The following is a 72,089-nucleotide window of genomic DNA, read 5'->3' on the forward strand; positions in this document are numbered from 1 at the left end:
ATGCATATGGAGGGTGTTCTGCAGTGACACCTAAAAATTTTGCTGTACATTGATGTCTTGAAAATTAGGCTGTAAGAAATTCAGACTTGTAAGCCCCACAGCTGGGCATAGTATATGTTGGAGACAAACGCGTGACGGTGGCTGTGTGAGAAGCACGCCTGTATCTCTCACATAACTAAAATGACTGTGATGAGTGTGGTGGAAGGAGTCAGGCGCAGGAGGGTAATCACCGAATACAGAGTTTATTCCTTTGTTGACACACAAATGCGCTCCAATAGCGATCAACGAAACAGGCACAGGGCAAACAAACATCCCTGGCAAATACACTGTAACGGAATCCAATAATACATAGGCACAGGGGGAAATCTACCCTGGCAACACAATGTTATGAGTAGCTCCACCGAGCTACACTACTCTCACAATTAACAATCCCCCCACAAGGACAAGGGGGTAGAGGGAACACTTATACACTGACTAATTAGGGGGATAGGAACCAGGTGTGTGTGATTGACAAGACAAGACAATTGTGATGATGATTGGGGCAGCAGTGGTTAGTAAGCCGGTGACGACGAACGCCGAAGCCTGCCCGCACAAGGAGGAGAGGCAGCATCGGCCGAAGTCGTGACAATGAGATTCACTCTCTATGATCTCTCTCCCTCTCTGCTCTGATAGACAGGAGCCTGAACTCTCATCTCTCAAGCGTTGCACTTCATCATTTAATTAGACTCTATGCTGTAGGCCACCAAATTATTTGATCAACTTCAAAATATTGTTTTACAAAAGAGAGAGAGAGATAGGCATTTGGCACGAGTGCATCGGCCATCACCAGTGAGGGAGCTGTGCATCATTGGGTGAGTCAGTGAAACTGGAAAGCATTTTTAGGACTATAATTTCCTCCTCATATTGTAGCCTACAATATGTGTCTCCACACACCTAGGCCTAGGCTATTGATGGATTCAAGACAAGGTCGTTTTTATTGATCTGTGATTCTCAGTTTGTCAGTGTAGCCTGCCATTTCCATCATTTGTGTGGTATTAACAAATACTCTACCAATGTCTCGTCATGTAAAATGACATAGAATTGCATGAAATGCGTTTATAAAAGGCAAACATTTTCTCGGCCATTATGCTACTAAAAATGTCCCCCATGTGTACAACTTCTGTAAGTGCCTGTACTCTACTGCTCTATGCCACTACGCAAATGTGATGATATGAATGCAATGCTTTATTATAAAGGATATATATTTTTTTAATGCATTCCAGTACCTCAGATCCCCCAGGTCACCACCCTCTCGTGCTCACTGTTTGTAAAATAAGGTGCAGGACGGCAGATTAATTCCCTTCAGTGATATTACTTGCTGACACGTTTTGGAGAAAGCTTCTTCGTCAAAGCACTATTGTAAACAGGGTTAGAATGTTACAAATACACATTGACATTGAAAGGGAAGCATGATTATAGATTCATATTTTAAATCCTCAGAATTCATACAGTATAGAACACCATATAGAAGACATAGACATATCATTACATACAGTATAGAACACCATCTAGAAGACATAGACGTATCATTACATACAGTATAGAACACCATATAGAAGACATAGACATATCATTACATACAGTATAGAACACCATCTAGAAGACATAGACATATCATTACATACAGTATAGAACACCATCTAGAAGACATAGACATATCATTACATACAGTATAGAACACCATATATAAGACATCGACATATCATTACAAACAGTATAGAACACCATATAGAAGACATAGACATATCATTACATACAGTATAGAACACCATCTAGAAGACATAGACATATCATTACATACAGTATAGAACACCATTTTTATTTTTTATTTTTTTATTTCACCTTTATTTAACCAGGTAAGCCAGTTGAGAACAGGTTCTCATTTACAACTGCGACCTGGCCAAGATAAAGCAAAGTAGTGCAATAAAAACAACAGAGTTTTACATATGGGGTAAAAAAAAACAACAACATAAAGTCAGAAAATACAACAGAAAATATATATACAGTGTGTGCAAATGTAGCAAGTTATGGAGGTAAGGCAATAAATAGGCTATAGTGCAGAATAATTACAATAGTATTAACACTGGAATGCTAGATGTGCAAGAGATTATGTGCAAATAGAGATACTGGGGTGCAAAAGAGCAAAAATAAATAACAATATAGGGATGAGGTAGTTGGGTGGGCTAATTTCGGATGGGCTGTGTACAGGTGCAGTGATCGGTAAGGTGCTTTGACAACTGATGCTTAAAGTTATTAAGGGAGATAAGAGTCTCCAGCTTCAGAGATTTTTGCAATTCGTTCCAGTCATTGGCAGCAGAGAACTGGAAGGAATGGCGGCCAAAGGAGGTGTTGGCTTTGGGAATGACCAGTGAGATATACCTGCTGGAGCGTAGACTACGGGTGGGTGCTGCTATGGTGACCAATGAGCTAAGATAAGGCGGGGATTTGCCTAGCAGTGATTTATAGATGGCCTGGAGCCAGTGGGTTTGACGACGAACATGTAGTGAGGACCAGCCAACAAGAGCGTACAGGTCACAGTGGTGGGTAGTGTATGGGGCTTTGGAGACAAAACGGATGGCACTGTGACATAGAAGACTAGAAGACATAGACATATCATTACATACAGTATAGAACACCATATAGAAGACATAGACATATCATTACATACAGTATAGAACACCATATAGAAGACATAGACATATCATTACATACAGTATAGAACACCATATAGAAGACATAGACATATCATTACATACAGTATAGAACACCATATAGAAGACATAGACATATCATTACATACAGTATAGAACACCATATAGAAGACATAGACATATCATCACATACAGTATAGAACACCATATAGAAGACATAGACATATCATTACATACATTATAGAACACCATCTAGAAGACATAGACGTATCATTACATACAGTATAGAACACCATCTAGAAGACATAGACGTATCATTACATACAGTATAGAACACCATCTAGAAGACATAGACATATCATTACATACAGTATAGAACACCATCTAGAAGACAGACATATCATTACATACAGTATAGAACACCATCTAGAAGACATAGACATATCATTACATACAGTATAGAACACCATCTAGAAGACATAGACGTATCATTACATACAGTATAGAACACCATCTAGAAGACATAGACGTATCATTACATACAGTATAGAACACCATCTAGAAGACATAGACATATCATTACATACAGTATAGAACACCATCTAGAAGACATAGACATATCATTACATACAGTATAGAACACCATCTAGAAGACATAGACATATCATTACATACAGTATAGAACACCATCTAGAAGACATAGACATATCATTACATACAGTATAGAACACCATCTAGAAGACATAGACGTATGTAGTTCTGTCCTTGAGCTGTTCTTGTCTATTAATGTTCTGTATTATGTCATGTTTCATGTTTTGTGTGGACCCCAGGAAGAGTAGCTGCTGCTTTTGCAACAGCTAATGGGGATCCTAATAAAATACCAAATATCAAATACACCAATAAAGACACTGTAATGTAAAGTGTTACATCATTCTCAATGATCAGTCAATACATACACTATTCATTTCACCTACAGTACATTGTATCCATTTCAAGTCCCCCCCTCCCCCATTGTAGCTAATTATATATAAAACATTGTACAGTTTTACAACCACGTATTAGTTATTATGGATGGTTATAGTTAGTGTCATAGCACATAAGTTTAAGGCATTACACAATTCATTAAAAGCATTATACATATGTATTTCATAGAAACTGTTACCCTTTATATATTCTAACCACTCTATTTAATGTATTCCATATTAAGGACACAAACCTAGGAACACAAATCTTTGTCTCTATTAACATTGTGGACAGTTCTCTCTCTCTCTCTCTCTCTCTCTCTCTCTCTCTCTCTCTCTCTCTCTCTCTCTCTCTCTCTCTCTCTCTCTCTCTCTCTCACTCTCTCTCTCTCTCTCAATTCAATTCAATTCAATTTAAGGGCTTTATTGGCATGGGAAACGTATGTTAACATTGTCAAAGCAAGTGAAGTAGATAGTAAACAAAAGTTAAATAAACAATAAATATTAACAGTAAACATTACACTCAGAAGTTCCAAAAGAATAAAGACATTTCAAATGTCATATTATGCATATATGCAGTGTTGTAACAATGTGCAAATAGTTAAAGTACAAATGGGAAAATAAATAAACATAAATATGGGTTGTATTTACAATGGTGTTTGTTCTTCACTGGTTGCCCTTTTCTTGTGGCAACAGGTCACAAATCTTCCTGCTACGATGGCACACTGTGGTTTTTCACCCAGTAGATAAGATAGTTTATCAAAATTGGGTTTGATTTCAAATTATTTGTGGATCTCTGTAATCTGAGGGACATATGTGTCACTAATATGGTCATACATTCGGCAGGAGGTTAGGAAGTGCAGCTCAGTTTCCACCTCTCTCTCTCTCTCTCTCTCTCTCTCTCTCTCTCTCTCTCTCTCTCTCTCTCTCTCTCTCTCTCTCTCTCTCTCTCTCTCTCTCTCTCTCTCTCTCTCTCTCTCTCTCTCTCTCTCTCTCACTCTCTCTCTCTCTCTCAATTCAATTCAATTCAATTCAATTTAAGGGCTTTATTGGCATGGGAAACGTATGTTAACATTGTCAAAGCAAGTGAAGTAGATAGTAAACAAAAGTTAAATAAACAATAAATATTAACAGTAAACATTACACTCAGAAGTTCCAAAAGAATAAAGACATTTCAAATGTCATATTATGCATATATGCAGTGTTTGTAACAATATGCAAATAGTTAAAGTACAAATGGGAAAATAAATAAACATAAATATGGGTTGTATTTACAATGGTGTTTGTTCTTCACTGGTTGCCCTTTTCTTGTGGCAACAGGTCACAAATCTTCCTGCTACGATGGCACACTGTGGTTTTTCACCCAGTAGATAAGATAGTTTATCAAAATTGGGTTTGATTTCAAATTATTTGTGGATCTCTGTAATCTGAGGGACATATGTGTCACTAATATGGTCATACATTCGGCAGGAGGTTAGGAAGTGCAGCTCAGTTTCCACTCTCTCTCTCTCTCTCTCTCTCTCTCTCTCTCTCTCTCCCTCTAAGCCCTACCTCCCTCTAACCCCACCCCTCTGGCAGAACCAGGAAGCCCCTCCCCCTCCCACAAACTCTCTTCTGAGGAAGCAACTGATCTGAGTCTCTGTGTCGTCTGTCTAAGTGAGAGTGAACAACCGTCCAAATGGCTCAGCAGGGAGTTCTGCTGGACCAGGACCAGTTCTGTTGTTCTGTCTGTCTGGATCTACTGAAGGAGCCGGTCACTACTGCCTGTGGACACAGTTACTGTAGAAGCTGTATTGAGGGCTGCTGGGATCAGGATGTTCTGACCAACAATTTGTGATTTCAGTTTTGGCACAATGCTAATAAAACAGAAATATCTGTCCCCTGGTCCTCCAGAGTAGGAGTGAACCAGGACCACAGGGCAGGAACTCTGTCCTTCTACAGCGTCTCTGACACAATGACCCTCCTCCACAGAGTCCAGACCACATTCACTCAGCCCCTTTATCCTGGGTTTGGGATTGGTACAAAATCATATCTCAATAATTACCAGTAGGTACAGATGATTTCAACCATTTCAGACATGTTGATGGAGAGCTTCTGGGTTATTAACAGTCTTCCAGTAGGCCTATGATCTGGTTCAATTCCCCTTTTTTAACGTTATTGTAAAAAAATAAATAATAATAATTAGACATAGCACATTCTTTGTAGCCTGGTCCCAGATCTGTTAGTGGTCTTGCTAAACAGATGGCATGATAGCACATACAGACTGACACTCAGGCTTCAGACTTTTACTGTCTACCTGATCACCTCTTGGCTGTTGCAATCCTCTGTAAATGTGTCTCTTTTTCTCTTGATGTAAACTGTAGTACTGGCAAACCAGTCAAATCAGAAACTGGGATCATTGTTGATCCATTTATGATCAGATGAGAATATTTAAATCACCCATGTCCATGTATGAATACAAACAATTCTGTATTCTGAATCAATTACTGAATCAATGTGATCTTTCAATATAAAAGTCAAAATCATGACATTGGAATTGCTCTGTTATTGAATTGATTGACACAATGAATCAGCTATTTCCAGTCATCTATGTAGCAGTATATCCACAGGGGGAGGAAGTGCAGGGAGATGCCTCTGATATGACTGGGTGTCAGGTGGAAGGAGATCACAGAGCCTGGAACAGAGAAGAGAGGAATACTTGGAAGAGAAAGAAGCATTCATTTGGTTCAAACGTCTCTTGTCTGTCTCTAATACACCAGTAGTGGGCAGGTACACCAGTAGGGTGTGTGTGTGTGTGTGTGTGTGTGTGTGTGTGTGTGTGTGTGTGTGTGTGTTTGTGTGTGTGTGTGTGTGTCTTTCTCTGTGTGTTTGTGTGTGTATCTGTGCCGTGTGTGTGTGTGTGCTTACTGATGACTCTGGCGGGGGAGAAGGGTGTTTTCTCCATGGACAGGTAGCAGGAGGTGACACACTCCATGAGAGGGGCCAGCAGCAGCAGAGATAGGATGCTGATGACGTTCATGGCACCGATGGGCAGGAGGAAGCTGTTCAGGTGCAGGTTAGAGTTCATGGTCTGAATGTAGTAACCTGATGGAATCTGTGGGAGAGGTCAGGGTAACAACAGATTCTAGGACAACTTTATGGAGCATAAATAAACATTATAGCTTTGCCAGTTTTACTCCCATCATCTGAAAAATCATGTATTTGGACTTTCCACTGAAATTATACAAGGAACTGAAAATGTTCTAAAAATCAATGAATGAATGGAACCATTTATTTGTCTCTACAGTTTGAAGGAAGTTTCTAACTAGCGTTAGCGCCATGAAGTCTATAGTACCTGCTAGCATGCCATAGACTTCCAGTCATTGCGCTAACGCTAGTTGGCATTGGCTCCCAAAACGACCTCTAACTTCCTTCATACTGGATGCAGAGACATTAAAATGGTGTCCATGAGTTCATCTGACTCTGGGGAAGTAGATAAAGGGCTTCACTGCCTAAATCCTGAAGTAAATCTTTAAATTGAGTTTTTAAGTGATTGCAATGATTAATTTTTACATGTACAGTTACATTTTAATCATTTAGCAGACGCTCTTATCCAGAGCGACTTTCAATTAATGCAAAATGTGAACCACAATTTTAAAAAATGGTACAAAAGAGTATTTTGTATTTTGAAAATAAAAATAAATTTGAGTGTAGTTCAGCCCAGTGTGATTCAAATGACAAAATACTCAGAAGTAGATAAAATACATATTTCACATAGATATAACATAAATACTAACCATCTCTGGCTACTACCCAACACTCTGTCACATTTCCTTATCAAATAAACCACACCCCCTCTACATACAGAGTACACTGTCAAGTAGGAAGCCACTTCCTGTCCTCTGGTGTAGAGTTCCATGAAACACAAAGTAATCTTTGACACTGCCATTGCTTAACCTACGGGAGAGAGCACCAAAATGGCAGAGAATCAGGACCTGTTCCATTGCTCCATCTGTCTGGATCCACTGAAGGATCCGGTGACTACTGCCTGTGGACACAGCTACTGTATGGGCTGTATTAAAGAAAGCTGGGATCAGGATCGTCTGAAAGGGGTCTATAGCTGTCCTCAGTGCAGAGAGACCTTCACTCCAAGGCCTAATCTGAGGAAAAATAACATGTTGGCTGAAGTGGTGGAGAAACTGAAGAAGACAGGACTCCAGGCTGCTCCCCCTCCTGCTCTGTGCTATGCTGGACCTGGAGATGTGGCGTGTGATGTCTGCACTGGGACCAGAAAGCAGAAAGCCCTCATGTCCTGTCTGGTGTGTCTGGCCTCTTACTGTGAGACTCACCTCCAACCTCACTATGAATATCCTGCTTTCAAGAAGCACAAGCTGGTCAAAGCCACCGCACAACTACAGGAGAAGATCTGCTCTCATCATGACAAACTGCTGGAGGTTTACTGTCGTACCGATCAGCAGTGTATCTGTTATCTGTGTACAGTGGATGAACATAAAGGCCATAATACAGTGTCAGCTGCAGCAGAGAGGACTGAGAAACAGGTAAGACCAGAACTACTTGTTGGTGACTGTCTGATTGTCAGTCTGGACCTGATGTGGATGTGATGAGGAGTCAGGCGCAGGACACAGAGGTTTAGTCCAACAAACTTTACTAGTACAAAGTGAAAAATATCCAAGACACGACCTCGAAAAACAGAGGCGAGTGAAATACGCAACATGCGTAAAACTAAACAAAACATATAGAGCGCAAAACACGCAGCTCCAAACGACACGCGGACAACAACACACAATCTACCTAACACAAAACACGGAACTTATAGGACACGTAATTAGGACACAAATAGACACAGGTGTACCAGACAGACCAAAGCAATCAACACACGAAACATACAACGGTGGCAGCTAGTATTCCGGGGACGGCGAACGCCGAAGCCTCCCCGAACCAGGAGGAGGAGCAGCCTCGGCCGAAACCGTGACAGTACCCCCCCCTTGACGCGCGGCTCCAGCCGTGCGCCGACCCGGTCTCGGGACGGCCAGGAGGACGCGGACCCAGGCGCGTGGGATGCCCACGGTGGAACTCTGTCAGGAGGGATGGATCGAGGATGTCCCTCCTAGGCACCCAGCACCGTTCCTCCGGACCGTACCCCTCCCACTCCACGAGATACTGGAGACCACTCCTCCGGCGCCTCGAGTCCACTATAGTCCGGACCCTGTACGCCGGTGCCCCCTCGATGTCCAAAGGGGGTGGAGGGGTCTCTCCTATCTCCTCCTCTTGGAGTGGACCAGCTACCACCAGCCTGAGAAGAGACACATGGAACGAGGGGTTAATATTTTTGTACTCAATAGGCAGTTGTAACCTGTAACACACCTCGTTCAATCTTCTCAGGACTTTGAAGGGCCCTACAAACCGCCGACCCAGCTTCCGGCAGGGCAGGCGGAGGGGCAGGTTTCGAGTCGAGAGCCAGACTCGATCTCCCGGTGCGTACACCGGTCCCTCGCTGCGGTGGCGATCGGCGCTCGCCTTTTGTTGACGGATGGCCCGCTGCAGATGGACATGGGCAGCTGTTACGTGAATTATTTAACAAACTATTTTAGTGTCTCTGTGCGTCTCCCAAAAGGTTGTAAGTCTTTTGGGATTTAAGTAACGGCCAGAGTCCCGGTCTGCATGGTCAGAGATATTTATTCATTGAGAATTCTGCCATCACAATTTCAGAGTCCATCTTTTATACTCATACGTCATACAAAAATAAATCCCTTCCCTCTGTAGGCGGGCTGTAGTTTTCCACTCTAAAACATACATACACACACACACACACACACATATCCTACTCCCTGCTTTACTCAGTTATTGCCGTTCTCACAATATTCTGCACCATGTTTTCATAACAGTTTCTCCCCTCCCTAAATTGGGAGGCCTCTTTATCTTAGTTTCTCAGTTGTCTTTGTTGTCTGGCCTAACTCTTACTCACATTGCTAAATAGTGGCTCAATGCCATAGCCTTTACTTTACTCACACATTTCTAACACATTATACACCGTTTCAGGGTGTAATAATTAGTCATTAATAATTAATCTATCAATTCCACCCTTTGACTAAATATTACACACATACAAAATATATGTTGTTATAGAAATGAATCACACTCATTGAAGTATATAAGTTGGTTTGCATATAACAACATTACAGGTTCATCAGTGTTACCCCATGATTAAAAACGTTACTTTTTAGCAATGGTAACTAGTACATCATACTTAAAACGAGACTTTAATACACAAAAGATCATTACAATAACTTTTAAACTAGAGATGTATAGTTCTAGGAAAACATCCAGTCTCAAACTATCTGGATCGTCGTCGTCCTCCACCAAGCCTGGTAGGTCATATCCTTAATTCCTTAGGTCGGAGTCCGGGATTGGGCCGTATCTCACCATCTGTTGGGAAACCGCCTTGCTCACCAACCCTCAGACACAGGGAATAAGACAACATCCACAAAGAACAAGCATACCCATAGAAGCTATAGCTGCACCCAGAATAGTTACAACAATAGTTTTCCATTTACCAAATATGTTATCAAACCAACCGTTTAGGGAGCTATCAATACCAGAGTTCTCAGCCAGTTCGTTCGCCAGCGTGGTGAGTCCCTGAAGCGCTTTGGTCACGGACCCGTCCGGTGCTGTATTGTTGGGGATGAAAGTACAGCACATAGATCCAAACAGAACACAAACTCCGCCCCGCTCAGCCAAAAGCATATCTAAAGCTATTCTATTCTGCCATGCTATTAAGCTAGTTGCCGCTGTCTGCTCAGCTAATCCCTTTATTGCATCACGAGTGTGGTTTATAAATCTTTGCTGGTTATAGTAAATATCATTCATCCAATCTACGTTTTTATTAATTGTTGACCACCAGAAAAGACTTGATTCAAACCCAGCTGCGATCTGATTCCTAGCTTTGAATTGTTCTGGAACCCCTCGAGGTACTCCTATCCCATCAATATATCCTTTATCAAAGGATCCCGGGAGGAGGTTCTACTTTCTACGTGACAACTCACCAGTCTCTGACACGTTTGATTGTTTGCGTATGTAGGTGAGTTCACAATCAGTTATCACCACACAACCATCAGATGTCAGCACGGGCCTGGTTTTGGTTCCTAAAATCCTCTGGCTGCAACAAAGAGGAGAGATTAGTCATGGTCTCTTTTAGTTGTGATATTCTCTGTGTGGGAGCAGGAGCTAAGATGCCTTACCCTGTATCCTTTCTTATTAGTCCTAGAAAAACAATAAGACTCCCCTGTGACTTCAAACGGAGGCAACCCAGGTCGGGATGACTTTGTTATCGGGGGATACAGATAGTGCAAGTTACTACAAGACTCTTTCACCACATTCCCAGGTGGATTGCATGGAACCTGACAGAGAGTTAAAGCCTGTCAAGGGGAACGGAGTAGTTGTTAACCTTGGTTTGGCTGTCCTACAGGCATAACAGTCCTCTTTAGACATAGTTATTGCCGTATACTGAATCCATTCCAACCACAGGTTAGGATCCCTGTACCCCGTCTCCACCTGTACTACTTCCTTCAGGTCTATAGTTTGCACTATCTTCACCACGGCCCCGGTCTCACTACCTCCCTCAGAGAGGTTTACTCTATAGGGTGCCCCAGTTGAAGAGGATATCTCATTTGTCAGGTCTGTAACATCTGCTGGGTTGATTACTACCCAGAAAGCCACTAATGGGTCTCCACAACATTTGCGGTCAAATCCTATGTACCACATTCCCTCATCCGTAGCCTTTACCTGTTTTAGCGTAATTCAGACTTTCAGACAGTACCTACCCTTATATGGGTCGCACTGCCATTTCTGATAATTCCCTACTTTCACAATACTACACCTGTCCCTAAACTGTGTATGGAGATTGACATATCCCCCCCCACTTGGTATAAGCAACTACATAGTCCCAGGATGTACATGGTGACATACATATGGTGATGTCCTTCCCTAAAGTCCCTAGTATTTCCCCTTTCCCTACGTCTAGCTGTCTCCTATGCCTTTTCAACTTGTGTTAGGTTAACTACCACTTCTGGCTGAAACAGGAGGGTCCGTGTGTGTTAGGAATATGGCCCCCACAATCAGACAGCTACCTACCGTCAGGAGACCTGTGAATCTCCACCCTCGCCCTGAGAATATGTCAGACGCCAGAGGCCAACCCATTGCTTTACCTTCTATCGAACTCACACAGGGATGATCAGACAGGGTAAGGGAATCTTCGTTAAGGAGCCAACCCCCGAGCCCTAGTGGTGATCGGATCTTTCTCCTAACTCTGTGTTTGTTCGTCAGGTGTAACTGGGTTTACCTTTTTGCAGTGAGTGACATGCACCAAGGTGGATCTTTCGGCGATTCTTACAGCGAAGGCCGTCACCAACAGGACCTGATATAGACCTTCCCAAGGGGGCTGCTTCCAGTTTTTCTTCTTTAGGGACTGGATCCACACCCAGTCTCCTGGTTAGATAGAGTGGGTCACCTTCTCCTTTAGTTCACCTGTGGGGCACAAAACCTCTGACATACAGGTGTGGTTAATAAACTACCTTCTCACGTGTTCTGCTAGGGTGCTCTCTAGTTCTATGTCTGCCTGTCTGGTCCTGCCAACTGTGGCATTCTGTAAGGTCTTCCAAACACTTTCTCAAAGGGGGATAACCCATCTTTATCTGGGGTTACTCTAAATTTCTTCCCTTCACTCCGTGATAACTCTATAAAATCCATTTCCAATTGCTGGAAAGGGTACTTAGCTGGAGGATACTCACCCTGAGGTGCCCTTTGTCAGCCCTGGTGATTATTTTGAGCACAGATAACACATCTTGAACATTTTTTATTTTATATATATATATTTTTTTTTTATAATGAGTAATCCCATATGCCACAAAGTGTTGTCTAATCTGTTCTACCATCCATCCCTCCTTTTGACACATGTCACTGCCCATGTGTCAATATTATCACCTACCTAACAATCACTTAGGTAATATTGGTAATTTATCATCCAATTGCCATCCCTTATTTTTATTTATTGGTAAAATAAACTATCTTAAAGTCCTCCTCTCATGCCTTTAGAATTTACCAGTGTGGATGATTAATTAACACCAGAAAGTTAAAACAGAGATAAGAGGCAATTGAAATTCCATCCCATAGTATACCAAACATTACCATTATTCTAAATATTTAATAAATGTTACTCATCCCAAGTGTTCATTAATCATCATGACATTCATTCTCATAAGAAATCATATATACCCCAAACTCAGCCAAAACCTAAAAAACTCCATAAAATTCACTGTGTGCTAAGACCTATCACCATTGACCTGCTGAAAACCCCCCAAAATTGAAACATCAAGGCTTTATAAACATCATACTAGGTGTGTTGTTTTTTATTTGAAAACCCCAATTAAAAAACAACAACCAAACAGCCAAGTCATGAGGACTCCTGATTTCTCTCTTCCCCTTCTGCCTACAGTTTCTTAACTGGTGCCCTTTCCTTGCACAGTAACTACACGGTTCCTCACATTCTCTAGCAAAATGTCCCGTTTTGTCACAATTGTAACACTTCCACTCACTCCTGTCTCCACTATTACCATTTCCTTCTTTTCTGTCTTTGCTACCGTAACCTCTCTTCTCTCCTAGGTATTGACTAATAGTCTCACTGTCTCTAATTCAACACAAAACCCCATCATCCAATGTACTCCCAGCAGAACTGAAAAAAAACAAAACAGACTGTGATTTCCAGGACACTGCACCTTTGTTTCTGGCCTCACTATCTCCCCGGGAATTGGCCCTCCCTCAAGGTCCCTCCCAATCTGCTCTTGGTAAACTGCAAACCTTTTATTGCTTCTGGTTTCATAGGGTATTGCTTCTGTCATGGCCTATGATTAGATTTGGGTATCACCTGTACTGGAATTACCCCTTTTATTAATCCTACGTCTGCTGGACCCCGGGACCACAAATGCTCTGGAACTTCTTGTAAGTCTGACTCCTGTTGTTCTGTCAACAGGTATTCCTCTCCTCAGCATCTGCTATTCTCATCTAAATGTACTATCTGTGGATGGGCTGTGTTGATCGCCACTCACAATATTGACCCAATCAGTGATCCTCTTACCCTTGGATACCCCCTGGCCCATGTCTTTCCAGTCCTCTGCTGGCTCCTTTGCTAGGGACACATGTGGGCTCCATATTTCCCTGAACAGTCTCTGACTTTGGGGCCCTATTTCCACCTCCACTACTGCGTGGGTGTTGTCATAGTGAAACCATTTCAAGGCTATAGTCCTTTCTGTGGTTTTAAATAATGCTTTCTCATAGATTGCATCTGGACCTGGGTGTTTGTTATACCAGAGAGTACAGTGTAGGTCATCGGGGGACATTTTAGTGGGGCCTGGTACTACATCATCAGCAAGTTCCATCAAGGTTCGGGGAATATCAGTTATTCCCCCCCTAAACAAATCTTGCCTATCCCAATAACATGGCTCCCCTTCCCCACAGACCACCATATTGTCTCTGACTATGTGTACTTTCATTCCCCTCTCAGCGGAAATGACAGCCACATTCAATTTAGTCATTACATCACGTCCTAGTAAATTTACCCGACACAGCTTAGATATCAGGATGGGTATGGTTGCCTCTCATCCTGATTGGTCATGTTTTAGGGTTATTGGGGCTGATAACCTTTCAATAAATTGATGACCAGAGGCAGATCGCACTATGATTTTCTCCCCATCAATCCTGACTCCATCTGGCTTGTCTGTTGCACAGGTTGCTGTCCTGCAGGCTCCCGTATCACAAAGGAATTTAATGTTCATACCCATTACTGTCAATGTCAAATAAGGTTTCTGTTCCTGTTGAAGTGCTAAGTCAATAGTAGCCAATTCAAACACCTCACAATTTGGATCAAAGGGTTCCTTAGTTTTCCCCCCACTAGAGTCTACTATTTCTCCCTCAAGGACTAGTCACGCCTTATCTTCCTCTTCCTCACGCTCAAAGCTGGGGGATGGACTTCTCTCTCTCTCTCTTCTCTCTTTTCACTCTTTTCTCTCCTGTCTGACTTTCTCTGCCCTTGTCTGGTACTCCTCTACCTCTGGCTCTTCCTCACCTTCATCTTCCCTTCCTCCTCCAGCCCCTTCTTCCTCATAGGGAGGTGGGGCCGGTTGGGGGGGCAACATTATTCCCCTGCACTCTCCTTCTCCTCCCTACATATTCATCATCTGGATTTTCTCTCCATGCCTGGTCTGCCAAGTTTGGATATAACCTTTCTGCCCTCTGCTCTGGGGGAGGCACGGAGACCTCAACCTTCACTTCTCTTTCCCTCTCACTCACTTCTCTTTTCTTCCTGCCTTATCTCCTCTCTCTCCTAAGTTTCTAGTTCTACCCGCCATCTCTCCCAGAGTGGCAATTAGTTACCCTGCATCTTCCTCTTCTTTCTTGGCTCTGTCCTGTCTGTTATTCTGCTCATGATGGATTGCATGTCTCTCTGAGGCTATTACACAATTCAGTTATTTTCCCAACATACTCTCCGTAATCGGCCCATGGCAAAAGTGTCCTCTGGGCATCCCCTGAAACCCTCTGCCCTCTAACGGCAGCCCAAACCTTACTATTCCTGTTTTGGGGTGGGTCATTCCTTCTACCGCTCTGGCCACGTCCTCTGTGTTCATGGCCTGTCTGCTAAATGGCATATTATTATTATTACTGTATACATCTAAGGTTGCTGGGGCCCCTTTCATTCCCCGCCAATAGATTAGGTAAGGCTATCAGTGGGTACTGGCCCCCTCCTACTCTCTCTCTCTCTCACTGCTTATTTCTCCTTTACACACCTTATGTATCTGTTTAAGCATGGATTCGAGTTTATCTGCGTCTAGACGTCCCTCAAAACCATACCTCTCCCTCCACCTGGTTACATAATGGAGATTTCTTCTATCCCTGGATTCCATTTTAATTACATCAAGTATTTCTCGTCCCCAGTAAATTCTGGGACCTCTTGTGAGGATTTGCCCCCCATGGTTGGTACTGTTAAAAATCCCTTAGCCACCTCTTCTATATAACAAGTCAATTTAACAAGTAATTCAAAATAGCTTCACACAACAACACCTTGAATCACCCCCTTCCTGTATATGTAATCTTGACTAGTCCCCCAGAATTATCTCATACTTTTACAGAGGGATTGATCCCCACAATGTAATCTTGATCATTCCTGACAGTCTCATACAACAGGAATGGGTTCTCCCTCCTCTATACAACCACCTCTCCCTGTATATGTAGTCTTGACTAGTCCCCCAGAATTATCTCATACTTTTACAGAGGGATTGATCCCCACAATGTAATCTTGATAATTCCTGACAGTCTCATACAACAGGAATGGGTTCTCCCTCCTCTATACAACCACCTGGAATTATTCATGTGACTTTTGAGCAAATATTAGGTCTCACACGTATACAACCTTACATGATTATTGGTGTTGTATCGGTAACCTGGAGTTTATAAGGCTCCAGAACGGATAGAGTTACAGCAAAATCTACAGTTGTTTGTGACTTTTGACTTTACTAATATTATATTTCTCACACATGCTACTTTAATTCCTTCTGGTGTACTTTTTGTATTTGTTTAACCCGGATTATTTGTTGACTGTTCAATAATCTCTTACAGGTTACATCCCATAGGTGTACTTTTAATAGTTCCTTCTATTTCAACACCGGGTAGTTTCTTTTGGTAATGGCCTATTACCGTGAATCATTACGGACCCACCACCAGGTTGACTAGTCCCCCAGAATTATCTCCTACTCTACGGAGGAGTCTATCCTCACAATGTAATCTTGATAATTCCTGACAGTCAACCCCACATTTCACTTAAAATGGCTACGCATTGATCAATTTGCTACTTTTCAATATTTTAGCAAGTCCTCCAATCAATTTCACCAAGTTAATGAATAAAGACTACTGACCTTATCCTTGCAGCCGAGATTCAATGTAGGTTTGGATTCCGTCACCGTCTCTGTCATTAATCAGGTGTCCTCTGGCCTGTTTTAACCCTTAATGTCAAAGGGCAGGACTTTCTATTTACGAATGTATCATTCGCCCGTCGACGGTTTTCAGAGTTACCTGGAATGACAGAAACAGGGTATTGGAGTCTGGCTCAGAAGGACCAAGCTGTTACGTGAATTATTTAACAAACTATTTTAGTGTCTCTGTGCGTCTCCCAAAAGGTTGTAAGTCTTTTGGGATTTAAGTAACGGCCAGAGTCCCGGTCTGCATGGTCAGAGATATTTATTCATTGAGAATTCTGCCATCACAATTTCAGAGTCCATCTTTTATACTCATACGTCATACAAAAAGAAATCCCTTCCCTCTGTAGGCGGGCTGTAGTTTTCCACTCTAAAACTGCTCTACTGACCTTCAGTTCCACACACACACACACATATACACACATGCATACACACATACATTACACACACACACACACATATCCTACTCCCTGCTTTACTCAGTTATTGCCGTTCTCACAATATTCTGTACCATGTTTTCATAACAGTTTCTCCCCTCCCTAAATTGGGAGGCCTCTTTATCTTAGTTTCTCAGTTGTCTTTGTTGTCTGGCCTAACTCTTACTCACATTGCTAAATAGTGGCTCAATGCCATAGCCTTTACTTTACTCACACATTTCTAACACATTATACACAGTTTCAGGGTGTAATAATTAGTCATTAATAATTAATCTATCAGCAGCGTCCCACGTCTCCTCCGAGCGCCGAATCCACTCGTCCACCGCAGGGGCCTCGATCTGGCTCTCGTGCCACGGTGCCAGGACCGGCTGATACCCTAAAATACACTGGAAAGGTGTTAATCCGGTGGAGGAGTGGCGGAGAGAGTTCTGGGCCATCTCTGCCCAGGGGATATACCTCGACCACTCCTCCGGCCGGTCCCGGCAATAGGACCTCAAAAACCTACCCACATCCTGGTTCACACGTTCAACCTGCACATTGCTCTCTGGGTGGTACCCCGAGGTAAGGCTAACCGAGACCCCCAGGCGTTCCATGAATGCCCCCCAGACTCTGGAGGTGAACTGGGGACCTCGGTCGGACACAATATCCTCGGGGACCCCATAGTGCCGGAACACGTGGGTAAATAGGGCCTCGGCGGTCTGTAGGGCAGTAGGGAGACCCGGCAGTGGGAGGAGACGACAGGCCTTAGAAAACCGATCCACAACGACCAAAATGGTGGTATTACCCTGGGAAGGGGGTAGATCGGTCACAAAATCCACCGAGAGGTGGGACCATGGTCGTTGTGGAACGGGCAGAGGATGTAACTTACCCCTGGGCAAATGTCTAGGTGCCTTACACTGGGCACACACCGAGCAGGAGGAGACATAAACCCTCACATCCCTGGCTAACGTTGGCCACCAGTATTTCATGCTAAGACAGTGCAATGTCCGGCCAATACCTGGATGTCCAGAGGAGGGTGATGTATGAGCCCAATAAATAAGTCGATCACGAACCTCGAGCGGAACGTACGTCCGCCCCACAGGACACTCGGGGGAGTAGGGTCGGTACGCAGTGCCCGCTCGATTTCTGAATCGACCTCCCATACCACAGGAGCCACCAAACAAGACTCCGGCAGAATGGAAGTAGGCTCGTTGGACCTCTCCTCTGTGTCATACCGCCGGGACAGGGCGTCTGCCTTACCATTCTGGGACCCAGGGATGTATGTGATCTTAAAAACGAACCGGGTTAGGAACATGTTCCACCTAGCCTGACGAGGGTTCAATCTCCTAGCTGCCCGGATGTACTCCAGGTTACGGTGATCCGTCAGAATGAGGAAAGGGTGTTGAGCCCCCTCAAGCCAATGCCTCCACACCTTTAGGGCCTGGACTACGGCTAACAGCTCCCTGTCCCCAACATCATAGTTACTCTCCGCCGAGCTGAGCTTCTTGGAGTAGAACGAACAGGGGCGGAGTTTAGGTGGCGTGCCGGACCGTTGTGATAGAACTGCCCCAATACCGGTCTCGGACGCGTCTACCTCTACTTGGAATGGGTAAGAGGGATCCGGATGCGCCAGCACTGGAGCTGAGGTGAACAGGTTCTTTAGTTTGACAAATGCCCGGTCCGCCTCAGCCGACCACTGCAAACGCACCGGACCCCCCTTTAGCAGAGATGTAATGGGAGCTGCAACCTGTCCAAAACCCCGAATAAACCTCCGGTAGTAATTAGCAAAACCCAAGAACTGCTGCACCTCTTTTACAGTGGTTGGAGTTTGCCAATTACGCACAGCCGATACCCGATCTACCTCTATCTCCACGCCAGACGCGGACAACCGATAACCCAAAAAGGAGACGGATTCCTGGAAGAACAGGCATTTCTCTGCCTTGACATACAAGTCATGCTCCAACAGTCGTCTCAACACTCGGCGCACCTGGGCTACATGCTCGGCTCGTGTAGAAGAATACACTAGAATGTCATCAATGTACACCACTACACCCTGCCCATGCATGTCCCGGAAAATCTCGTCAACAAAGGATTGGAAGACTGAAGGAGCATTCATTAACCCGTATGGCATGACGAGATACTCGTAATGACCCGAGGTGGTGCTAAATGCTGTTTTCCATTCATCCCCCTCCCTAATGCGCACCAAATTGTACGCGCTCCTGAGATCCAACTTTGTGAAGAACCGCGCTCGCGTAATGACTCCGTCATCGTCGCAATCAGTGGAAGTGGGTAACTGTATTTCACTGTGATCTGATTGAGACTACGGTAATCAATACACGGGCGCAATCCCCCGTCCTTCTTCTTCACAAAGAAGAAACTCGAGGAGACCGGAGAAGTAGAGGACCGTATGTATCCCTGTGCCAAGGACTCGCTATGTAAGTCTCCATAGCCGCAGTTTCCTCTTGAGACAGGGGATACACATGACTCCGGGGAAGAGCTGCTCCTGTCTGGAGATTTATCGCACAGTCCCCCTGTCTATGAGGAGGTAGCCGTGTTGCCCTCGATTTGCTAAACACAAGTGCTAAATCCTCATACTCGGGGGGAATGCGCAGTGCGGGCACTTGGTTCGGACTCTCTACCGAGGTCGCCCCTATGGAAACACCTAGACATCTCCCTACACACTGGGCAGACCACTCCATAAGAGCCCTCTGTTGCCACGCTCTGGTAGGATCGTGGGTGCTTAACCAGGGAAGTCCCAACACCACTGGGTACGCAGGAGAGTCAATCAGATAGAACTGAATGATTTCCTCATGACCCCCTTGCGTCGTCATCGTCAGCGGTGCTGTGACATCCCTGATCAGACCCGACCCCAACGGCCGGCTGTCTAATGCGTGGACAGGGAATGGAACTTCTACCGGCCGAAGGGGGAATTCCTAACCTAGCACAAAATGCCCGATCAATAAAGTTCCCAGCTGCGCCTGAATCTACTAGCGCCTTATGCTGGGAATGAGGTGCCACCTGTGGAAAACGCACAGGAATACTCATGTGACCAACAGAGAGCTCTGGGTAAGTGGGGCGCCTACTCACCTGAAATGACTCCCCCAGTGCGTGACCTGTTGTCCCCTCTCTCAGAAGACCCTCCCCAGCACCTGGCCGCGGTGTGTCCTCCACGGCCACAGTTGGTGCAGGGGTGGCCCCCTCGGGTTCTCCCTCCTCCTCTCTCTAGCGCCAGCACCCCGAGCTCCATGGGAATTGGCTCGGAGGTGCTGGAGGATGGAATGGGACGACCCCCACTCGGGGACGTCCGCGGGTGGCCAGCAGGGTGTCGAGCCGGATGGAGATGTCCACCAGCTGGTCGAAGCATAGGTTGGTGTCCCTGCAGGCCAGCTCACGACGAACGTCCTCTCGCAGGCTACACCGGTACTGGTCGATGAGGGCCCTCTCATTCCATCCCGCATCCGCAGCTAACGTCCGGAACTCCAGTGCGAACTCCTGTGCGCTCCTCTTCTCCTGTCGGAGGTAGAACAGACGCTCCCCCGCCGCCTTCCCTTCAGGTGGGTGATCGAAGACTGCCCGGAAGCGGCGGGAGAACTCAGCGTAGGTGATGGTAGCTGCGTCTATTCCCCTCCATTCGGCGTTGGCCCACTCCAACGCCTTTCCAGATAGACAGGAGATGAGGGCGGAGACGCTCTCGTATCCCGAGGGCGCTGGGTGTATAGTAGCCAGGTATAGTTCTACCTGCAGGAGAAACCCCTGACACCCGGCTGCAGAACCGTCATGTGCCCTCGGGAGCGAGAGCCGAATACCACTGGGTTCTGGCGCTGAGAGAGGAGGACTGACCGGTGGTGATGGGATGGTGTATGAGGACGTTGGCACCTCTCCATTAGCCAACCGGTGCAGAGTGTTGGACACCTCGCCCAAAACGGCCTCCAGTTGCCGGATCATGGAGTCCTGATAACTGAGCCGTTCTTCTAGCGACCTGGGTGTCGTCGCTGATCCTGCTGACTCCATAGTAGGTGTGTTGTTCTGTCAGTCTGGACCCGATGTGGATGTGATGAGGAGTCAGGCGCAGGACACAGAGGTTTAGTCCAACAAACTTTACTAGTACAAAGTGAAAAATATCCAAGACACGACCTCGAAAAACAGAGGCGAGTGAAATACGCAACATGCGTAAAACTAAACAAAACATATAGAGCGCAAAACACGCAGCTCCAAACGACACGCGGACAACAACACACAATCTACCTAACACAAAACACGGAACTTATAGGACACGTAATTAGGACACAAATAGACACAGGTGTACCAGACAGACCAAAGCAATCAACACACGAAACATACAACGGTGGCAGCTAGTATTCCGGGGACGGCGAACGCCGAAGCCTGCCCGAACCAGGAGGAGGAGCAGCCTCGCCCGAAACCGTGACACTGATAAACAAATAATTAAAGATACAGTAGGAACTAAGGCTGTTTGAATATGAGATCATTCAAATGATATCGATCCTCAGCAGAACAAATATGAACACAAACCTTGAGTATATTGATTTTGCTCCAAATGTTTCACAATTTTCTAAAGTCAAACAACATTATCATTCCGAATGCCCTTTTATGAGTCCAAAGTTCAGTCTCAACCCCTTGATACATGTACGCCTACCATGAAAACTATAATCATTCACATAACAACATAATAAAATAATTTCACACAGACAGTTCCTCAACATTTTAATCCCTAACTTCTATGTGCCCTATGTCACATTACTATACTATTGATCTACTGGACAAATAAAGCTTGATAGCTCATTGAAGAGTGATTATCCACAGAGGCAGCTGGGGATGAGTCATCAGAAGGTCCAGCAGAGATTCCAGGAGAGAGAGAAGGAGCTGAAGGAGCTCCAACAGGCTGTGGAGTCTCTCAAGGTGAGTATTGTTGACCAGAGGAGACACACCATTTCACTTCTCTCCTCCAGTCAGAGAGAGGGAGAGAGACAGGCCTCTATCTAATCCCACTGACCCCACTGTTGGAAACAGGACCCCTTTCAGAGAACACACGGCTTAATGTAACTGACTGGATATGAACCCGGGTCTACTGTGGGAGAAACCAACATCTTGGGGGTTCGATCCCCGGGACCACCCATACGTAAAAATGTTTTCACACATGACTGTAAATCGCTTTGGATAAAAGCGTCTGCTAAATGGCATGTTATATATTATTAAGTTCCACCAAGAGGAGATTCCCTACTGGGCCGACACTGATTTTAAAGTCACAAGTGGGCTACCTCATCACATAACCATGAGTAACCATGAGTGACTCATGTCCGCTATACATTAACAGGGAGCTCTCTCTCACTCTCTCTCAATTCAATTAAATGGGCTTTATTGACATGGGAAACATATGTTACATTACCAAAGCAGGTTAAATAGATAATAAACGAAAGTGGAATCAATGATCAGAAATGAACAGTAAACGTTACACTCACAGACGTTTCAAAGTAATAGAGACATTTCAAATGTTATAATTCAAGTGAAAACAGAGTGAGTCAGACCGAGTTCTGGAGGTGAAATGGAAATGAATGAGGGAGAGTTAAGTGAGGTAGAAGGTATGGTGAAGAGCTCAGAACCAGAGCCTGGCATCAATGGACATGATAAATAAGAATCTGGTGCAGTAGGAGTTACATTGTTGGAGAAAGTGGATCCATACATTTTGGCAGATTCATTTGTGGTTTCAGGGTGGGTGGGAAAGGAGTTGGGTGCAGTTGAATCAGTGAAAGTAACCTGTAGTGGACTTGTGATATTTGTTTGTGTTTCTTCTGACCAGAGGGAGTGGGCGCTCCGTGTCACGCAACTTGGGTCAAGATCAGTTTTTTGCTTTGCTCTTAGGAACAGGGCACCATTGAAAGGAGTGATTTCTGGGGTAATGTTAAGTGTGGAGGTGGAGCAATTGAAGATGAAGATTCCTGGTGTTTGTGATGCCCTCCGTTTGGTGCAGACCCTGTGTTGAGCGTGGTGAAACATAGAAGTCACTGTCAGCTCTTTTGAGTTTTGAGTCTTTACCCGATAAAGTCATGGTAGGATATATCAGTTATCCTGTTAGAGCTTTTGTGGCAAATCCACTGCGCTGATTCAGGTGCATCGTTTATGGTCATGTTGCAGCAGTTTGTAGGAGGGAGATTCCAAGATGTGGGAAGTGTGCAGGAGGGCATGGGATAGAGGTTTGTGTAGTTTCGGTGGATAAAGTTGTGTGTGTCAACTGTTGGGATGCCCATGTTGCTGGGGATCGGAAGTGTCCGGTGCGAGAGAGGCAGGTTGAGGTGGCTAGAGTCAGAGTAGTGCAGAAGGTGTCGTATGCTGAGGCAGTGAAGAAAGTAGAGGAGGATGGGTCAAGGGTGAGAGATCCTGAGAGGATCCCTGTGAGTAGTAGATCTGTGCCAGCACAGAGGGATAGGCCAACGACTGATATATGCTTCGGTAAAGATAGCTTTTAGCGTTTATAGCAATGGTTATCAACTGTACAGCAGAAATGGAACGTAAATCAAAGAAAAAAGATGTTGTGGTGGCAGCTGCAGAGAAGTATTTGGGCATACAAGATTAGACTTCAGAAGAGTTACAGGGTGTGTTGAGTGGTGGTGTCCCGTCCTCCCAGGCCGTTGGCATGGTGCAGGAGCAGATAGGGTCAAAGTAGTGGAATGGGTTAGTGGGTATTTAATGAGTGTAGGGTTAGTTGGAAGGGTGTTTTTCTGTATTATTATAATTTCCCCTTTTCCCATTTTGTGTCACAAAGTATAATGGATTGATATTATAGTCCAGTTGGGGGCGGTAATGCAACATAATGGATGCCAACCGCCGTTAAACTCCAAAGAAGAAGAACCGTTATATTATGGCTATGTACAGTGTTGTAACGATGTCTCTGTCTCTCTCATTCCATCACTTTTGCGGTAGTAGGTTGTGTGGGTCTCTGGTTATGAATGGGGTGCTGACAGACAATCGTTGATGGATATTTATAGAGCTCTGATCAGGACGACAATTGATTTTGGGTGTATAGTTTATGGAACAGCGGCAAAGACAGAATCCAGTATAAAGCTTTAAGGATATCTATTGGTGCATTTAAATCAACATCTGTATGTGCCTTACTGGTGGAGGCAGGTGAGATGCCTTTGGATATACAGTGTAAAAATGGTCATTATCTTATTGGGTTGAAAGGCTGTGAGGTTGAGCATCCCACTGCTACTGTTCTAGATGACTGTTGGGAATATACTAGTAGACAAGGCAGTGGTTTTGGTTGGACAGTTGGAAAGCTTGCTGATGATAGTGGTTTGAGGGAGTTGGAGGTTGGCCCTTCTGTGGTGATAGGGGATGTTCCTCCATGGTTACTCCCAGACCCTGTTGTTGATCTAACCTTGGTAGAGAAAAGGAAAGATTGGTCAGAAGTCAGTGATATAGAGAAACTGGTTGACAATTACATTGGTAGAAGTTTTTATACTTTTTTACCGCTTTTCACAGATGGATCCAAGGACCCAGATAGTGGGCGCACAGGAGCAGGCGTTTACGTTCCTGATTTTGATGTGCAGATATGTAGAAGACTAACAGATGAACTGTCAGTATACTCAGTTGAACTGTTGGTGATAATAGTTGCCCTCCAGTGGGTGGAGGACGTACAACCTGTTAGAATTATAGTATGCTCAGATTCTCTGTCTGTATTGAATAGTTTATCATCTGGTAAATCTAATAGGAGTGACCTGCTATTGGAGGTATTAATGTTATTATGGAGAATTGAGAGAATGGGTGTAGTAGTGAGATTCTGCTGGGTCCCAGCACATACGGGTGTGGAAGGGAATGACATTGTAGACCAGTTAGCTAAAAGAGCTTTGAAACGAGATATAATTGATATTAATGTTCCACTGGGTAGAGGTGAGGCCAAATGTAAGATCAGAGCCATTTTGATAGATGTGTGGCAGAAGAGATGGTACTCTGAGCACAAGGGCCGGCATTTATATGAATAGTTTACAGTTTTACAGAAAGGTCGATGGACCAAGATTCAAAGGTCAGATTAGGAAGGAAGAGGTGGTGTTTACTCGATTGCACTTAGAACATTGAACTCGTCATTACATCTGGTTGGCAAGCATGTGAATGGTTTGTGTCTGGGGGGTACGGTCGATGAAACGGTGGAGCATGTGTTGTTATATTGTTGTAAGTATGTTGAAGAGAGGGAAAGATTGAAGTGTAGGGTCATTGAGGTTGGGGGGGTTTGTAAGGGATTTTGGGGATGGGGGAGGGTCTATTAGAAGTTAGTAGGGCTCTTCTTTCTTTTTTCAGAAGTACTGAGTTAGGTAGGAGGATTAAGAAATGTTGGAAACCGTGATCGACCACACACTCCAGCACAGTAGGTGGCGGCATGCACCTTTAACGTTGGTTTGTGGACCGCCATTATATCATAGAAGAAGAAGTTGGTTGTGTGAGAGTTTTGTGGTTCGTGAGGAGGGCTACTATTCTTTTTTCTTTTGGTTCTTACGTATTTTCTGAATGTATTTTCTCATGGTGGAGGGTTTGTTTATTGGTTTCCACTGTTTATTGTTTAGAGTTGAGGGGGGAGTAGGGGTAGTTTGTTAGGGCGGCGTGATGGCCTCAACCGAGTGGAGAAGAAACGTTGTCGCTTCGGGTGCGTTCTGGAGAAAGGTGTGGAGGAAGTTTTGCTCATGGTCGGCGAACAGGTTGGAGCGGAGCATCTGCACTCTGCATCCAGAATGAACAAGGCGGTGGTTGTGTTAATGAAAAAGGTTTGTCTTGTTGCGAGTGGGTGTGTTGGAGCAGATTTCGCCTCTTTTTACAAGAGTTGTGGTGGCTAATCTGCCTCCGTTTATTACTTACGAACAGACCGGAAGTAGTTGGTTCGTTTTGGTTAATTTGAAAGTGGTTTTCGTGTGCTCTCAGCTGGGTGCCAAGCGGAAGCCGTTAAACATGTCTCTTTTCGTAGACAAGTGTTTGTTTCTTAACAAACTTCAAGGTTACGCAGGGGAGGGGTGGAACGCAGGGTTTGCTAGCACAGATAATTTTGGGTGTTTCTAGTGTGGGGATGTAGGGCATAATGCTAGTGCAGACAAGCGCGACCAACCGGCAGCGGGGGCTAGGACTAGGCTGGACACAATAAATTTTTAACGCCTTTTTCTGATAAACTACTTAATTACATCCGTCATGGAGCCCAGTTTCATAATATTACCATATGTCCCAGATGCTTGCCGTAGTTTAGAAATAATAGGACATGTTTCACCCTGCCAGCTCCTATTAGTTGTATTGAGCTCTGTGGCACCAACTCGCCTAATGAAAGTTATATTCCCAGCCCATTGTTCTGCGTCACAATGCCAGCTTCACTATTGTTGGTAATGAGACCAGCCCGTATTAACATTGTAGCTTTACCTCAGGTAACTTTTTATTAACAAGGTTATGACTACTAGGTGAGCAAACTCACTGTTCACCTGGGTACACCTTGTGGTGACCCACAGTGCTACGTATGGTTTGCGCAGAGGCAATCAAACAATTAACATTTTCTGGTCACGGTTAATCATATTTTCTTTCAGAAAAAGGTGTATAATCTAAACAAAACGCATGTCCGTCCTCTTTTTCAAGATGTGGCTGATTTTAAACAGCCAGAATAAAAAAATTCAATTAAGAAATAACTGTTTAAATTTTTAAAAACATTTATTGTTTCTATATTACTGCTGGGTAATTTGATATGTGTCGAAATCTGTAAGTTCGTAGGCATTGAATTGAGCGAATGCTGCGCAGGTTCACTGAGTTGTAAACTAAATGGATAGGTGTAGCTCATTGATTTATAGATCTGACACAGTTGCTACCTCAGATAATGAGCCTAGCAAGTGTCGTGAATGAGGTATGTAGTACCCACAGAAGGCCACAGGGAGGAGCAAGAGAGCTATAAACCTATTCATTTGTTTTGCTTTAAATACCCTAAACCTAACAATCAATCAATCAAATGTGTTTATAAAGTCCTTTTTACATCAGCAGATGTCACAAAGTGCTATACAGAAACTCTAACCCTACTTATAACCTATTTTAGCCTTAACTCTAACCCCTAACCCTAATTCTAGGGGAGGGTAGCCTAGAACACGTTTAGAAACTATTTTAGTAATAATTTTATGTTAGTAAATACCATTATAGTACTAAATAGCATTTATTGTTATTTTTTAAATAAAACCTATGTAATCTTTATTAGTCATTGTATTATATGTATTATTGCAAGGCAGAACACTTGATAAACAACACATTAGTTTAATTTTTTATATGTGGTTTGAACTGGGTGTGACCTAGTAACCTCTATGTGAAAGTCCAGCAATTGGCATGTCATAGGTGGGGCAGGTTTGAGACTGATCTCCAGAATTAATAAGAAAAATACACTTTATTTCTCAGCTGCCTCACCAATGTCTTTACGTGAATTAATAACTTTTAATTGCTAAATATTTCCAATAGATGGCTGCATAAGACCACAAAGCATCAGTTATAGGCTACAAGCATAAAATAGCGTGCAACCAAAGACTATGTCCTATGATTTTCTAAAAAGGTCACTCATTACTTTACAGTTAGCTATATACCTCATATTAGGCCTGTGTTGCTTTTGGGAGAGCAACAAAATATTAACTCTAGCAGGTATTGAACACCGGCCAAATAATCACTAGTCAGATGCGCTAACCTCAACCTTAGTAAACATGCATTATGACATCATCTTAATATCTCATATATTCCAGCCCACCAATAAATAATGCAACCATCGCGGTTAGAAAATGTACCTCAACATGCCCCTCGCTTGTGCTAGAAGGCAGAGTGCTCGCTGCCGCTGACGGCACAAGCTTTTTGCGGGGCTTGTTGATTTGGCTACTTGTTCGAGAAGGCAGAGTGGCTCTGTGCTGGTTGATGAATTTGACAATGAATGGACTAGAAAAATACATTTTTGTCGACCAGAGGTGACTGAATTAATGTTCGCGCTTTTTGATAATCGTTATAGTAATGAGCTATAATTTTAAAACATGAGCATAAAAACAGGTAATAATAAACATGAATCGTCATTATAGTACTTCACAGTAATGTGTTTTCAGTCCTTCCTCTTGCGTTAGCAGTGTGGAAAGGGACAGTAAAAAGCTCAGGCAGGAGTTTTTCTGTGAGGTGGAGTGGTGGTGTATCCAGGGAGAGAACTAAACTAATCTTCTGAAATGTCATTTGTGGTCTTATGCTGCCATCTATTGGAATTATTTAGCAACTGCAGTAGTACTGAATAAAGTGTATATCCTTACTAAGTGTATCCTTACTAAAGTAGTAATTACTCAAAATTGCTAAATATAAAATGTTCTAGTTCATTTGATCACTTACAACTAGGGGTGTAACGATTCGTTTTAACAACGATTCGATTTGTATCACGATTCGTGGTTGTCGATACGATTCAAGGACGTTATTGGTTCATTTAGAACGATACGATCCGAAACGATTCAGTGACTTGAAATCGATTCAGTAACCTTTTAGCCAAAAATTCAACCAGTGTGACTGAAATAAATACCTGGATACTGGACAGTGCAGGTGAAGTTTCCTAGATTCCTGTTTCTTGTAAGGACCGCAATGGTGGCTTGATAATTTCTCGCTCGTCGGCTTCTCCTCTGTCGTCCGCCATGCTATGTTTTGTTGTCTTTGCGCCTTTGCGCTGCTGCTGGCGCGGGGCGATGACGTCACGGATAGGCAGACTGAGTCGAGTAATGTTTAAAGCCTTTATCATTAAAAGTGCTAAGAAAAAACATCCATACAAAGTCTGACGTGCTTAAATCCAATGGGTTATTTCCTAGTATCGATACAATCGATTTATTATTATTAATGTTAGATTGATATATGTTGTCCAAAAGGCCAACTCGCCGAGCACAGATCGATGTAGTTGGATCATAGGAATATAAATCGATACATCGATGTAGTAGATGGTTCGTTACACCCCTACTTACAACCATAAAATAACAATTCATAGCATAACAAACAATGAAACTGACATAAACCAAAAACACCATACATTTAGTTAATTATCTAAAAAATAATATATATATTTAGATGGGTGACATTATCTGCCAAAGTAACACCCCCTTAACATATAAACAGACACTGGACACAGACACTGAAAATTAGCTTTTTTTATATAAATCTGGTAGCTCTCAAAAGAGCCTTTGCTTTGCTGAGCATTTAGTTTTCAGGAGTGTGCTGCCTGCCTGCCTTCAGAGGAGTCTGTCTGTGAATAATGTAAAGTTAATAAGTTATTGCCACACTTTCACAGAGGCCTAGTTTACATTTACATGTGAGTCATTTAGCAGACGCTCTTATTCAGAACGACTAGGGTTAAGTGCCTAAATCTGTCGATGTACAAGGGTACAGATTTCTCACCTAGTCGGCTCGGGGATTTCGAACCAGCCACCTTTCGATTACTGCCCAATGCTCTTAACCACTAGATTAAGAGCGTCTGCTAAATGACTCACATGTAAACTAAAGGTAAACAATCCACAAAAAGGCAAATGGTCGTAGATAAATGGTGAACTGGTTAAATAAAAGACTGCTCTTAGAACTTTCAGACTGCCATTGTTTTGGGGAAATAGGGACATGTCTGTCTATTTCACCAATTATGTCAAATATATGTATTAATTTTAATGGTTTGAAGTTCTACATCATTTTAATCAAGATAACCTATTATTTCTAATGATGTAAGTTTGGGCAGCGTATTGCTGGTAGTTAAAACGTCCCAAAAACAACATGTACTCCTGGAGCTCTGAGGTCGTCCCATTGTTTCCTTTAGGGGAAATATAGGTATGTCTCTTTATTTCACAAAATATCTCACAATGGTATATTTCAAGTCAGACTCCATTTTAATCAGGATAATCTCCTCTTTCTAATGACATCAGGTTGGGCAGTGTACTCTGCTGTCATCGATCGCTAGACCAGAAATAGTCAGAAGTTTACAAAAATTCCTACTTCCTGGTAATGCAGATATAAGCACACTTGGCACCATCGAGGTGTGGATGTTTACTTTCTACACCAGTTGTTATTTATTACTTATGTTTTTCTGTTTCGTCCTAAGAACAGATTGTAGTGGTGAAATAAAAAGGTAGACATTTTTTGGTGCCATTTAGGGAAAATTGAATTCTAAGGATCATTCCAGTCAGAAGAGGCTCAGTGATGGTTCGCTTCAATTAATTTGCTTTGGCCTCAGGCTAGTGTTCCAGCTCAGCCAATGCTCTTTGGCCATTTTACAACCTTCAGTGAATTTTGACTTGTTCTGTTGTCCAGCCTACTAGGACTCAGGGGGCAGAGGCTGGGAGGAGAGTAGAGCAGGGTCAAGTGGTGGTGGTACCAGGAAGGAGGAGAGTAGAGCAGGGTCAAGTGGTGGTGGTACCAGGAGGGAGGAGAATAGAGCAGGGTCAAGTGGTGGTGGTACCAGGAGGGAGGAGAGTAGAGCAGGGTCAAGTGGTGGTGGTACCAGGAGGGAGGAGAGTAGAGCAGGGTCAAGTGGTGGTGGTACCAGGAGGGAGGAGAGTAGAGCAGGGTCAAGTGGTGGTGGTACCAGGAAGGAGGAGAGTAGAGCAGGGTCAAGTGGTGGTGGTACCAGGAGGGAGGAGAGTAGAGCAGGGTCAAGTGGTGGTGGTACCAGGAAGGAGGAGAGTAGAGCAGGGTCAAGTGGTGGTGGTACCAGGAAGGAGCAGAGTAGAGCAGGGTCAAGTGGTGGTGGTACCAGGAGGGAGGAGAGTAGAGCAGGGTCAAGTGGTGGTGGTACCAGGAGGGAGGAGAGTAGAGCAGGGTCAAGTGGTGGTGGTACCAGGAAGGAGGAGAGTAGAGCAGGGTCAAGTGGTGGTGGTACCAGGAAGGAGGAGAGTAGAGCAGGGTCAAGTGGTGGTGGTACCAGGAAGGAGGAGAGTAGTGCATGGCCAAGTGGTGGTGCGCAGGCCGTGGAGAAAGCGGTGGTGGGGAGGGTTGCAGCTGGGCTACATGAGCTGAGGCAGGTTTCTGTAGTAACAGAGACTCCGGTGGGCAAAGGCTTGGTGGACTCATCCCAGGAAATATTGCCTGTCATTGGGGAAGAGGAACTGATCAGGTGGGAAGTGCAGGGGGGCAGAGACTGGGGAGGAGGAGGACGGTACCGTGCCAATGGAGGAGGAGGAAGAGGAAGAGGGGGGAGGTGAGTCTGCGGGAGCGGAGGACAAGGTGGTCTCGTTTTCAGACGGCTCATTGGATCCAGAGCTGACAGCCAGTCAGGCTGAGGGCCCAGTATATACGGTGAGAGAACTTTCTAGGTTCCTGATGGAGACTAAAGGGGAAAAAGATGGTTCTGCTGGAGTCTTATTTGATTGAGCCTGGAAGGTTTGTAAGGTCAGTACAACACGTGATGAAGAATGAGGGGTTTAGTGTCCTCTCACCCAGGAAGCGGTATAGGCTGAGAAAATGGGTCATGGGTTCTTAAGGTCATGTCTTCAGAATCTGCTTAAATTTATGTTTTTTTCTGGCATGGCGGCTTTATGGGCTTCTCTACTGGTTTCTGATTGTGGTGATTTCCCTCCCACCTCTTATGGAGATTTCACGGTTAGACTTCCTTAACATGAACGGTGACAGAGACTGGGGGAATATGTCAAACAAAAACATTAAAATGTCAAAAGAGGTGTGTAAGGGTAGGTTGTTAGTGGTTGACCTTGTCTTTGCTTTCATAAATGTGTATGTACCTGGTACAGGGCTCAGTTCTCTGTTTCACCAAATTCAATGTAAAGCTCTTCCAAGATGCCACTTTTTGCTCAAGCTTCCAAGGCTTTTGGGAGAGGTGGGAACAGCAGAAGGGGGAGTTTGAGTCTCTCAGTCAGTGGTGGGATGTAGGGAAAGCACAGATTCAGGTTTTCAGTCAGCAGTATACATATTTTTCCTCTTCAGAGGCCAGGAGAGTACTGGGGGAGCTTGAGCGGTGTATAAGTGAGGTGGAGGCTGAGCTGGTGGGGCAAGGTAGGGTGGGGCTACAAGATAATCTATCTGAACTACGCAGGGACCTAGGGGCTTTCTTTTCAGATGAAAGCAAAAGGAGCACTTGTAAGAGCTAGTTTTTCCATGTTGAGAGAGATGGATGCTCCCAGCTCTTTTGGGTTGGAGAAATAGAGTGGGGAAACCAAGAAAATCCATTGTTTACGTTGGTCTGATGGGCGTGTAACTTCTGTTGTGGGGAGATGAGGGAGCCTGATGGGTGGGTAACTTCTGTTGTGGGGAGATGAGGGAGCCTGATGGGTGGGTAACTTCTGTTGTGGGGAGATGAGGGAGCCTGATGGGTGGGTAACTTCTGTTGTGGGGGAGATGAGGGAGCCTGATGGGTGGGTAACTTCTGTTGTGGGGGAGATGAGGGAGCCTGATGGGTGGGTAACTTCTGTTGTGGGGGAGACGAGGGAACCTGATGGGTGGGTAACTTCTGTTGTGGGGGAGATGAGGGAGCCTGATGGGTGGGTAGCTTCTGTTGTGGGGAGATGAGGGAGCCTGATGGGTGGGTAACTTCTGTTGTGGGGAGATGAGGGAGCCTGATGGGTGGGTAACTTCTGTTGTGGAGAGATGAGGGAGCCTGATGGGTGGGTAACTTCTGTTGTGGGGAGATGAGGGAGCCTGATGGGTGGGTAACTTCTGTTGTGGGGAGATGAGGGAGCCTGCTGGGTGGGTAACTTCTGTTGTGGGGAGATGAGGGAGCCTGATGGGTGGGTAACTTCTGTTGTGGGGAGATGAGGGAGCCTGCTGGGTGGGTAACTTCTGTTGTGGGGAGATGAGGGAGCCTGATGGGTGGGTGAGGAGGGACAGGGAAGGAGTGTCACAAGCGGTGGTGTCGAGGCTGACGAAGTGGAGGTGGCTCATCTCCCAAGTGGCATACAGAGGGAGGGTGCTGATCATCAACAACTTGGTGGCATCCTCTCTATGGCTTAAATTGGCCATTCTCAACCCCCCCCCGGTGTTCTGCTTGTAGACCTGCAGCGCAAGTTAGTAAACATTTTCTGGTCAGGGTGGCAGCGTTCTGACTCAGCAGCACAGAGGCTACTGTACCGTACGGAGGTGGGCTGGAGGGAACCAGCATGTGCTCTGTTGAGGAGGGCTGGTGGTTTGGGGCTGGATCAGCAGATCTTCATCATGCGGCCGGAGAGACCCAATACAGCAGGGGTCTCTGATTTCTATGCTGCAGTACTGAGGGCTGGAGCAGCCTGAGGAGGGGCCACCACCGTTTCCACCACTGCAAGTGACAGCAGAGACTGGGGACTGGCAGGAGAGTCTGGAGGACTTACTGACTTTTAACACTCTGAGCTTAGTGGGAGTGAAGGGGCATCAGTGGCAGGGGGTTGTGGGGGCTGAGAGCATGGCAGGGTATAGGTGGAGGGGCTTTATAAGCTCCCAGTGCTGGAAAGGTCAGGGGTCGTCCAGTGGAGGGTATTACATGGAGCCCTGGACACCAATAGCTGGTTGGCTCGGGTTGACCTGGGAGTTGGGGAGGGGTGTCCGTTTTCTGCAATGACAGACTGTTCATCATGTTTTTTCTGTGTTGCCAGGGTAATCCATTACTGTTGACGCCTTAGGGTTGAGTTTGAGTTGTACAAAATGATCAACAGTGTGGAGATGTTTCAGGAGGTATGGGGGCTCAGGGGGGCTGTCTGTACGGCTGGAGAGGAGGGGTTGGATGGTCGGTTGGAATGTGGTGCTGGTTGGTGTATTGTACTGTGGTGTTGGGTACTGGATAATGTGATTGTGTGGAGGTTGTGGTGTCACGCAATGTGCTTTTAGGGGTGGGGGTGTTAGTGTAATGAGGATGGCTCATTAAATTAAGACAAGTCAGTCTCTCTCTCTCTCTTAACAGAGCTCTGCACAGGCAGCAGTGGTGGACAGTGATAAGATCTTTACTGAGCTGATCCGCTCCATTGAGAGAAGGCGCTCTGAGGTGAAGGAGCTGATCAGAGCCCAAGAGAAGGCTCAAGTGAGTCAAGCTGAAGGACTCCTGGAGCAACTGGAGCAGGAGATAGCTGAGCTGAGGAAGAGAAGCACTGAGCTGGAGCAGCTCTCATACACAGAGGATCACATCCATTTCCTCCAGGTAACTCAACTGCCTTGATACATGTGATATGAAATTAAAACTCTCAGTCATTTGGTTATGTTCTCTCTCTCTCTCTCTCTCTCTCTCTCTCTCTCTCTCCAGAGTTATCAGTCTCTCTCCAGTACCAGTGTATCTTCAGACTTACCCAGCATCGTTGTCCATCCTCTTCAGTACTTTGGAGATGTGAGTAAGACTGTGTCTGAACTGAGAGAGAAACTAGAAGACATCCTTAAAGGAGAATGGACCAAGATCTCCACTACAGGTGTGTTGAAAATAATAAGAACATCAACTTTAGACCATTGAAAGTTCCCTACTAGTCATATACATGTGGAATATGGTATGATGGTAACATTCCCTCTCTCTGTGAATGTGTTTGTGTGTCTGTAGTGAATATAGTGGATGTTGTACTGCCTCCAGAGCCCAAGACCAGAGAACAGTTCTTACAATGTGAGTCTCTTTATTCTGAAGTAACTAACAGTCTCTTTTTACTGACACTCCTAACAATCCCTCTAGAAATATATAGCAATAGTAGATCTAATCAAAGACTGGGTATCTATCTGACTCCTCATATTTCTCTGATTTGATCTCTGCTGTGCTTTAATCAAAGACAGGGTAGCTACAGTATCTGACTTAACTTATTGTTCTAACTCCCCTCATTGGTCTCTGCTCTGCTCTTCTCCCAGATTCCTGTCAGCTCACACTGGACCCAAACACAGCACACAAACGCCTCTCTCTGTCTGAAGGGAACAGAAAGGTGACACTTACAGACCAAGAACAACCATATCCTGTCCATCCAGACAGATTCACAAACAACTTGATGGTTCTGTGTAGAGAGGGTCTGTCTGGACGCTGTTACTGGGAGATGGAGTGGAGTGGGGAGTGGGTTTATACAGCAGTCTCATATAAAGACATCAGCAGAACAGGGACAGATGGTGGATTTGGATTAAATAACAAGTCCTGGAGTTTAGAGTGCTCTAGTGGTGGTTATTTGTTCATACACAATAATGTTGTGACTAAAGTATCAGGCCCTCTGTCCTCCAGAGTAGGAGTGGACCTGGATCACAAGGCAGGTACTCTGTCCTTCTACAGTGTCTCTGACACAATGACCCTCCTCCACAGAGTCCAGACCACATTCACTCAGCCCCTCTATCCTGGGGTTTCTAGCAATGGTACTGCTGAGCTGGTTAAACTGTAGTAGGGTCCACATAGATACTAGTCATGCTGGTGTAGTCTATAGCTGAGCTGGTTAAACTGTAGTAGGGTCCACATAGATACTAGTCATGCTGGTGTAGTCTATAGCTGAGCTGGTTAAACTGTAGTAGGGTCCACATAGATACTAGTCATGCTGATATAGTCTATAGCTGAGCTGGTTAAACTGTAGTAGGGTCCACATAGATACTAGTCATGCTGGTGTAGTCTATAGCTGAGCTGGTTAAACTGTAGTAGGGTCCACATAGATACTAGTCATGCTGGTGTAGTCTATAGCTGAGCTGGTTAAACTGTAGTAGGGTCCACATAGATGCTAGTCATGCTGGTGTAGTCTATAGCTGAGCTGGTTAAACTGTAGTAGGGTCCACATAGATACTAGTCATGCTGGTGTAGTCTATAGCTGAGCTGGTTAAACTGTAGTAGGGGTCCACATAGATACTAGTCATGCTGGTGTAGTCTATAGCTGAGCTGGTTAAACTGTAGTAGGGTCCACATAGATACTAGTCATGCTGGTGTAATCTATAGCTGAGCTGGTTAAACTGTAGTAGGGTCCACATAGATACTAGTCATGCTGGTGTAGTCTATAGCTGAGCTGGTTAAACTGTAGTAGGGTCCACATAGATACTAGTCATGCTGGTGTAGTCTATAGCTGAGCTGGTTAAACTGTAGTAGGGTCCACATAGATACTAGTCATGCTGGTGGTGATGGTCCCCAGATGTGATGATTCATTCTGCTCTGTTTTTATGTACAATGATTTGATTGATTTGATCTTCAGAAGATGTTGTGAATTACAATTCAATAAATTCATATTTCATAAGTGCAATGTTTTAATCTTATATATTCAAATTAATCATGATGTATGCTGTTAATGTATGTTGGTTGTCATTCAGAACCATTGAAATGTTTTCTCAATTGGTTCTCTGTCTCAATGTCATTTTCCTCAGTATCATGGAACAGGTAGTGTTACTTACTTGCTAATTGAACTATATGGGCCGGTTTCCCGGACAAAGATGAAGCCTAGTCCTAGACTAAAAAGCATGTTCAATGGAGATGTCCGGGAAACCGGCCCTAAATTTGATATATTTTATTCTCCCATACTGCTCAGTCAAGCAACATTAAACCTGTCCAGCAGGTGGTGCTATTAACCAAACAATAAAAACAGCAGATATCTTGACTTGCCACTCAGTATATCAGTAATGTTCAGAATTGTACTTTATTATCATTGGAGATTGATGGTCTTTTTAATCCACTATCTAGAGTCAGGAACAGATGAAGTCAGGTCTGCTACTGTTCAGTTATTAAATATGATTCATGGTGATGGGAAATAAAAAATCCATCTAGTAGTAGTTTTCCTTTGCTATTTATTCCAAGGTGTGTCTTTAACTTGTAAATGGATTGTGTTGAAGCTGGCATGTGGTGTGGATGATAGAATAGAGTGAATAGAGGAGAGAAGAGAGGAGGAGAGGAGAACATCATATAGAAGACAGATAAGATAGAGAGACAATTCATACCCAGGGGAGTTACTGACTCTGGCCCAAATGACACCCTGTTCCCTACGTAGTGCACTAGGCTACTTCTGACCAGATCTAAAGTAGTGCACTACATAGGGAATAGGGTGGAGATTTGCTCACTGTCATTAGAATGAAGATTTCCATACAGGAGTTACTGTCTCTGTCCCAAATCTCTCCCTGATCGCTACGTAGTGCACTAGGCTGAGGATGAGGAAGGAAAATTATGTGGATGTATTGAAGCAACATCTCAAGACATCAGTCAGGAAGTTATAGCTTGGTCGCAATAGAATTGAATGGTAAATAATGTATGGTGTCATTTTGGAGTCACTTAAACATATTATGTTCTTATTTACAATACAAGTGACTCCAAAATGACTCGATATGTAATTTACCATTCAATTCTATTGGGATTTGGTTTTTATGCAGATTTTTGAATATTCGCATGAAAATCTGTTTCCATTCGACTGGCGACAGATTTTCATGTGAACATTGTAAAATCTTCATAAAAACATGGTCATTTTACCAGCAGAGATGTTTCCATCAAATTGACGTGTTGAAGATAAATGGCTGTGCGTGATGACGTAATGCACATACAAATATATATTTTAGAAAATACTAATATATTTTTGCAGTTAAATTCCCATGTACCGGTTAAAAACGTTCTGTTAAATGGGTTTCCATCACATTTTCAACTCTACTGATGGTTTTGTCAGATTTGGTTGTGCATTATATAGCGAACGTGCCCACTCTGGACAGGCTACCTACATGATGACATTATTATGGACAAAAAGACCCTCCATATTTATTGGAAAGGAGCATCAAGCTCATCACCGTGCACTTTCACCACCCTGTGAAGTTCAGCATAACTTATTTCATCTGTAGCTTAATAAACTGCATGGTTTCCTGAGTCGTAGTGGGAGGACCACACCACATATCATCGTGTGACTCCAAGTTTACTTCAATATGATGGTTATTATATCAATATTTGTGCATAAAGCCGTTTCCACCGCCATTTCTCGCTTAATTAATTCTACAGAGGTATTTGCACCCCACTGCATCCACATGTTTCTTTACAATTTATGATCATTTTACATGACTGAAAATGAAAGAGAACTTTTGATTTGACATATTCATCATTCACCACTGTGGCTTCTGAATAGGTCACTGTACATTTATGGAACCTTTAAAACGTTGTAATGTTTTACCACAACCTTATATTTGGTTACACGTCACTATGGCTTCCATCCCTATATACCTCAGTGCATCCATCCAGGACTAACGTCTCCAAACAGATCTAAAAGGCCTCCCCCACCACTCAGACTTTCAAAGAAATTAAAGTTATCTCTGATACTCTGCTGTGCAGTTTGTTGTATGGACATTGCAGAGGCCCTTTTAAAATATCCACTCTGCTGTCTGGATCTACCAAAGGATCCAGTTACTATTCCCTGTGGACACAGCTGTATGCAACGTCATCTTCTTAGCTTGACTTCCATCCCCCAAAAACCTGTAGATACAGAGTACACAGTCAAGAGGAAGCCACTCCCTGTCCTCTGGTGTAGAGTTCCATGAAACAGAAAGTCATTTTTGACACCCTGTTGCTCAACCTTCAGGTGAAAGCACTAAAATGGCTGACAATCTAGAACTGTTCTGTTGCTCCGTCTGTCTGGATCCACTGAAGGATCCGGTGACTACTGCCTGTGGACAAAGCTACTGTATGGGCTGTATTAAAGAAAGCTGGGATCAGGATGATCTGAAAGGTGTCTACACCTGTCCCCACACTCTAAACAATACTGGGTTGTTTGGTTGACCCAAATGTTGGGTTGCAGGCGTTGGGTCACTTAGTTGGGTTGTTTTCTTAAAAAACTGCGGGGTTATGGATGCTGGGGGTTGGGTTATTGTTGCTTGGTTATTGAGATATGACCCAGCAGGTCAGATCAGAAGACTGTAGGCATAGTTTAGTAGGGGTGTGCTTTCAGATAGTTATTTTTAGCCACCCATGAGAGTAAATATATTTCCTGTTCATCTGGTCTGTTGCGTAGTTAGCACATGTTAAGGTTGAACATTGACATTTTTGTAGCTTCAATTATGCTTATAGAGTTTCCTAAAAGTCCACGTATGTCTCATTGTTGGGCTATAATACAGTGGTATACCTTATTATAATATGTAATAAATACTCTACATATTATAGAAGAATTTAATAAGGAAACATTGAGTTTACAGTATGTAAACGCCTTAAAATAACCTACAGTAAGGATGACATTAAAACAGACCCAGTTGCTAGGGCAACCAAGCATGACATTAAAACAGACCCAGTTGCTAGGTCAACCAAGCATGACATTAAAACAGACCCAGTTGCTAGGTCAACCAAGCATGACATTAAAACAGACCCAGTTGCTAGGTCAACCGAGCATGACATTAAAACAGACCCAGTTGCTAGGTCAACCGAGCATGACATTAAAACAGACCCAGTTGCTAGGTCAACCAAGCATGACATTAAAACAGACCCAGTTGCTAGGTCAACCAAGCATGACATTAAAACAGACCGAGTTGCTAGGTAAACCAAGCATGACATTAAAACAGACCCAGTTGCTAGGTCAACCAAGCATGACATTAGAACAGACCCAGTTGCTAGGTCAACCAAGCATGACATTAAAACAGACCCAGTTGCTAGGTCAACCAAGCATGACATTAGAACAGACCCAGTTACTAGGTCAACCAAGCATGACATTAAAACAGACCCAGTTGCTAGGTCAACCAAGCATGACATTAAAACAGACCCAGTTGCTAGGTCAACCAAGCATGACATTAAAACAGACCCAGTTGCTAGGTCAACCAAGCATGACATTAAAACAGACCCAGTTGCTAGGTCAACCAAGCATGAGAGTAAAAAATACCCAACTGATGGTTAAATTAACCCGTGTTATGTTAATACTAACAACCCAACATATTGGGTTATTCACGCAACCAAACTGTCTGGGTCAAAATAACCCAACATGTTCTTTCCACTACTTAACCTGCGCTGGGGTACTAAATAAACCAGATTGAGTGCAGTGCAGACATACCTTCACCCCAAGACCTATTCTGAACAGGAGTGCTGTGCTCGCCTAAGTGGTGGAGAAACTGAAGAAGACAGGACTCCAAGCTGCTCCTGCTCACTGTCATGCTGGACCTTTAGATGTGGGGTGTGACATCCTCAGTGCAGACAGACCTTCATTCCAAGGCCTAATCTGAGGAAAAATAACATGTTGGCTGAAGTGGTGGAGAAACTGAAGAAGACAGGACTCCAGGGTGCTCCCCCTCCTGCTCTGTGCTATGCTGGACCTGGAGATGTGGCGTGTGATGTCTGCACTGGGACCAGAAAGCAGAAAGCCCTCATGTCCTGTCTGGTGTGTCTGGCCTCTTACTGTGAGACTCACCTCCAACCTCACTATGAATCTCCTGCTTTGAAGAAGCACCAGCTGGTCAAAGCCACCGTACAGCTACAGGATCAGCTTTAACATTGCAGATATATTGGGGCTTCTATCTGTGTAATTGTCTGCATCATTTCCAATCCCCCATATATATGTTTTGTAAATATTATTTTAAATATATTTTCCTTCTTTATTATTTTCCCCTAACCCTACCACCCCTCCTAAACTAATGGACAAACAATACTTAGGCTTCCACTTCCAGCTTATAAATGTACATACTACATACATTTCACAGACACTACATTTTACATTAGTTATCTTTTGTTTGTTTTTAGTCCCCGCCTTCAGCTACCCGAAGCCCCTCCCATCTATCTCTGAAGACCATCCAGTTTTGATTTCTAGCTGCCATACAGTGCATTCGGAAAGTATTCAGACCCTTTGACTTTTTCAACATTTTATTACGTTACAGCCTTATTCTAAAATTGATTAAATAAAACATTTTCCTCATCACTCTACCCACAATACCACATAATGACAAAGCGAAAACAGGTTTTTATTTTTACACACTTATTGAAAATACAAGACAGAAATACCTTATTTACATAAGTATTCAGACCCTTTGCTATGAGACTCAAAATTGAGCTCAGGTGCATCCTGTTTCCATTGATCATCCTTGAGATGTTTCTACAACTTGATTGGAGTCCACCTGTGGTAAATTCAATTGATTGGACATGATTTGTAAAGGCACACAGCTGTCTATATAAGGTCCCACAGTTGACAGTGCATGTCAGAGCAAAAACCAAGCCATGAGGGTGAAGGAATTGTCCGTAGAGCCCTGAGACAGGATTGTGTTGAGGCACAGATCTGGGGAAGGGTCCCAAAACATTTCTGCAACATTGAAGGTCCCCAAGATCACAATGGCCTCCATCATTCTTAAATGGAAGAAGTTTGTAACCACCAAGACTCTTCCTAGTGCTGGCCGCCTGGCCAAACTGAGCATCGGGGGAGAAGGGCCTTGGTCAGGGAAGTGACCAAGAACCCGATGGTAACTCTGACAGAGCTCCAGAGTTCCTCTGTGGAGATGGGAGAAACTTCCAGAAGGACAACCACCTCTGCAGCACTCCACCATTTAGGCCTTTATGGTAGAGTGGCCAGACGGAAGCCACTCCTCAGTAAAAGACACATGACAGCCCGCTTGGAGTTTGCCAAAAGGATCCTAAAGTACTCTCAGACCATGAGAAAGAAGATTCTCTGGTCTGATGAAACCAAGATTGAACTCTTTGACCTGAATGCCAAGCGTCACGTCTGTAGAAAACATGGTACCATCCCTATGGTGAAGCATGGTGGTGGCAGCATCAGGCTGTGGGGATGTTTTTCAGAGGCACGGACTGGGAGAATAGCCAGGATCGAGGGAAAAATGAACAGAGCAAAGTACAGAGAGATCCTTGATGAAAACCTGCTTCAGAGCGCTCAGGATCTCAGACTGGGGCGAAGGTTCAACTTCCAACAAGACAACAACCCTAAGCACACAGCCAAGACGCAGGAGTGGCTTCGGGACAAGTCTCTGAATGTCCTTGAGTGGTCCAGACAGATCCTGGAGTTGAACCCGATCGACCATCTCTGGAGAGACCTGAAAATAGCTGTGCAGCACTGATAGCAACAACAACCACCGCAGAAAAGTTAGCTGTGTTTACAGACAGACAGACAGACAGAGGTTGTTTACTATGACTGGATGAAGGGATACAGTGTTGAAGGCTTCCTTTAGGTCTCCTGGTCTCTTGGGATTTAATCTGTGAATACAGTGAGATAGTCCTAACCATTCAATCAATGTACAGAACAAACAGTCATCATTAACACTATACAGAGTGGAGCCTATGGATATAATATATTATCAAAGAATATAATACAATAGAATTTTATGAATAGAAAATAATAAATGTTTTGACATGAAAGCACAGCCAGATGATTTGACTTGACAGTGTGTCTCTATACCTCAGTCTCTGTGTCACGCCCTGGCTCTGGGGACACTGTTATGTTGAGCCAGGGTGTGTAGATCTATGGGTTTTGTTTCAATGGGTGTTTATTTCTATGTTGGCCAGAGTGACTCCCAATCAGAGGCAACGAGTGTCAGCTGTCGTGGGTTGTCTCTGATTGGGAGCCATATTTAAACTGTCTGTTTTTCATTCGGGTTTGTGGGATTTTGTTCCGTGTTGGTTGGTGTATGTAACCAGGGACGTCACGGTTTCGTTTTGTTGTTTTGATCGTGTGATCATTTATTAAATAAAGAAGATGTTTGCCTTCAACGCTGCGCCTTGGTCCTCCTCCTTAGACGAGCGTGACAGAAGAAACCACCAAGATGTGACCAAGCAGCGTGTCCAGGAGCCATCGCCAGGGAGATCCCTAACAGATCTCCTTCGCCTCCTCGACTGGGTCAAGCCGAGTGAGGAAGAGAAGGGCTTGACATTATGGCAGAAGGGCGAAAGGCTGGCGAGGGACATGGAGACCTGGTCCACGGTTAGGGGAGACGCCCAGAGAATTTTTAGGGGGGGGCTAACACCGTGGACGACGGGCCAGCAGGAAACCGCGGCAGAGCAGCCCAGCGGATTGGCAGAGGAGGCCGCCAGGTTACGGGGGCCACTGGTCGAAGAGGGGGTGGAAGATGTAGAGGCACGGCGAGAGGTACTGGCGTGTGTTGCCAGTCTGGTCCGGCCTGTTCCTGATCCCCACGTAGGGCCAGTGGTGTGTGTTCCCAGTACGGTCCGGCCTGTTCCTGCCACTCGCACCAAGTCTACGGTGCGCATCGCCAGCTCGGCCCGGCCCGTTCCTGCTCCCCGCACCAAGTCAGTGGTGCGCTTCGTCAGCCCGGTCCGGCCCGCTCCTGCTCCCCGCACCAAGTCAGTGGTGCGCGTCGCCAGCCCAGTCCGGCCCATTCCTGCTCCCCGCACCAAGTCTGTGGTGCGTTTCGTCAGCCCTGTCCGGCCCGCTCCTGCTCCCCCACACCAAGCCAGTGGTGTGCGTCGTCAGTCCAGCACGGCCCGTGCCTGTTCCCCACACCAAGCCAGTGGTGTGCGTGCGTCGGTCGGCACGGCCCGTGCCTGTTCCACTGGTGCCTGGTCCGGCACCGGTCAGATGCGTTACGCCGGAGCTAGAGCAATCCGCTCCATCAGTGTGCAGTCCAGCTCCGGCCAGCGGGGCCAGACCGGACCAGGGGTACTTTGGGGGGTTGGAGAGGGAGTGGGGATCAGGCCCGGAGCCGGATCCGCCGCCAAGGCGGAGTGCCCACCCGGTCCCTCCCCTGTGGTATTTAGTTGGCGCGGTCGGAGTCCGCGCCTTTAGGGGGGGGGTACTGTCACGCCCTGGCTCTGGGGACACTGTCATGTTGAGCCAGGGTGTGTAGATCTATGGGTTTTGTTTCTATGGGTGTTTATTTCTATGTTGGCCAGAGTGACTCCCAATCAGAGGCAACGAGTGTCAGCTGTCGTGGGTTGTCTCTGATTGGGAGCCATATTTAAACTGTCTGTTTTTCATTCGGGTTTGTGGGATTTTGTTCCGTGTTGGTTGGTGTATGTAACCAGGGACGTCACGGTTTCGTTTTGATCGTGTGATCATTTATTAAATAAAGAAGATGTTTGCCTTCAACGCTGCGCCTTGGTCCTCCTCCTTAGACGAGCGTGACACTCTGAAGACACCCAGCAATGGTTAGGATTATTAGAGAAGCTTTTCCTGCTGAAAGGCAGTTTCATTTCATCTGGTTGCAGAAACAATTCATTGGATATGTTCATAACCCCGTCCACCTATAAGATGTGGGGGGTTTCTGTCTGACTAAGAAGAGATACAAAGAACTCTGATTGTAAAACGTCTTCTCTTTTTAGTCCTAGATATGGCTAGGGTTAGGGTTACTGCTGAATGTAGTAACTCTAAACCTGACCCTAGGCCTAACAGTAATACCCACACTGTAATGTAAAGTATTACCTCATTCTCAATGATCAGTCAATACATACAGTATTCATTTAAACTACAGTATATTGTATCAATATCAACCCCCCCATTACAACCACTTATTAATTATTATAGACACTTATAATCAGTGTTATAACACATAAGTGTATTATAAGGCATTATGAAGCTTATTAAAATAATTATAATATGTACTTCATAGGAACTGTTACCCTTTATATATTCTAACAACTCATATTTGTTAGATTTATTCCAAATGAAGGGCCCTAACCTAGAAACTAAAATATTTGTCTCCCTCTCCACGTTGAACGCAGTTCTCTCTCTGTCCCTCCCTCCCTCCCTCTAACCTCACCTATCTGGCAGATCCAGAAAGTCCACGCCCTCCTAAAAACTAACTTCTGTGGAAACGAAACTGATCTGAGTCTCTGTGTCGTCTGTCTGTGTGAGAGTGAACAACCGTCCAAATGGCTCAGCAGGGAGTTCTGCTGGATCAGGACCAGTTCTGTTGTTCTGTCTGTCTGGATCTACTGAAGGAGCCGGTCACTACTGCCTGTGGACACAGTTACTGTAGGCGCTGTATTGAGGACTGCTGGGATCAGGATGTTCTGAAAGGGGTCTATAGCTGTCCTCAGTGCAGAGAGACCTTCACTCCAAGGCCTAATCTGAGGAAAAATACCATGTTGGCTGAGATGGTGGAGAAACTGAAGAAGACAGGACTCCAGGCTGCTCCCCCTCCTGCTCTGTGCTATGCTGGACCTGGAGATGTGGTGTGTGATTTCTGCACTGGGACCAGAAAACAGAAAGCCCTCATGTCCTGTCTGGTGTGTCTGGCCTCTTACTGTGAGACTCACCTCCAACCTCACTATGAATTTCCTGCTTTCAAGAAGCACAAGCTGGTCAAAGCCACCGCACAACTACAGGAGAAGATCTGCTCTCATCATGACAAACTGCTGGAGGTTTACTGTCGTACCGATCAACAGTGTATCTGTATGCTGTGTACAATGGATGAACATAAAGGCCATGATACAGTGTCAGCTGCAGCAGAGAGGACTGAGAAACAGGTAAGACCAGAACTACTTGTTGGTTACTATCTGATAAACAAAGATTTAAAGATACAGTAGGAACTAAGTCTGTTTGAATATGAGATCATTCAAATGAAATTGATCCTCATCAGAACAAATATGAACACAAACCTTGAGTATATTGAGTTTGATCCAAATGTATAACCATTTTCTAAAGTCAAACACTATTATCATTCTGAATGCCATTTTATAAGTCCAAAGTTCAGCCTTAACCCTGTGATACGTGTACGCCTACCATAAAAACTATAATCTTTCACATAGCAAGATAAACAAATATAATATTGGAAAGTGACTTCCTCAAGATTATATACCTTCCTCTCTATGGGCCCTATGTCACATTACTATACTATTGATCTAGTGGACAAATAAAGCTTGATAGCTCATTGAAGAGTGATTCTCCACAGAGGCAGCTGGGGATGAGTCAGCAGAAGGTCCAGCAGAGATTCCAGGAGAGAGAGAAGGACCTGAAGGAGCTCCAACAGGCTGTGGAGTCTCTCAAGGTGAGTATTGTTGACCAGAGGAGACACACCATTTCACTTCTCTCCTCCAGTCAGAAAGAGAGAGATGCCTCTATCCAATCCCACTGGCTCCACTGTTGGGAACAGGCTGTCTGGACCCCTTTCAGAGAATAGACTGCTTAATGTAACCGGCGGGATATGAACCCGGGTCTACTGAGGAGAGAAACCAACATCTTGACAGTTTCACCAAGAGGTCATTCCCCATTAGGCTGACATTGATTTTGAAGTCGCAAGAGGGGTTACCTCATCACATAACCTTGAGTAACCATGAAAGACTCAAGTCCCCTATACATTAAAATGGAGCTCTCTCTCAATTTAATTCAAAGGGCTTTATTGGCATGGGAAACATATATGTTTACATTGCGAAAGCAAGTGAAATAGATAATAAACCACCAGAAATTAACAGTAAACATTACACTCACAAAAGTTTCAAAGTAATAGAGACATTTCAAATGTTATTATTCAAGTGCAAACAGAGTGAGCCATTCGCCAGACTGAGCTCTGGAGGTGAAATGGAAATGAATGAGGGAGAGTTAAGTGAGGTAGAAGGTGTGGTGAAGAGCTCAGAACCAGAGCCTGGCATCAATGGACATGATAAAGAAGAATCTGGTGCAGTAGGAGTTACATTGTAGGAAAAAGTGGATCCATTCCTTATGGCAGATTCATTTGTGGTTTCAGGGTGGGTGGGAAAAGAGTTGGGTGCAGTTGAATCAGTGAAGGTAACCTGTAGTGGACTTGTGATATTTGTTTGTGTTTCTTCTGACCAGAGGGAGTGGGCGCTCCGTGTCACACAACTTGGGTCAAGATCTGTTTCTTGCTTTGCTCTTAGGAACAGGGCACCATTGAAAGGAGTGATTTCTGGGGTAGCGTTAAGTGTATTAGTGGAGAAATTAAGGTTAAAGACTGCTGGTGTTTGTGATTCCCGCCGTTTGGTGCAACACAGACCCGGTGGTGAGCGTGGTGAAACAGAGGAGTCAGTCCTTTTGAGTTATGAGTCTTTAACAGAGAAAATCATGTTATGATATATCAGTTATATTGATTCGAGCTTTTGTGCCAAATCCATAAATTCAGGTGCAACGTTTATGGTCATTTCGCAGCAGTTTGTGGGAGAGAAATTCCAATATGTTTTATGTGTGTGGAAGAGAATGGGATAAAGGATTGTTCTGGTGAATAAAGTTTGTGCCGAATCCACTGTGCTGGTTCAGGTGCAACATTTATGGTCATGTTGCAGCAGTTTGTAGGAGGGAGATTCCAAGATGTGGGAATTGTGCAGGAGGGGATAGAGGATTGTGTAGTTTCGGTGGATAAAGTTGTGTGTGTCAACTGTAGGGATGCCCATGTTGCTGGGGATCTGAAGTGTCCGGTGCGAGAGAGGCAGGTTAAGGTGGCTAGAGTCAGAGTAGTGCAGAAGGTGTCGTATGCTGAGGCAGTGAAGAAAGTAGAGGAGGATGGGTCAAGTGTGAGAGATCCTGAGAGGATCCCTGTGAGTAGTAGATCTGTGCCAGCACAGAGGGATAGGCCAACGAGTGATATATGCTTTAGTAAAGTTAGCTTCTTAGAGTTCATAGCAATGGTTATCAACTGTACCGCAGAAATGGAACGTAAATCACAGAAAATAGATATTGTGGTGGCAGCTGCAGAGAAGTATTTGGGCATACAAGATTTGACTTCAGAGGAGTTACAGGGTGTGTTGAGTGGTGGTGTCCCGTCCTCCCAGGCCGTTGGCATGGTGCAGGAGCAGATAGGGTCAAAGTAGTGGAATGGGGTAGTGGGTATTTAATGAGTGTAGGGTTAGTTGGAAGGTTTTTAATTAAATGTTCCTTTCCTCTTTTCCCATTTTGTATCACAAAGTAAAATAGAGTTATATTATATTCCAGTTGGGGGCGGTAATGCAACATATTGGATGCCAACCGCCGTTAAACTCCAAAGAAGAAGAAACGTTACATTATGGCAATGTACAGTGTCTCTGCCTCTCTCGTTCCATCACTTTTGCGGTAGTTGGTTGTATGGGTCTCTGTCTGTCAGCACCCCATTCATAACCAATCGTTGATGGATATTTATAGAGCTCTGATCAGGACGACAATTGATTACGGGTGTATAGTTTATCGAACAAGGCAAAACTTGGCTTCAGAAGCTGGACAGAATCCAGTATATAGCTTTAAGGATATGTATTGGTGCATTTAAATCAACATCTGTATGTGCCTTTCTGGTGGAGGCAGGAGAGATGCCTTTGGATATACAGCGTAAAAATGGTCATTATCTTATTGGGTTGAAAGGCTGTGAGGTTGAGCATCCCACTGCTACTGTTCTAGATGACTGTTGGGAATATACTAGTAGACAAGGCAGTGGTTTTGGTTGGACAGTTGGAAAGCTGGCTGATGAGAGTGGTTTGAGGGAGTTGGAGGTTGGCCCTTCTGTGGTGATAGGGGATGTTCCTCCATGGTTACTCCCAGACCCTGTTGTTGATCTAACCTTGGTAGAGAAAAGGAAAGATTGGTCAGAAGTCACTGATATAGAGAAACTGGTTGACAATTACATTGGTAGAGGTTTTTATGCTTTTTTAATGCTTTTCACAGATGGATCCAAGGACCCAGATAGTGGGCTCACAGGAGCAGGCGTTTACGTTCCTGAATTTGATGTGCAGATATGTAGAAGACTAACAGATGAACTGTCAGTATACTCAGTTGAACTGAAGGTATTAATGTTATTATGGAGAATTGAGAGAATGGGTTTAGTAGTGAGATTCTGCTGGGTCCCAGCACATTCGGGTGTGGAAGGGAATGAAATTGTAGACCAGTTAGCTAAAATAGCTTTGAAACGAGATATAATTGATATTAATGTTCCACTGGGTAGAGGTGAGGCCAAATGTAAGATCAGAGCCATTTTGATAGATGTGTGGCAGAAGAGATGGTACTCTGAGCACAAGGGCCGGCATTTATATGAATAGTTTACAGTTTTACAGAAAGGTCGATGGACCAAGATTCAAAAGTCAGATTAGGAAGGAAGAGGTGGTGTTTACTCGATTGTGCTTAGGACATTGTACATTGATCTCGTCATTACATCTGGTTGGCAAGCATGGGAATGATTTGTGTCTGGATGGTACGTCGATGAAACGGTGGAGCATGTGTTGTTATATTGTTGTAAGTATGTTGAAGAGAGGGAAAGATGTGTAGGGTCATTGAGGTTGGATGGGGTTGGGGGGGGGGTTGGAAGGGATTTTGGGGATGGGGGAGGGTCTATTAGAAGTTAGTAGGGCTCTTCTTTATTTTCTCAGAAGTACTGAGGTAGGTAGGAGGATTTAGAAATGTTGGAAACTGTGATTGACCACACACTCCAGCACAGTAGGTGGCGGCATGCACCTTTAACGTTGGTTTGTGGACCGCCATTATATCATAGAAGAAGAAGTTGGTTGTGTGAGAGATTTGTGGTTCGTGAGGACGGCTACTATTCTTTTTTCTTTTGGTTCTTGCGTATTTTCTGAATTTATTTTCTGATGGTGGAGGGTTTGTTTATTGGTTTCCACTGTTTATCATTTAGAGTTTAGGGGGGAGTAGGGGTAGTTTGTTAGGGCGGCGTGATGGCCTCAACCGAGTGGAGAAGAAACGCTGTCGCTTCGGGTGCGTTCCGGAGAAAGGTGTGGAGGAAGTTTTGCTCATGGTCGGCGAACAGGTTGGAGCGGAAAATCTGCAATCTGCATCCAGAATGAACAAGGCGGTGGTTGTGTTAATGAAAAAGGTTTGTCTTGTTGTGAGTGGGATTTTTGTGAGGGGTGTGTTGGTACAGATTTCGCCTCTTTCGACAAGAGTTGTGGTGGCTAATCTGCCTCCGTTTATTGCTTACGAACAGACCGCAAGTAGTTGGTTAGTTTTGGTAAATTTGCAAGTGGTTTTCGTGTGCTCTCGGCTGGGTGCCAAGCGGAATCCGTTAAACATGTTGTCTCTTTTCGTAGACAAGTGTTTGTTTCTTAACAAACTTCAAGGTTACACAGGGGAGGGGTGGAACATGGGGGTTTGCTAGCACAGATAGTTTTCGGTGTTTCTAGTGTGGGGATCATCAGTTATAGGCTACAAGCAGCAATATGATTGATAGGTAGGACAGGTATTGAACCCAAATAATCCCTACTCATATGCGCTAACCTCAATCCTAGTAAACATGCATTATAAAAACCTTCTATATAAAATTATTTCATATTGGGAGTAAATAGCCTCTGAATAGAAAAGAAAAAACACTGCATCTTCCAGCCCACCAATAAATTACATAATGCAACCGTCGCGGTTAGCATATTTACCTCAACATGCCCCTCGCTTGCGTGAGAAGGCAGAGTGCTCGATGCTGGTTGATGAATTTTACAATTAATGTACTAGGAAAATACGTTTTTGTCGACCAGAGGTGACTGAATTAATGTTCAGGCGTATTTATAATCATTATAGTAATGAAGTATAATTTCAAAACATGACCATAAAAACAGGTAATAATAAACATGACTCATCATTATATTACTTCACAGTAATGTGTTTTCAGTCCTTCCTCTTGCGTTAGCAGTGTGGAAAGGGACAGTAAAAAGCTCAGGCAGGAGTTTTCCTTTGAGGGGGAGTAGTGGTGTATCCAGGGAGAGAACTAAACTAATCTTCTGAAATGTCATTCATGGTCTTAAGCTGCCATCTATTGGAATTATTAAGCAACTGCAGTAGTACTGAATAAAGTGTTTTTCCTTACTAATCCTTACTAAAATAGTGATTACTCAGAATTGCAAAATAAATGGCAGGGGTACCAGGAGGGAGGAGAGTACATTTTTTACATTTTAGTCATTTAGCAGATGCTCTTATCCAGAGCGACTTACAGTTAGTGAGTGCATACATTTTCATACTGTCCCCCCATGGGAAACGAACCCACAACCCTGGTGTTGCAAGCGCCATGCTCTACCAACTGAGCTACACGGTAGTAGTGCATGGCCAAGAGGTGGTGCGCAGGCCGTGGAGAAAGCGGTGGTGGGGAGGTTGCAGCTGGGCTACATGAGCTGAGGCAGGTTTCTGTAGCAACAGAGACTCCGGTGGGCGAAGGATTGGTGGGCTCATCCCAGGAAATATTGCCTGTCATTGGGGAAGAGGCTCTGATCAGGGGGGAAGTGCAGGGGGGCAGAGACTGGGGAGGAGGAGGACGGTACCGTGCCAATGGAGGAGGAGGAAGAGGGGGAGGTGAGTCTGCGGGAGCGGAGGACAAGGCGTCTCGTTTTCAGACGGCTCATTGGATCCAGAGCTGACAGCCAGTCAGGCTGAGGGCCCAGTATATACGGTGAGAGAACTTTCTAGGTTCCTGATGGAGACTAAAGGGGAAAAAGAAGGTTCTGCTGGAGTCTTATTTGATTGATCCTGGAAGGTTTGTAAGGTCAGTACAACACGTGATGAAGAATGAGGGGTTTAGTGTCCTCTCACCCAGGAAGCGGTATAGGCTGAGAAAATGGGTCATGGGTTCTTAAGGGCATGTCTTCAGAATCTGCTTAAATTGATGTTTTCTTCTGGCATGGCGGCTTTATGGGCTTCTCTACTGGTTTCTGATTGTGGTGATTTCCCTCCCACCTCTTATGGAGATTTCACGGTTAGACTTCCTTAACATGAACGGCGGCAAAGACTGGGGGAATATGTAAACCAAAAACATTTAAATGCCATGGCAGAAATCTTAGTGCAGGGGTAGCAAAAGAGGTGTGTAAGGGTAGGTTGTTAGTGTTTAGAGCCCAAATAATGACCTTGTCTTTGCTTTCATAAATGTGTCTGCACCTGGTCCTCTGTAGCTCAGCTGGTAGAGCACGGCGCTTGTAACGCCAGGGTAGTGGGTTCGATCCCCGGGACCACCCATACACCAAAATGTATATATATATATGCACACATGACTGTAAGTCGCTTTGGATAAAAGCGTCTGCAAAATGGCACATTATATTATATTATAGTACAGGGCTCAGTTCTCTGTTTCACCAGAGGGGTTGGAAAAACAGAGTGGGGAAACCAAGAAAATCCCTTGTTTTACGTTTGTCTGATGGGCGGGTAACTTCTGTTGTGGGGAGATGAGGGAGCCTGATGGGTGGGTAACTTCTGTTGTGGGGGAGATGAGGGAGCCTGATGGGAGGGTAACTTCTGTTGTGGGGAGATGAGGGAGCCTGATGGGTGGGTAACTTCTGTTGTGGGGAGAGGAGGGAGCCTGATGGGTGGGTAACTTCTGTTGTGGGGGAGATGAGGGAGCCTGATGGGTGGGTAACTTCTGTTGTGGGGGAGATGAGGGAGCCTGATGGGTGGGTAACATCTGTTGTGGGGGAGATGAGGGAGCCTGATGGGTGGGTAACTTCTGTTGTGGGGGGAGATGAGGGAGCCTGATGGGTGGGTAACTTCTGTTGTGGGGGAGATGAGGGAGCCTGATGGGTGGGTGACTTCTGTTGTGGGGGAGATGAGGGAGCCGGATGGGTGGGTAACTTCTGTTGTGGGGAGATGAGGGAGCCTGATGGGTGGGTAACTTCTGTTGTGGGGGAGATGAGGGAGCCTGATGGGTGGGTAACTTCTGTTGTGGGGGAGATGAGGGAGCCTGATGGGTGGGTAACTTCTGTTGTGGGGGAGATGAGGGAGCCTGATGTGTGGGTAACTTCTGTTGTGGGGGAGATGAGGGAGCCTGATGGGTGGGTAACTTCTGTTGTGGGGGAGATGAGGGAGCCTGATGGGTGGGTAACTTCTGTTGTGGGGGAGATGAGGGAGCCTAATGGGTGGGTAACTTCTGTTGTGGGGAGATGAGGGAGCCTGATGGGTGGGTAACTTCTGTTGTGGGGAGATGAGGGAGCCTGATGGGTGGGTAACTTCTGTTGTGGGGAGATGAGGGAGCCTGATGGGTGGGTAACTTCTGTTGTGGGGGAGATGAGGGAGCCTGATGGGTGGGTAACTTCTGTTGTGAGGAGATGAGGGAGCCTGATGGGTGGGTAACTTCTGTTGTGGGGAGATGAGGGAGCCTGATGGGTGGGTAACTTCTGTTGTGAGGAGATGAGGCTGTGGAGTTGTACTCTGATTTATAGAGGGCAGAACTCTGTGGTCCTCTGTAGCTCAATTGGTAGAGCATGGCGCTTGTAATGCCAGGGTAGTGGGTTCGATCCCCGGGACCACGCATATGTAAAAATGTATGCACATGACTGTAAGTCGCTTTGGATAAAAGCGTCTCCTAAATGGCATATTATTATTATTATTATCCTGGGTTTTCTCAGGTTCTGCTCACAGACCTTTCCAAACTCTCTCTGTCACAGATAAATCAAATAGACATTTCCCTGGCCTTTCACAAACTCTCAGCTGCTGTATCTCAGACGGTCTGCCTGTGGATTTTTATAAAAAGTTCTGGGGAATTATTTTACAGGATGTGTGTTGTGTGAGTGCGTCGGGTTGGGGGAGCTGTCGCTAAACTGTAGACGGGAGGCTTTGACTCTCCTGCCCAAACAATTAGATTTGAGCGACTTAAAGAACTGGAGGCCTGTGGCATTGCTCTGTTTGGACTATAAGGTCTTTACCAAGGTCCTCGTTAACAGACTGAAGTCCCACCTGGACTCTATTGTACACAAGGACCAAACGTACTGTGTACCAGGACGCTCAAACACAGACAATCTGTTCATAATCAGGAGAAAGCCTTTGATTGGGTGGACCATGAATATCTGTTCAATGTGTTGTTTTGGTTGTGGGGAGAATTTTGTGGCCTGTGTTCAAATGCTATACGCTGGGGCTTCATGTATGGTCAAGGTGTGGGGAGGGCTCAGTAGGCCAGTCTGGGTAGGGAGGGGCATTCACCAGGGATGCCCTCTGTCAGGGCAGCTATACACTCTTGTTATTGAGCCCTTTCTGGGCCTGCTATGCAGGAGGCTACAGGGAGTGTGGGAGCCAGGCATAGGTTTGGGGACAGGCATAGCAGTGTCAGCATACGCTGATGACGTCTGTGTTGGTTAGGGATGAGCAGAACCTACAGGCCCTGGAGAATAGTTTGAGGGTGTACGAGGGGGCGTCTTCTGCTTAGGTAAACTGGGGCAAGAGTGAGGCTCTGTTACGTGGGGCATGGAGGGACAGGGCACCTCCGCAGCTTCCAGGGGGGTTGCAGTGGGGCTGTGAGTGGCTCAAGATGCTTGGGGTGTATCTGGGCTCGGAGGGTTGGGATAGGAAGAACTGGGAAGGAGTGTCACAAGCGGTGGTGTCGAGGCTGACGAAGTGGAGGTGGCTCATCTCCCATGTGGCATACAGAGGGGCGGTGCTGATCATCAACAACTTGGTGGCATCCTCTCTATGGCTTAAATTGGCCATTCTCAACGCCCCCGGTGGTCTGCTTGTGGACCTGCAGCGCAAGTTAGTAAACATTTTCTGGTCAGGGTGGCAGCGTTCTGACTCAGCAGCACAGAGGCTACTGTACCGTACGGAGGTGGGCTGGAGGGAACCAGCATGTGCTCTGTTGAGGAGGGCTGGTGGTTTGGGGCTGGATCAGCAGCTCTTCATCATGCGGCAGGAGAGACTCAATACAGCAGGGGTCTCTGATTTCTATGCTGCAGTACTGAGGGCTGGAGCAGCCTGAGGAGGGGCCACCACCGTTTCCACCACTGCAAGTGACAGCAGAGACTGGGGACTGGCAGGAGAGTCTGCAGGACTTACTGACTTTTAACACTCTGAGCTTAGTGGGAGTGAATTGGCATCAGTGGCAGGGGGTTGTGGGGGCTGAGAGCATGGCAGGGTATAGGTGGAGGGTGCTCTATAAGCTCCCAGTGCTGGAAAGGTCAGGGGTCGTCCAGTGGAGGGTATTACATGGAGCCCTGGAAACCAATAGCTGGTTGGCTCGGGTTGACCTGGGAGTTGGGGAGTGGTGTCTGTTTTCTGCAATGACAGACTGTTCATCATGTTTTTTCTGTGTTGCCAGGGTAATGCCATTACTGTTGACGCCTTAGGGTTGAGTTTGAGTTGTACAAAATGATCAACAGTGTGGAGATGTTTCAGGAGGTATGGGGGCTCAGGGGGGCTGTCTGTACGGCTGGAGAGGAGGGGTTGGATGGACGGTTGGAATGTGGTGCTGGTTGGTGTATTGTACTGTGGTGTTGGGTACTGGATAATGTGATTGTGTGGAGGTTGTGGTGTCACGCAATGTGCTTTTAGGGGTGGGGGTGTTCGTGTAATGAGGATGGCTCATTAAAGTAAGACAAGTCAGTTTCTCTCTCTCTCTTAACAGCGCTCTGCACAGGCAGCAGTGGAGGACAGTGATAAGATCTTTACCGAGCTGATCCGCTCCATTGAGAGAAGGCGCTCTGAGGTGAAGGAGCTGATCAGAGCCCAAGAGAAGGCTCAAGTGAGTCAAGCTGAAGGACTCCTGGAGCAACTGGAGCAGGAGATAGCTGAGCTGAGGAAGAGAAGCACTGAGCTGGAGCAGCTCTCACACACAGAGGATCACATCCATTTCCTCCAGGTAACTAAACTGCCTTGATACATGTGATATGAAACTAAAACTCAATGTGAAACTCTCAATCATTTGGTTCTGTTCTCTCGCTCTCTCTCGCTCTCTCTCTCTCTCTCTCTCCAGAGTTATCAGTCTCTCTCCGGTACCAGTGTATCTTCAGACTTACCCAGCATCGTTGTCCGTCCTCTTCAGTACTTTGGAGATGTGAGTAAGACTGTGTCTGAACTGAGAGAGAAACTAGAAGACGTCCTTAAAGGAGAATGTACCAAGATCTCCACTACAGGTGTGTTGAAAATAATAAGAACATCAACTTTAGACCATTGAAAGTTCCCTACTAGTCATATACATGTGGAATATGGTATGATGATAACATTCCCTCTCTCTGTGAATGTGTTTGTGTGTGTGTAGTGAATATAGTGGATGTTGTACTGCCTCCAGAGCCCAAGACCAGAGAACAGTTCTTACAATGTGAGTCTCTTTATTCTGAAGTAACTAACAGTCTCTTTTTACTGACACTCCTAACAATCCCTCTAGAAATATATAGCAATAGTAGATCTAATCAAAGACTGGGTATCTATCTGACTCCTCATATTTCTCTGATTTGATCTCTGCTGTGCTCTAATCAAAGACAGGGTAGATACAGTATCTGACTTAACTTATTGTTCTAACTCCCCTCATTGGTCTCTGCTCTGCTCTTCTCCCAGATTCCTGTCAGCTCACACTGGACCCAAACACAGCACACACACAACTCTCTCTGTCTGAAGGGAACAGAAAGGTGACCTATACAGACCAAGAACAACCATATCCTGTTCATCCAGACAGATTCACAAAGAACTTGATGGTTCTATGTAGAGAGGGTCTGTCTGGACGCTGTTACTGGGAGGTGGAGTGGAGTGGGGTGTGTGTTGTTACAGCAGTCTCATATAAAGACATCAGCAGAACAGGGAGAGGGACAGATGGTCCATTTGGATACAATAACAAGTCCTGGAGTTTAGTGTGCTCTAGAGGTGGTTATTGTTTCAGACACAATAATGTTGAGACTAAAGTATCAGGCCCTCAGTCCTCCAGAGTAGGAGTGGACCTGGATCACAAGGCAGGTACTCTGTCCTTCTACAGTGTCTCTGACACAATGACCCTCCTCCACAGAGTCCAGACCACATTCACTCAGCCCCTCTATCCTGGGTTTTATCTCTCTGGTACTGCTGAGCTGGTTAAACTCTAGTAGGGTCCACATAGATACTAGTCATGCTGGTGTAGTCTATAGCTGAGCTGGTTAAACTGTAGTAGGGTCCACATAGATACTAGTCATGCTGGTGTAGTCTATAACTGAGCTGGTTAAACTGTAGTAGGGTCCACATAGATACTAGTCATGCTGGTGGTGATGGTCCCCAGATGTGATGATTCATTCTGCTCTGTTTTTATGTACAATGATTTGATTGATTTGATCTTCAGAAGATGTTATGAATTACAATTCAATGCATTCATATTATTTGTAAGTGGAACGTTTTAATCTTATACATTTACATTAATCATGATGTATGCTGTTAATGTATGTTGGTTGTCATTCAGAACCATTGAAATGTTTTCTCAATTGGTTCTCTGTCTCAATGTAATTTTCCTCATTATCATGGAACAGGTAGTGTTACTTACTTGCTAATTGAACTATATGGGCCGGTTTCCCGGACACAGATGAAGCCTAGTCCTAGACTAAAAAGCATGTTCAATGGAGATGTCCGGGAAACCGACCCTAAGTTTGGCATCTTTCATTCTCCCATACTGCTCAGTCAAGCAACATTAAACCTGTCCAGCAGGTGGTGATATTAACCAAACAATAAAAACAGCAGATATCTTGACTTGTCACTCAGTATATCAGTAATGTTCAGAATTGTACTTTAATATCATTGGAGATTGATGGTCTTTTTAATCCACTATCCAGAGTCAGGAACAGATTAAGTTAGGTCTGCTACTGTTCAGTTATTAAATATGATTTATGTTGAAGGGAAATAAAAAATCCATCTAGTAGTAGTTTTCCTTTGCTATTTATTCCAAGGTGTGTCTTTAACTTGTAAATGGATTGTGTTGAAGCTGGCATGTGGTGTGGATGATAGAATAGAGTGAATAGAGGAGAGAAGAGAGGAGGAGAGGAGAACATCATATAGAAGACAGATAAGATAGAGAGACAATTCATACCCGGGGGAGTTACTGACTCTGGCCCAAATGACACCCTGTTCCCTACGTAGTGCAGTAGGCTACTTCTGACCAGATCTAAAGTAGTCTTCTAGATTTTACATGTTTTCTCCCTGTCATTAGAAAATGACAATATGGTAATGACTTTAGTGGTTTCCTCCCCCTTCGTGTTTTTATTGGTTGTGTGTTATGTGTGTTGTTGTGTTAGGTTTTCCCACTCTGTTCCTAATGGAAAATCCATTAACAATGAATCACAAACAAATTATATTCCAGTTGTGTTTAGACAACTTCATGGCTGACATCCCCCAGTTCTGTTAAGACCCATTGAACTGGGTCACATTCTAAATGGTCACTTGTATTGATAGTCCATACTGGGCCTAACTGGGATTAACCATACTGGAGGGTTTCTTTCTGCACACATATTCCCTCATCTCCAGAACTTTACCTGATGTCCTCTCTCTCTCTCTCTCTCTCTCTCTCTCTCTCTCTCTCTCTCTCGCTCTCTCTCTCTCTCTCTCTCTCTGTCTCTCAATTCAATTCAATTCAATTTAAGGGCTTTATTGGCATGGGAAACGTGTGTTAACATTGCCAAAGCAAGTGAAGTAAATAGTAAACAAAAGTGAAATAAACAATAAATATTAACAGTAAACATTACACTCAGAAGTTTCAAAAGAATAAAGACATTTCAAATGTCATATTATGTATATATACAGTGTTGTAACAATGTGCAAATAGTTAAAGTACAAATGGGAAAATAAATAAACATAAATATGGGTTGTATTTACAATGGTGTTTGTTCTTCACTGGTTGCCCTTTTCTTGTGGCAACAGGTCACAAATCTTGCAGCTGTGATGGCACACTGTGGTTTTTCACCTAGTAGATAAGGGAGTTTATCAAAATTGGGTTTGTTTTCGAATTCTTTGTGGATCGCTGTAATCTGAGGGAAATATGTGTCTCTAATATGGTCATACATTTGGCAGGAGGTTAGGAAGTGCAGCTCAGTTTCCACCTCATTTTGTGGGCAGTGTGCACATAGCCTGTCTTCTCTTGAGAGCCAGGTCTGCCTACGGCGGCCTTTCTCAATAGCAAGGCTATGCTCACTGAGTCTGTACATAGTCAAAGCTTTCCTTAAGTTTGGGTCAGTCACAGTGGTCAGGTATTCTGCCACTGTGTACTCTCTGTTTAGGGCCAAATAGCATTCTAGTTTGCTCTGTTTTTTTGTTTGTTCTTTCCAATGTGTCAAGTAATTCTCTTTTTGTTTTCTCATGATTTGGTTGGGTCTAATTGTGTTGTTGTTGTTGTTGTTGTTGTTGTCCTGGGGCTGTGTGGGGTCTGTTTGTGTTTGTGAACAGAGGCCCAGGACAAGCTTACTTAGGGGACTCTTCTCCAAGTTCATCTCTCTGTAGGTGATGGCTTTGTTATGGAAGGTTTGGGAATCACTTCCTTTTAAGTGGTTATAGAATTTAACGGCTCTTTTCTGGATTTTGATAATTAGCGGGTATTGGCCTAATTCTGCTCTGCATGCATTATTTGGTGTTTTACGTTGTACACGGAGGATGTTTTTGCAGAATTCTGCATGCAGAGTCTCAATTTGGTGTTTGTCCCATTTTGTGAATTCTTGGTTGGTGAGCGGACCCCAGACCTCAGAACCATAAAGGGCAATGGGTTCTATAACCGATTCAAGTATTTTTAGCCAGATCCTAATTGGTATGTCAAATTGTATGTTCCTTTTGATGGCATAGAAAGCCCTTCTTCCCCCTCTCAGATCGTTCACAGCTTTGTTGAAGTTACCTGTGGCGCTGATGTTTAGGCCGAGGTATGTATAGTTTTTTGTGTGCTCTAGGACAACGGTGTCTAGATGGAATTTGTATTTGTGGTCCTGGCAACTGGACCTTTTTTGGAACACCATTATTTTTGTCTTACTGAGATTTACTGTCAGGTCCCAGGTCTGACAGAATCTGTGCAGAAGATCTAGGTGCTGCTGTAGGCCCTCCTTGGTTGGTGACAGAAGCACCAGATCATCAGCAAACAGAAGACATTTGACTTCAGATTCTAGTAGGGTGAGGCCGGGTGCTGCAGACTGTTCTAGTGCCCTCGCCAATTCGTTGATATATATGTTGAAGAGGGTGGGGCTTAAACTGCATCCCTGTCTCACCCCACGGCCCTGTGGAAAGAAATGTGTGTGTTTTCTGCCAATTTTAACCGCACACTTGTTGTTTGTGTACATGGATTTTATAATGTCGTATGTTTTTCCCCCAACCCCACTTTCCATCAATTTGTATAGCATACCCTCATGCCAAATTGAGTTAAAATGCTTTTTTGAAATCAACAAAGCATGAGAAGACTTTGCCTTTGTTTTGGTTTGTTTGTTTGTCAATTAGGGTGTGCAGGGTGAATACGTGGTCTGTCGTACGGTAATTTGGTAAAAAGCCAATTTGACATTTGCTCAGTACATTGTTTTCACTGAGGAAATTAACTAGTCTGCTGTTAATGATAATGCAGAGGATTTTCCCAAGGTTGCTGTTGACGCATATCCCACGGTAGTTATTGGGGTCAAATTTGTCTCCACTTTTGTGGATTGGGGTGATCAGTCCTTGGTTCCAAATATTGGGGAAGATGCCAGAGCTAAGGATGATGTTAAAGAGTTTAAGCATAGCTAATTGAAATTTGTGGTCTGTATATTTTATCATTTCATTGAGGATACCATCAACACCACAGGACTTTTTTGGGTTGGAGGGTTTGTATTTTGTCCTGTAGTTCATTCAATGTAATTGGAGAATCCAGTGGGTTCTGGTAGTCTTTAATAGTTGATTCTAAGATTTGCATTTGATCATGTATATTTTTTTGCTGTTTGTTCTCTGTTATAGGGCCAAAAATATTGGAGAAGTGGTTTACCCATACATCTCCGTTTTGGATAGATAGCTCTTCGTGTTGTTGTTTGTTTAGTGTTTTCCAATTTTCCCAGAAGTGGTTAGAGTCTATGGATTCTTCAATTACATTGAGCTGATTTCTGAAATGCTGTTCCTTCTTTTTCCGTAGTGTATTTCTGTATTGTTTTAGTGATTCACCATATTGAAGGCGTAGGCTCAGGTTTTCTGGGTCTCTATGTATTTGGTTGGATAGGTTTCTCAATTTCTTTCTTTGGTTTTTGCATTCTTCATCAAACCATTTATCACTGTTATTACTTTTCTTTGGTTTTCTGTTAGAGATTTTTAGATTTGATAGGGAAGCTGAGAGGTCAAATATACTGTTTAGGTTTTCTACTGCCAAGTTTACACCTTCACTATTACAGTGGAACGTTTTGTCCAGGAAGTTGTCTAGAATGGATTGAATTTGTTGTTTCCTAATAGTTTTTTGGTAGGTTTCAACACTACTTTCCTTCCATCTATAGCATTTCTTAATATTATTCAGTTCCTTTGGCTTTGATGCCTCATGATTGAGTATTGCTCTGTTCAAGTAGACTGTGATTTTGCTGTGGTCTGATAGGGGTGTCAGTGGGCTGACTGTGAACGCTCTGAGAGACTCTGGGTTGAGGTCAGTGATAAAGTAGTCTACAGTACTACTGCCAAGAGATGAGCTATAGGTGTACCTACCATAGGAGTCCCCTCGAAGCCTACCATTGACTATGTACATACCCAGTGTGCGACAGAGCTGCAGGAGTCGTGACCCATTCTTGTTGGTTATGTTGTCGTAGTTGTGCCTAGGGGGGCATATGGGGGAGGGAATGCTGTCACCTCCAGGTAGGTGTTTGTCCCCCTGTGTGCTGAGGGTGTCAGGTTCTTGTCCAGTTCTGGCATTTAGGTCGCCACAGACTAGTACATGTCCCTGGGTCTGGAAATGATTGATTTCCCCCTCCAGGATGGAGAAACTGTCTTCATTAAAGTATGGGGATTCTAGTGGGGGGATATAGGTAGCACACAGGAGGACATTTTTCTCAGTTGAGATAATTTCCTTTTGAATTTCTAACCAAATGTAAAATGTTCCTGTTTTGATTAATTTAATGGAGTGAGTTAGGTCTGCTCTATACCAAATTAGCATACCCCCTGAGTCCCTTCCCTGTTTCACACCTGGTAGTTTGGTGGATGGGACAATCAGCTCTCTGTAACCTAGAGGGCAACCAGTGGGTCCGTCTCCTCTATACCATGTTTCTTGTAGGATGACAATGTCTGTATTTCCGATTTCTTTGGTGAAGTCCAGATTCCTGCTCTTTAGGCCAAAGGCAGATGACCTCAGGGCTTGGATATTCCAGGATGAAATAGTGAAGGCTTTGTGTTCCATAAAGTGTCTAATGTTGTTGGTTGTGTGGTTTGGCCTCAGGCCAGTAATTGTGAGCAGAGCCTGCTGAGCATCTGGTACATGCCATTGGCTTGGGCTAGTGTAAGAGTGGGTGTTGGGCCTGTTTGCCTGATCACGGCCTGGGCGTATGTGTGACTTTCATGTTGAGGCCCTCTTTGTGGGAGTGGGGGGCTTGGGGTGGGTAGGAGGGGCATAGGTCTGTCTCTCTCTCTCTCCCATCAAACTGTATAGAAAGCAGACAACCTCAATATGGTTTCATTCCTGTAGTTATCAGGACACATGGGGTGTGGAACTATTATCTCCTTTCTAAGTGTGAACTTGTCCACTTCCCTTCATGTATTTCAAAGGAAATGACTGGTATATGTAAACTCCCTCTACCCCATGCCAACACCAATCCAATGCTTTTACATTTGAGAGGAGTAGTGAAGGAATGATACACTTCAGGAGGAAGGAGAGATTATTGGGACACACCCATGGAGTGATGATAGAGGGATGTGAAAGAGGAGAGAGGTAATGGTTGGACTTGACTTATTTATTCTCTCATTAGACTTATTCTGTTTCAATAACATAACTGCATAACACAAAATATGTACATTTAAGGAAGTATCCATGTATTATAGATTTTATAATCACTTTTGTACTATTTTCACAAGTATGTGGTAAAATCTCACAACTCTTAATACAAAACTCAAAACAGATCATCAAAAAGGCTGTTTTTTCAAAACTTTAAGCACATTTTCAATTGACTAAGTACAACACACAAAGGAAGTATCCTTGTATTATATCTTAATATGTGAAATGCACACGTCCTCCCATAAGTCATTAGTAGTTGATGTAGGGTTTCATCTGTCAAAAGGTAAATCACACCTGGTGACTTATGAGTTATAAATGTTATTACTGTGGAGTCACCATGATCAGATTACTGTGGTGTGTGTGTTAGTCTTTGATTAGTTTAGTCATCAAGGCTGAGAGGATGTATCTATTTGAAAGGGTGTCCTGGTCTTTGATCAGACCAAATGGTTGTAAAGTCCTCAAGACAATAGAATGGTTGTCAGGCAGTGGAGTCTGGTGGGAGGAGCTATAGCAGGACAGGCACATTGTGATGTCTGGAATGGAATAAATGGAACTCAGTCAAACATGTGGTTTCATGTGTTTGTGTTTGATACGTTCCATTGATTCCATTCCAGCCATTACAATGAGCCCGTCCTCCTATAGCTCCTCCCACCAGCCTCCTCTGGTGTCAGACCTGCATGGTGCCTCAGGGTCTGTGTAGGAACTGTGAGGTGGGTGTGTTGGGAACATTATTCCCTATTTTTCATAGTTCCACAATCTATTAATAGCCAGAGATGTGAATTAAACATTCTGCCAATCATGGTTATTTTATTTATAACCAGAGAATTAGGCTGATTCAAACAAGACCAAACATGCTTATTTTTAAAGTTAGGACATTTTCAAGAAATGTTATTTGGAAAACTAAAATAACCAACACCCTTTCTTGTGATTGTAATATATAAAAATATAATAATATATTTCCATTCACATTGTGTGTGTGTGGTCCAATGTGTGAGGGGCTTGTTGTGATCCTGGGGGTAGTGCATTGGTCTGTACACTGACTTTATGCCTTCTTAATATTGAGTTGCATCGGGTGGGGGGCTGTTGAAACTGTTTTGAATGGGGTGTGTTTTGGGGTCTGGGGGTGAAATCAAACAGTGTATTCAAACTGGTTAGGGGTAGACTTAGACCCCCCAGAACATTCACACCTGGTCCTTTGTTGCAGGATTTGTTTTAGACATGTTTGTACATTAATTGCTTAAATTTTCATTCCCAGGTTGAATGTCAATAAGAAGTAATATAATTGTGTGTATGACTTTACAATGTCCAGCTACATTATACTCCACATAGCTTTATAGGAAGCAGTTCCTAATCTACTGAAACTTCTACATTATGGGAATAATTTTGACCCACCCTTGGTTTTTTAATTTATTAAACTTTGAATTTGGCTCTATACTCCAGCATTTTAGAATTGATATTAAATGTTTTATATGAGGCGACAGTACAGAATGTCACCTTTTATTTGAGGGTATTTTCATACCTATCTGTTTTACTGTTTAGAAATAAATATACTTTATTTACAGTTGAAGTTTGAAGCCGGAAGTTTACATACACTTAGGAGTCATTAAAACTAGTTTTTCAACCACTCCACAAATTTCTTGTTAACAAACTATAGTTTTGGCAAGTCGCTTAGGACATCTACTTTGTGCATGAGACAAGTAATTTTTCCAACAATTGTTTACAGACAGATTACTACATTTAATCACAATTCCAGTGGTCAGAAGTTTACATACACTAAGTTGACTGTGCCTTTAAACAGCTTGGAAAATTCCAAAAAATGATGTTATGCTTTAGAAGCTTCTGATAGGCTAATTGACATCATTTTAGTCAATTGGAGGTGTACCTGTGGATGTATTTCAAGGCCTACCTTCAAACTCAGTGCCTCTTTGCTTGACATCATGGGAAAATCAAAAGAAATCAGCCAAGACCTCAGAAAAATAATTGTAGACCTCCACAAGTTTGGTTCATCCTTGGGAGCAATTTCCAAACGCCTGAATGTACCACGTTCATCTGTACAAATAGTACGCAAGTATAAACACCATGGGACCACGCAGCTGTCATACCGCTCAGGAAGGAGATGAGAGAGAGATGAACGTACTTTGGTGCGAAAAGTGCAAATCAATCCCAGAACAACAGCAAAGGACCTTGTGAAGATGCTGGAGGAAACAGGTACAAAAGTATCTATATCCACAGTAAAATGAGTCCTATATCGACATAACCTGAAAGGCCGCTCAGCAAGGAAGAAGCCACTGCTCCAAAAAGCCAGACTACGGTTTGCAACTGCACATGGGGATAAAGATCATACATTTTGGAGAAATTTCCTCTGGTCTGATGAAACAAAAATATAACTGTTTGGCCATAATGACCATCGTTATGTTTGGAGGAAAAAGGGGGTCGCTTGCAAGCCGAAGAACACCATCCCAACCGTGAAGCACAGGGGTGGCAGCATCATGCTGTGGGGGTGCTTTGCTGCAGGAGGGACTCGTGCGCTTCACAAAATAATTGGCATCATGAGGAAGGAAAATTATGTGGATGTATTGAAGCAACATCTCAAGACATCAGTCAGGAAGTTAAAGCTTGGTCGCAATAGAATTGAATGGTAAATAATGTATGGTGTCATTTTGGAGTCACTTAAACATATTATGTTCTTATTTACAATACAAGTGACTCCAAAATGACTCGATATGTAATTTACCATTAAATTCTATTGGGATTTTGGTTTTATGCAGATTTTTGAATATTCACATGAAAATCTGTTTCCATTCGACTGGCGACAGATTTTCATGTGAACATTGTAAAATCTTCATAAAAACATGGTCATTTTACCAGCAGAGATTTTTCCATCAAATTGACGTGTTGAAGATAAATGGCTGTGCGTGATGACGTAATGCACATTCAAATATATATTTTAGAAAATACTAATATATTTTTGCAGTTAAATTCCCATGTACCGGTTAAAAACGTTCTGTTAAATGGGTTTCCATCACATTTTCAACTCTACTGATGGTTTTGTCAGATTTGGTTGTGCATTATATAGCGAACGTGCCCACTCTGGACAGGCTACCTACATGATGACATTATTATTGTAAGGGATCGGGGGTTGGCTGGGTCTAGACAGAGTCTGACACTTCCCCGATCTACAGAGAGGGGGAGTCATCAGACTCGATCTGGTTCACCTGAGTTCTGAGCACACCTGTCCGTAATTAGGGTAGGATATAAGGTGTGCTCAGAAGCTCAGTCGGCGCGAGGTATTGTTCCATTGTGACTTGCTAAGCGTTTTGTTCCGAGAGAGAGAGAGTTTGTTGTTTTTGATTACCCGTGTATCCGACCTGTGCCTTGTTGTTTGACTCCCCGAATTGCTTAATCCTCTACTTGTCTACCCCAGTGATTACCGTTCTCTGATCCTGTGCCTGTGACCTCGACTACGACTAAGCCCGCTCCCTTGGTACCTCTGCCTGTCTCTGCCTGGCCCGGTTTTGACCACAGCCCGCCCGACCACGATTAAGCTATTCCCTTGTCTGTACTCTAATAAAGCATCGCTATTCTGCGATTGGATCTTACCACTCTGTCCGAGTATTCATTACAATTATGGACAAAAATACCCTCGATATTTATTGGAAAGGAGCATCAAGCTCATCACCGTGCCCTTTCACCACCCTGTGAAGTTCAGCATAACTTATTTCATCTGTAGCTTAATAAACTGCATGGTTTCCTGAGTCCTAGTGGGAGGACCACACCACATATCATCGTGTGACTCCAAGTTTACTTCAATATGATGGTTATTATATCAATATTTGTGCATAAAGCCGTTTCCACCGCCATTTCTCGCTTAATTAATTCTACAGAGGTATTTGCACCCCACTGCATCCACATGTTTCTTTACAATTTATGATCATTTTACATGACTGAAAATGAAAGAAAACTTTTGATTTGACATATTCATCATTCACCACTGTGGCTTCTGAATAGGTCACTGTACATTTATGGAACCTTTAAAACGTTGTAATGTTTTACCACAACCTTACATTTGGTTACACGTCACTATGGCTTCCATCCCTATATACCTCAGTGCATCCATCCAGGACTAACGTCTCCAAACAGATCTAAAAGGCCTCCCCCACCACTCAGACTTTCAAAGAAATTAAAGTTATCTCTGATAATCTGCTGTGCAGTTTGTTGTATGGACATTGCAGAGGCCCTTTTAAAATATCCACTCTGCTGTCTGGATCTACCAAAGGATCCAGTTACTATTCCCTGTGGACACAGCTGTATGCAACGTCATCTTCTTAGCTTGACTTCCATCCCCCAAAAACCTGTAGATACAGAGTACACAGTCAAGAGGAAGCCACTCCCTGTCCTCTGGTGTAGAGTTCCATGAAACAGAAAGTCATTTTTGACACCCTGTTGCTCAACCTTCAGGTGAAAGCACTAAAATGGCTGACAATCTAGAACTGTTCTGTTGCTCCGTCTGTCTGGATCCACTGAAGGATCCGGTGACTACTGCCTGTGGACACAGCTACTGTATGGGCTGTATTAAAGAAAGCTGGGATCAGGATGATCTGAAAGGTGTCTACACCTGTCCCCACACTCTAAACAATACTGGGTTGTTTGGTTGACCCAAATGTTGGGTTGCAGGCGTTGGGTCACTTAGTTGGGTTGTTTTCTTTAAAAACTGCTGGGTTATGGATGCTGGGTGTTGGGTTATTGTTGCTTGGTTATTGAGATATGACCCAGCAGGTCAGATCAGAAGACTGTAGGCATAGTTTAGTAGGGGTGTGGCTTTCAGATAGTTATTTTTAGCCACCCATGAGAGTAAATATAATTCCTGTTCATCTGGTCTGTTGCGTAGTTAGCACATGTTAAGGTTGAACATTGACATTTTTGTAGCTTCAATTATGCTTATAGAGTTTCCTAAAAGTCCACGTATGTCTCATTGTTGGGCTATGATACAGTGGTATACCTTATTATAATATGTAATAAATACTCTACATATTATAGAATAATTTAATAAGGAAAAATTGAGTTTACAGTATGTAAACGCCTTAAAATAACCTACAGTAAGGATGACATTAAAACAGACCCAGTTGCTAGGTCAACCAAGCATGACATTAAAACAGACCCAGTTGCTAGGTCAACCAAGCATGACATTAGAACAGACCCAGTTACTAGGTCAACCAAGCATGACATTAAAACAGACCCAGTTGCTAGGTCAACCAAGCATGACATTAAAACAGACCCAGTTGCTAGGTCAACCAAGCATGACATTAAAACAGACCCAGTTGCTAGGTCAACCAAGCATGACATTAGAACAGACCCAGTTACTAGATTCAACCAAGCATGACATTAAAACAGACCCAGTTGCTAGGTCAACCAAGCATGACATTAAAACAGACCCAGTTGCTAGGTCAACCAAGCATGACATTAAAACAGACCCAGTTGCTAGGTCAACCAAGCATGAGAGTAAAAAATACCCAACTGATGGTTAAATTAACCTATGTCTCTATGCATCAGTCTCTGAAGACACCCAGCAATGGTTAGGATTATTAGAGAAGCTTTTCCTGCTGAAAGGCAGTTTCATTTCATCTGGTTGCAGAAATAATTAATTGGATATGTTCATAACCCCGTCCACCTATAAGATGTGGGGGGTTTCTGTCTGACTAAGAAGAGATACAAAGAACTCTGATTATAAAACGTCTTCTCTTTTTAGTCCTAGATATGGCTAGGGTTAGGGTTACTGCTGAATGTAGTAACTCTAACCCTGACCCTAGGCCTAACAGTAATAACCACACTGTAATGTAAAGTATTACCTCATTCTCAATGATCAGTCAATACATACAGTATTCATTTAAACTACAGTATATTGTATCAATATCAAACCCCCCCATTACAACCACTTATGAATTATTATAGACACTTATAATCAGTGTTATAACACATAAGTGTATTATAAGGCATTATGAAGCTTATTAAAATAATTATAATATGTACTTCATAGGAACTGTTACCCTTTATATATTCTAACAACTCATATTTGTTAGATTTATTCCAAATGAAGGGCCCTAACCTAGAAACTAAAATATTTGTCTTCCTCTCCACGTTGAACGCAGTTCTCTCTCTATCCCTCCCTCCCTCCCTCCCTCTAACCTCACCTATCTGGCAGATCCAGAAAGTCCTCGCCCTCCCAAAAACTCACTTCTGAGGAAACTAAACTGATCTGAGTCTCTGTGTCGTCTGTCTGTGTGAGAGTGAACAACCGTCCAAATGGCTCAGCAGGGAGTTCTGCTGGACCAGGACCAGTTCTGTTGTTCTGTCTGTCTGCATCTACTGAAGGAGCCGGTCACTACTGCCTGTGGACACAGTTACTGTAGGAGCTGTATTGAGGGCTGCTGGGATCAGGATGTTCTGAAAGGGGTCTATAGCTGTCCTCAGTGCAGAGAGACCTTCACTCCAAGGCCTAATCTGAGGAAAAATACCATGTTGGCTGAGATGGTGGAGAAACTGAAGGAGACAGGACCCCAGGCTGCTCCCCCCCCCTGCTCTGTGCTATGCTGGACCTGGAGATGTGGCGTGTGATTTCTGCACTGGGACCAGAAAGCAGAAAGCCCTCATGTCCTGTCTGGTGTGTCTGGCCTCTTACTGTGAGACACACCTCCAACCTCACTATGAATATCCTGCTTTCAAGAAGCACAAGCTGGTCAAAGCCACCGCACAACTACAGGAGAAGATCTGCTCTCATCATGACAAACTGCTGGAGGTTTTCTGTCGTACCGATCAACAGTGTATCTGTCTGCTGTGTGTGATGGATGAACATAAAGGCCATGAAACAGTTTCAGCTGCAGCAGAGAGGACTGAGAAACAGGTAAGACCAGAACTATTTGTTGGTGACTGTCTGATAAACAAATAATTAAAGATACAGTAGGAACTAAGGCTGTTTGAATATGAGATCATTCAAATTATATCGATCCACGGCAGAACAAATATGAACACAAACCTTGATTATATAGATATGTTAGCCCAGATTCTCCAAATGTATCACCATTTTCTAAAGTCAAACACCATTATCAAACACCATTGTAATTCGTTATCAAACATCATTATCATTCGTTATCAAACACCATTATCATTATTTATCAAACACCCAATCAGCTCCTCTGTTTTGTGCACTGTTAAAACTATAATCATTCACATAACAACATAATAATATAATTTCACACATACTCTTCCTCAACATATTAATCCCTATCTTCTATGTGCCCTATGTCCCATTACTATACTATTGATCTACTGGACAAATAAAGCTTGATAGCTCATTGAAGAGTTTTTCTCCACAGAGGCAGCTGGGGATGAGTCAGCAGAAGGTCCAGCAGAGATTCCAGGAGAGAGAGAAGGACCTGAAGGAGCTCCAACAGGCTGTGGAGTCTCTCAAGGTGAGTATTGTTGACCAGAGGAGACACACAATTTCACTTCTCTCCTCCAGTCAGAGAGAGAGAGAGAGGGGCCCCTATCCAATCCCACTGTTGGGAACAGGCTGTCTGGACCCCTGTCAGAGAATAGACTGCTTAATGTAACTGACTGGTTATGAACCCGGGTCTACTGTGGGAGAAACCATCATCTTGACCAAAAGGACATTCCCTATTGTTCTGACTGATTTAAAGTCGCAAGCGGCTCTACCTCTTCACATAACCATGAGTAACCATGAGCGACTCATGTCTGCTATACATTAACAGGGAGCTCTCTCTCTCGATTCAATTAAATGGGCTTTATTGGCATTGGAAACATATGTTACATTACCAAAGCAAGTGAAATAAATAATAAACAAATCAGAAATTAACAGTAAACGTTACACTCAAAAAAGTTTAAAAGGAATAGAGACATAAAAATAAATCAAAATCAAAATCAAATGTTATAACTCAAGTGCAAACAGAGTGAGCCATTCGCCAGACTGAGTTCTGGAGGTGAAATGGAAATGAATGAGGGAGAGTTAAGTGAGGTAGAAGGTGTGGTGAAGAGCTCAGAACCAGAACCTGGATCAATGGACATGATAAAGAAGAATCTGGTGCAGTAGGAGATACATTTTTGGAGAAAGTGGATCCATTCCTTTTGGCAGATCCATTTGTGGTTTCAGGGTGGGTGGGAAAAGAGTTGGTTGCAGTTGAATCAGTGAAGGTAACCTGTAGTGGACTTGTGATATTTGTTTGTGTTTCTTCTGACCAGAGGGAGTGGGCGCTCCGTATCACGCAACTTGGGTCAAGATCTGTTTCTTGCTTTGCTCTTAGGAACAGGGCACCATTGAAAGGAGTGATTTCAGGGGTAGCGTTAAGTGTGGAGGTGGAGCAATTAAGGTTGAAGACTGCTGGTGTTTGTGATTCCCGCCGTTTGGTGCAACACAGACCCGGTGGTGAGCGTGGTGAAACAGAGGAGTCACTGTCAGTCCTTTTGAGTTTTGAGTCTTTACCCAACAAAGTCATGGTAGGATATATCAGTTATCCTGTTAGAGCTTTTGTGGCGAATCCACTGCTTTGTTTCAGGTGCAACGTTTATGGTCAGCAGTTTGTAGGAGGGAGATCCAAGATGTGGGAAGTGTGCAGGAGGGCATGGGATAGAGGATTGTGTAGTTTCGGTGGATAAAGTTGTGTGTGTCAACTGTAGGGATGCCCATGTTGCTGGGGACTGAAGTGTCCGGTGCGAGAGACGCAGGTTGAGGTGGCTAGAGTCAGAGTAGTACAGAAGGTGTCGTATGCTGAGACAGTGAAGGAAGTAGAGGAGGATGGGTCAAGGGTGAGAGATCCTGAGAGGATCCCTGTGAGTAGTAGATCTGTGCCAGCACAGAGGGATAGGCCAACGAGTGATATATGCTTTAGGAAAGTTAGCTTCTTAGAGTTCATAGCAATGGTTATCAACTATACCGCAGAAATGGATTGTCAATCACAGAAAATGGATATTGTGATGGCAGCTGCAGAGAAGTATTTGGGCATACAAGATTAGACTTCAGAAGAGTTACAGGGTGTGTTGAGTTGTGGTTTCCTGTCCTCCCAGGCCGTTGGCATGGTGCAGGAGCAGATAGGGTCAAAGTAGTGGAATGGGGTAGTGGGTATTTAATGAGTGTAGGGTTAGTTGGAAGGTTTTTAATTAAATGTTCCTTTCCCCTTTTCCCATTTTGTATCTCAAAGTAAAATAGATTTATATTACAGTCCAGTTGTGGCGGTAATGCAACAAATTGGATGCCAACCGCCGTTAAACTCCAAAGAAGAAGAACCGTTATATTATGTCTATGTACAGTATTGTAACGATGTTCATGTCTCTCTCATTCATTAACTTTCGCGGTAGTTGGTTGTGTGGGTCTCTGGTTATGAATAGGGTGCTGACAGACAATTGTTGATGGATATTTATAGAGCTCTGATCAGGACGACAATTGATTACTGGTGTACAGTTTATGGAACAGAGGTAAAGACTTGGCTTCAGAAGCTGGACAGAATCCAGTATATAGCTTTAAGGATATGTACTGGTGCATTTAAATCAACATCTGTATGTGCCTTACTGGTGGAGGCAGGTGAGATTTCTTTGTATGTACGGCGTAAAAAATGGTCATTATCTTATTGGGTTGAAAGGCTGTGAGGTTGAGCATCCCACTGCTACTGTTCTAGATGACTGTTGGGAATATAC

At 44.1% G+C, this 72,089-nt stretch overlaps 1 protein-coding gene across 1 annotated transcript; it reads left to right on the forward strand.

Annotated features, from left to right (window-relative positions):
• The first annotated feature begins 5,330 nt into the window (after positions 1-5,330).
• Positions 5,331-35,395, forward strand: LOC123487486 (tripartite motif-containing protein 16-like). Its single transcript, XM_045218686.1, has 7 exons — positions 5,331-5,468; positions 7,729-8,190; positions 21,909-22,004; positions 33,967-34,200; positions 34,303-34,462; positions 34,588-34,647; positions 34,884-35,395. Exons 1-7 carry the CDS (start codon positions 5,331-5,333, stop codon positions 35,393-35,395), a joined length of 1,662 nt encoding a protein of 553 aa, XP_045074621.1.
• Positions 35,396-72,089: the final 36,694 nt, after the last annotated feature.

This window comes from Coregonus clupeaformis, unplaced genomic scaffold (genome assembly GCF_020615455.1).
Source record: "Coregonus clupeaformis isolate EN_2021a unplaced genomic scaffold, ASM2061545v1 scaf1724, whole genome shotgun sequence".
NCBI classification, from domain to species: domain Eukaryota; kingdom Metazoa; phylum Chordata; class Actinopteri; order Salmoniformes; family Salmonidae; genus Coregonus; species Coregonus clupeaformis.

Bases quoted from the DNA above. Each gene is read 5' to 3' on its own strand.
- LOC123487486 (XM_045218686.1), top strand. From the start codon at position 5,331: ATGGCTCAGCAGGGAGTTCTGCTGGACCAGGACCAGTTCTGTTGTTCT. The intron at 22,005-33,966 runs GTGAGTATTGTT...CTCTCTTAACAG, and splicing joins AGGCTGTGGAGTCTCTCAAG to AGCTCTGCACAGGCAGCAGT. The intron at 34,201-34,302 runs GTAACTCAACTG...CTCTCTCTCCAG, and splicing joins ATCACATCCATTTCCTCCAG to AGTTATCAGTCTCTCTCCAG.